Below are 71036 nucleotides of genomic sequence, written 5' to 3'. Positions count from 1 at the left end.
GCTTTGATACTTGGTTTGTTTTAAGTATCGTTTGATACTTGGTTTTGTTTTATGTTTTGTTTTAAGTATCGCTTTGATACTTGGTTTGTTTTAAGTATTGTTTGATACTTGATTTTGTTTTATGATTTGTTTTAAGTATCGTTTGATACTTGGTTTTGTTTTATGTTTTGTTTTAAGTATTGCTTTGATACTTAAAGAGTTTTACCAAAGTGTATCGATTGATACCTTTGATTAGTTTCGTTCATGCTAGACATGAACAGATTTGTGTATTTAAAGACCGCCTGTTTCTACGATGGAAAAGGCAGACTTCGACAGATAGTATTTCAATATACTTGGTTGAACGGTTACTTCTTTGTTCCTCAGTACACCCTCGAAGCCTCCTTTAGTTCTCAGCTCTCGCCTCCTCTCTGGAAGAGCAGGCCACCTGCCAACTATCGTATCTTTACCGATAACATGATTAGCACCTTGCGAACACGTTACACAAACAATACTTAAAACAAAATATAAAACAAACTAAGTATCAAATGATACTTAAAACAAAATATAAAACAAAACTAGTAACCGAGTACCCGTACCAGTTACATAAATAGCAGTGTGGATCACTTCTGCTCAGAGTTGATCATTGAGCTGATGGTCAAGCATCATTGCCTTAGCTCATCCAATCAAGGTTCTATTAGCTCTTTCACTGAGACCATTTTGTTCTAGTAAGTAGGAGGCAGTTTTCTCCTGAGAGATACTACAGTCTAAGAGATACTTAGCAAAGACATGACTGGTATACTCTCCACTATTATCACTTTTCAGAGTCTCAATCTTTTGGTTGTAATAGTTTTCAACCAGCACTTTGTACTCTTTGAACTTAGTGAAGGTTTCTGACTTCTGTTGAATTGTGTAGACTGTGGTGTATCCAATATAGTCATTAATGAAAAGAAGGAAGTATGAGTACCAGCAAGAGAGGTGGTGTCCATAGGTCCTGCAAGATTACTGTAGATGAGCTCAAGTGGCACAGTTGTGATTCTTGTAGCAGGTGAGGAATTTGGATTGTGAGTCTGTTTTTCAACAATACAGCTGCCACACTGTGGGTTTGACCGGTTACCATTAATCACCGTCTCCTCATGCCTTTCCTCCAACTATTTAATCTTCTTAAAGCTAATATATTCAAGACAGTGATGCCAATCTATCAAAGTTCCATGCTTTGTCTCTGCTCTATCAGAATTCTCTTCAAAGGTCTCGGAGTCTGTTTAGAGAACGTAAGAGTTTTGCTGGAGCTTTGCAATACTAAAAAGCCTTTTTCCATGGATGATACTAACTGTTTCTCCCAGTTCAAAAGTAACTGTTCCCCCAGCAGCTTGAATAGAGTGAACAGAAACTAGCCCACTGCTTCCCATCTCCAGAACATATAAGATTTGCTTTAAGACAACTTGATTATTCCTTCTATCAACCACCAGGTTTAATAGGACTTCACTTTCAGCATTAGCAGTCATAGCTGAACCATTGGCAATATGAATTGAGGTATGAACTGGGACAAGAGTCTAGAACTGAGAGTGATCAGAGGTCATCTAGTGAGTAGTACTAGAGACTAAAACTTATTAGGACTGAGAAAGCTTCTTGTTGACATTAGCAGCCGATGCCTTCGGTGGTCCATTTACGATTACTGAGTTCACTCTCCGAGTATTCTGTTGTTCAGGTCCTGGACCTCCGATTCTTCTTCTTCCACCATCTCTTGGATTTCTCTTCTCCTCCTACTTCTTGGGACACTTATTTGCCTAATGCCCACGCTCTCTACAATTGAAACAAGTGTTTTTCCCAACACTCTGTTCCTGACTCTGTCCTCTACCAAAATTTCCCTTCTTGCATGGCTGACCTTGTTTCCAGTTTTTGTTAGGAATAATGGGATCCGATACCTAGGAATCACCCTAAGTAGGGTAACCCTACTCGGAACTGGAATCCCTAGTCTCCAACAACTTCCTCTGGTCCCCTTACGGAGCCTGCACATCATTATCCATATTAATCTCAGTTGCATCCTGTGACTATAATGCCACAGAATTAAAGGTGTCAGAGTAACACCATATATGTCGCTGCCATCTATTTGACAGGATTCTAATTGCAGGATATGTGAGAGGGGTCCTTCAACTAGGTCTAAGAAGTAGAACGGAGTAAATCCATCAACTACACAGAGAGCTACTAGGCTTCAAAGATGTAATATCTTTGGAATATGCCATAGGTAACAGGACGATTTCATACAAAGAGATGGTATCGAATGGTAAAGGATCTTAACGAGAGACCAATACATTTACATCTACCCTACAATAACCAGAAGAGTCTAGAACTCTGAAGGATACTACTATAGAAGCCAATGGACTTCATGGAGTTTTATAACTAGGTTTCAGAGTATGTTGTAGCTGCAGAGATAACACCTAATACTACAAGAGCCATTGAAACCCTATTACCCAGAGCAACTAAGTGTTGCTGATCGAGGGAATATTTATCAATCTAATAGAATAGCTTTTTGTGAATTAGTAGGAAATTCTCTACAAGATATCGATTGGTTGGATAAGGAGTTATAAAGATTTAAATCAGGTGATCTACAAAGGTTGCAATTACGACTACCTTCGCAGATGCAACCCGCAGAGGAAACTGATCACTTCATCAATGACAGAGACAATTGGAGCCAACTTAATTCAACTTGAGAACTAGGCCATAAGTCTAAAGACTCTAATGATTGAATAACAACTATTGAGAACAGCATAGTTTCTAGTTAGTTATATCGTAATTGCCAAAGAGGGTGTGGTGATTTTCAGGTGCTCCAGGTATTCGCACGTTTTAAGAATACCCAACATTGCAAGTTATAATCAGAGAGGTAAATAGTTGTATAATAAATAGATATAGTCCGTGAACACTCAGATGTAGAATATAAATATCGAAGTGTCTTCCAAGCTTTAGATATCATGAAGCAAGGGAGAAGAGACCTTAACATTATAATATTATTTTTACGATTCTATCATACTCTACCGAATTTACTTCGCTCTTAGTCGTCATAAATGAAATGAGTGAATTCAAGCTTTCCTAGACAATCTCCATCTACATAAATGAATCTTGGTTTGCCCAGAAAACTCTGAAGTCTATCTGTAATGTATTCACAAGGTGCTATTCACGTTATCGGTAATAGGTACAATAGTTGACAGGTGGCCTGCTCTACAAGAAAGGAGGCAAGAGCTAAGAACTGAATGAGGCTTCGAGGGTGTACTGAGAAACAAAGAGCTAAATGTTCAACCAAGTTTATTGAAATACTATTTGTCGAAGTCTGCTGTTTCTATCATGGAATTAGGTAGTCTTTAAATACACAAATCTGTTCATGTCTAGCATGAATGAAACTATTCAAAGGTATCAAACAATACACTTTAGTAAAACAACTTAAGTATCCCAACAATACTTAAAACAAATCAAGTATTAAAGCAATACTTAAAACAAAACATAAAATAAAACAATTAACCAAGTACCAGTACTGGTTATACTATCCGATTGTCTCCGCCTAATACCCCTGCTATCTCTCGCACTCCCTCACTACTTTCCACGTTCATCCTGCTTCGCATTCTAACGAAGGAAATATAGGAACAAAGATCACGACTCCTGACAGCTGCAACTCCCCCAACGTTTACATCCTTCCCCACCGGAAGCGCATAACGAGAATGTTCACCATAACAAAGGAAGTGGTAGGGGGGGGACAAACTGACGGGAATAAACAAATGAACAAACAAATCAACAGAAGGGTCGACAGGTGGAGGGCCAAATGGATGGACAGGTGGATGGTTGGCAGGTAGTAGTGTGAACGACATGCCGAGCATCCTTGGAACATGTCATATATGTTGCAAACATGTCAGACAGGTTCTGAGCATGTTGCAAACATGTCAGACAGGTTCTGAGCATGTTGGGTAGTAGTCGTAGTAGTTGTAGTTGTGGCAATCATGATAGCTGTTGGTATGGCAAGCAGCTATTTCCAACAAATTCCTCCGAGAATGAACAAAAGAATCAAATGCCCTCAGACAGGGTGGGTAGAGAACACAGGACCTGGCCCAAAAAAGCCAGATATTAGATCCCTATTCGCCTTCACCCCGCGCTCTCTGTGGAGATGCGGTGGTTCAAAAGAAGGACGTAGAGTGGAGGGCACGTGTACCCTTTTTGCCAGTGGCTGTTGGCACCATATTGGGGGGTTGGGGCAGCCTTAGGAGAATTCTCGACATTGATTGACCTGACTGATATGTTTATTCTAAACGAGGGAGGACAAGGAAGCCAAAGTAGACTTCACCCAAGCTGCTTGTAGGCATTTGGATTCTATAGCTTGATAAATGGTTTACCAAGAGAGAGAGCTGGGTAATTTTAATTTGAGTTAACCACAAAACTTTGCAGCCTGATTCCTTGATCCCACCTAGATGAGATGTAGAAGGAATAAAATCTGACCGGAGATTGAGGGCCCTGAATGCCAACTTTAGCGATACCGAGGGTATGATTTGGAGCTGTGCTCTTGGAATGTAATTTTAACAAGAGCGATTTCAAGATACTCGAGAGTTGGCAGCGTATGACCTCTTGACAGGGTGGCAGTTCAAGATGGACATTTATCGGGATTCCCATGGGATATCGGTGCCGTGGAGATCCTCTAGTAGCACTTATTATAACGGAACCTACGCCGGACTGTCCAAGCCCTTTATCAGGCACGAGGGGTGCGGGAAACAGTGGCTTATGGGAGCCATAATCTTGATAGAGATAATGGCAGATGGCCAATCGCGCAGAGGTAGATGGAAGACTAAATGAATATGTGGGGAACTATGGCGGTGTCGTGGACAAGAGTGAGAGGTAAGTTAAGGTGAACAATTTTGCTCGTAGACGCTACCTCTAAACTAACAGTGAAGACAGCTGTATAAGCAAAACATAATATCAACTTATCCTGATCCTTCTATAGAACTCCGCACCTACATCTATGTCCCCACACATGCCCCCCTCCATTCCTCCGCACACTTCAGTGATAACAAAAGAAAGATATACCCGGAGAATCTACTGTCAATCTCGGAACCCCCATACTAATCTGTCGAACTTCTGAGCTCTCCACCAGACTCCCCCTACAATTCCACAGTCTACTTCAATCAATTATCCATCTAGAAACCTTCAACATATGGGGCATGAACCAAATCGCAACTCAAACTGGGCCCCCTTACAAGCGCACGAGCATGCGACGACATTCCGCCGTCTGCTCCGGTAGTGCAATATATCCATCGATCGCTTGCCTTCGTATAGCAAAATAAAGATTTCCCCTTGCTATCTTGATGTTCCCGTTGTCCGCAATTTCCCTGAGCAAAGGAACAGAGTGCGTATAGGAAGCTGTTATCGATTGTATGTATTCCCCCCCCCCCCTCCATTCTTCTCTAAGTTTTGTCCCCATTGGGCCAGGAATACTTACGACCGAAGTGAAGATATATTTATCTGCTGCGCATCGTGCGGCGAGTAAAATAACGAGAGATTTATCTCAACGTATCCCTTAGACCAGTTATTCTCTAGAGAATAGAAACTGATTCCGTGGGCGATCGCTGCGAAGCCATTACAGAGGACCAGACGAGGAAATTGTAAAAACAAGTTGCTTCGTTCTAGAGAGCCACCCCCGGAATCTTCAGAAATATCACAAGAGATCATAGTTATCGGGTATGGGAACTCCACAAACCCTTCACTTCTCTGCACTGCCCTACGTCCAGGGCGGGAAAGAAAAAAAAGACAAGGAAAACTATATAGACAATAGCGCTGCTTATTAGCACACCAAAAGCAATTACAGGATTCTTTCAATCACACCGGGATAGTCGGGGATTAAAACCAATGTTAAGAGTAATCCGTTCGGGGTGTTTCATCCACTCTCACCCTCGCTCCCTTATCCACCAATCACTTGCCATTGCAGTCGGTGGTGGATCTACCGTACGCAGCTTATCATTCCTGAAGTCTAATCGCAAAAGGGGGCGTTTGGCACACCATGGCGATACCTTACAAACCGTGATTTGTAAAGATTCTTCCGACCATGGTTTTTGAGAAGGTGTCCCAAACTGCGGCCCGCAAGGCGCGAGTTTTGCCAAACACTTTGAGGAACTTCTGCAGGGTAGAGGAAAAGGAACAAGTGGGCTTTCGGGCTTGCCCACGAGAAAGTGGGGGGAATATGATATATGTATGATAGGAAAAAGCAGGTTCAATGGTTTTCTTGAACTCTGTGATACGATACTGTATTTTTCCGAACCGCGGTTTTATATGGTTGCCAGACTCTCTCTACCTTATCCATACGTTAAGTTACAAAGCGCGCTCTGGTAAAACACTCCAAAGCTTATAAGTTAAGCCACGTTGTGCTACTCGTAAACGCCCCCTAACCCCAAAGCATAACTATCTTGATGATTCGGTCTTGTAGTAGCAGCTTCCTAATTCAGATGATACTCATACCATTATCGCCGAAGTTATCTGGAACATAAAGGCTACCGGTAGCGATTACAAGTATGATCAATCTCCTTAAATTACGCCACGATGCATTTACCGCGCTTAGCACCAGTACTGTACAGTACATCCCCAGTCTGCAGTCACCAACCCTCACTCGACCTGGAGCTATTGTCAATGGAATATGTTCCCAACAGATCAAGCTACAACTCGCGATTCATGACCCCACAATCCGTAGCGCCCAATGCCTCTTGGGGTGTTTTGCTCGACAGGTTCGGTTGCAAAGTGGGGGGGGGAGGGGGTACTGCGAGGATATGTACGGTATTTCCCGCCAGGCGGGAGAAATAGAGAAGCGTTCGCCACATGTTAGCAAAGGCTAGCAGGTTGCGGGGTCCTATGATAGTACTCGAGTACGATTATCCTCGCGTCAATCTCCCTGTATTTCGATGCAAGTAACTTTAGTTACATGAAATGTTCTTTCTACGGAAGAAGAATGAGCATCCTGTATTAAGCCGGGAGAATTCCAGCATTTGGGCTTTCTTGATGAGCAATAAATCGGATCCTTAAGCTTTCCTTTTACGAAGGAGCCGGATGAACCGCCATCGCAAACACTCATTGAGCCTTCGATTCGCTGAGGGGGAGAATACGACTGATTCTTCACTCTTCGAGGAGAAAACCTCATTCCTCGTTCCAAAACTTCGTCCTCCCCCCATCTCACATACAGATTGGTGGTAAGAGATTCGAGAAGAAGAAAAAATCCAAGGGAGACAATGGCGGGGCGCCAGATAGGCACAGCTAGACAAATTTATGATCTCGTACCTTTAGGGAGTATCACATAATGCACTCTGCCAACAAGCATTCCCCCTGAGTTTAAGTCAAAGTTTTGTTGTACGTGTAGAATACCGGCAATCAAGATCATGTCATGGCTCGCAGGGGGGATGGGGGTCCGAGAGTTTTATGGTATTCTTTTTTCTTTACTGACTACCATACCGTACCGTACTCGAGTACAAGTATTGTACATCTCTGGGGATATGGAGCATCATTGTAGCCCCCCTGGTCCTCGGTGTCCGGGGCTTGCTAGTGAGAGCGGGGCCTAGCGAAGGGAACCCTCAGGCAACAGCAAGAGGTGGCATGCTGTAATACCGTAGTACAGCCACATTCGTAAAGTTCTCGTACACTTCCAACTTCCAAGTATAGTACCCCTCACCTGTCTTTGGAAACGCTCTGCTAACCCTCTCTCTTATTATTCGGCGAAATAAATTGTCTTCAAAATTTACAGTGTCCCTGGAGGCATATCTAAGAACAGTTCAGTCAGCACAGTTCCTGAAGTACAAGGGAGAGTACGAGAACTTTACGAATGCGGCTGTACATCGATACCTTTAGTTAGGTGGTACGTACGTTAGGAGAAAGAGGTTGGGTTTCGGCAAGCACCTTAAAGTATGGCCTAAAAGCCCCTTTAATATCCATCATGGAAAAACAATTTAAGAATCCCAAAACCGAGCCTCTTGTAAGAGGAAAAAATTTCCAACCTGACCGAAAATTTCCATCTTATGTGATGTAATACAGGAAGGGAAACGCTTCAGTGGAGCCATTCCTCCCATTCCCTCTTTCCGTAAACCCGAGTACGAGGCGATGTTGAGGTCTCCCTTCCTCCTCCTCTACTCGGGTAAAAAAAAAAAATGTAAGGCTGGGCATCCACTGATTAGATGAGCGGGAATCAGGAAACCGTTGGGCATGTACCGGTATTCGAGCATGAGTACTGGGGCATGGAGGTTAGTGATAAGACGGACAGAGGTGTGGGTGGCCCAAGACATGTGCATGTCCTCGGCCACCAGTACCCCTGTCTGTCCCATCACTAACCTCTACACCGGAGTATACCGCAGATTGTAAGGGTCTTTGATAATCAGGTCCTGTAGATAGCCTACCGTAGTGGGGAATCATTGGGTGTGGCGTTGAGGCTATATTTACAGTATGAGTACTTGTACAAGTACAAACAAGTACGAGTACTGTGCCTATCATGGATGCTTGCGTGTCGGCAAATGAAAGTCGCAGTACTTGAGCACTTCAACTGCATGCATCAGGCACAAATCTTCCAAGTTCTTTCTCCAGGGGTACAGAAAATGATATGATATGGGGGCTAATCCTGCCGTGCACTTACCGGTACTAGTACTCCTACTTACCGCCTTGGCACGGCGAGAGCCGGGGGATGACGACCAAGGGTATTTGGTGGGCAAAAAAAGTGAATTCGTCAAAGTGCAGTACCGGTACAGTGCAAGTCCCGGTACTGTAGGGCAACAAAGAAAATTGCCATCACTGATTCCTGTTCTTCACCCGCTTGTTCTTCGCCCGCTTGCTTTTCGTCGTGCCTCGGTTGAAGAGGGAACAAGGCGCAGTACTCGAGTACAGTACCTGCAGCTGGTAGCCAAGAGGGTAAATTTATCTCGAGCTCGATGCGTCCTGCAAGTTGGTGTTATTGTATTGTACGAGTACGAGTACCTGTGCTTGTATGATACTCGGGTATTCCACACTGTTAGCGCCAAGACGGTATTCGGGTCAGCAATTCCCCCTGTTTGTCGTCTCCGAAGAACCCTCGCTACCGGTGGTCCAGACGAAACAGAAACTGTATTCCCCGGTGTGAGAAAGGAGCTCGAGCATTCTGCATGATGGCTGTTCCTGGGGCCTCATCTCCGTCCCTGGTTTCCTCCTAACTTTAATTGACGATATGGTGAGATTTACATGGAAAGGCGTCGAACCAAATTCTGGACACAAATTTGTGCTGCAACGGTGCCCCTGGCTCAATCTGATCTTTTTTTTTCAGCGACCTGTGTTCTTGGTCTCCAACAAACAGCCCCATTGCTTTCTCGCCAATTTCCAAGCCACCTAGGCACTTTTGGCGCCAAGGGCAAATGTTTTCGGTATGATCCTGGCATTTAGGTGCACGGATACCGGTACCAGTACTCAGTACTCAGAAAAACTGGAGGGTGCTGTATTATACACCACAGATGGGTCTTAAGTGATACCGCCAGCGGCACTCAGCGGACATTGGATAATCCTCTCACAGCATTATCAACCTGCATGCTGGATGTCGTGGCATGATAATCAGCACTCTAACCGACGTGGGGGCTACCCTAACGAGCTTGTTTTGCAGGAGAGCTGGGGAGAAGAAAAAAAAAAAAAAAAAAAGAGTTTTAAGCGCCTGTGTGGTGGAACAGGAACCAAACTCGGTTCGAACAAAGAGTTTACAGTGCTTGAGTACGAGTACTTTAAACATCGTCAAGCTACCGGTGTCGAACCCCTGTTGGCTTTGGAATCTTTGGCATGGATCATGTCAACTTGTCAACCAGTGCTAACAACTGTGCCGGCACCTGCGCTTCAGCATTTGCTATTCTTGGTTCGCCGTTGAGGGGCTGGGCCTGGGAGCAAGCCACACAGATACCCCATCTCGACTAGTCACTCGAGGCTACAGTACTAGTACAGTACCAGACCGGGTTCCGTCTGCAAGATCTCTCTGGCTTGACAGGAGGCATAAGTGCAGTATTTGCTTCTTCAAAGCCGGCGAATCTGACGGTGCCAATCTCCGTCTGCATCGAGAGAGCTGAAGGGGCTTACCGTCTAGGGGGATTCGTCACTGGATCCTCAACGCTTATTACGAGTAAGTTACTCGAGTACAGTATACAAGTAATACAGTATTTGATGACGAGAGGTGTCCACCAAGAGAGCTGCCTTTCCTCCGATTTGATCATTCGCCTCAACTATGTCTTGGGCACCGCATCGGTATATCGTTGGTTTGGTGCGGGTGCCTTCGGGAGGTTCGACAACTCATTTGCCGTTCCCTCAACTTCCTCTTGGGGTCCTTTTGTACTCGTGCAGTAAAATTCCCTCCAAAAAGTGGGTGGGATTGTGGAGCTTTATGGGAGCCTGCGGAAATTCATCTTCCTGTTCTATTGTTTCTTAACCATATGTATGGTCTTTAACCCCCACCAATACGGGAGGCAAGAATCCCCGATTTGCTTACTGGCGGTGAAACGTTGCTGACGGATTGCGCTCGTACGGGAATGGTTCACGGCAGCTGGGGAATGTTGTCGTGCGGGGCTTTTGTGACTCAGGAGGTCTGTCTCAAATCCTCAGCCCCGCACCGTCCCGTACCGGTAGATGAAAGGCCTTTTTGCTTTCCAGCTCCGGTGCCAATTGTCCATTTTATGTGGCGAGGTGTGTTGGGAGGGAGTTCGAGGCTAGTTTTTGGGAACAGCTGGAAGACGGGCTTTTAACATGCCGGTGTCCTTCTTCTGTCCCGCTTACTCGAGTATAATTTAGTAGTGTAGCCTTGGTGGTGGATTACTAGATTCTCTCCGGTCGGGGTCAGCAATTCACTGTAGCATTCGAGTACGGTAGTCTACTTGTAGCATCTTTTGCTATCTAGTGCAAGCTGCCGACTAACCGGAACGGGGCGCCACGGTGTAGGGTGGAACTCTCGCGATAAACAGTGCGAATTCCATGTGCGTAAGTGGCCGATTTCCACCAATCAGATTAGCTGGTTAGGCGTTCTACCTCAGCCCCTCGCTTCAGTTGGTCCAGTAACCGGTATTTTTTTGCACCCGGGCTTAGTTCGCTCAACCGTATCACGTTCCACCACACACCTCCCCCCATACCAGATATTGGTTCAGTGAATGAAGAGTTGAATGCTGACCCGTCGAGGCCCATTGAAGATGCCGATTGCCGTTCAAGGGTTTTGCTGGTTAGCACATCCCTCCTCCCCCCCTTCTTTCTTTCTATTCTTCTACCGCTTCCCCCCCCACATCTTGAGAGCAGGATTCCCTGGACCAAGTTGCGGATAATTCCTTCTCGATATTTCATCGGGTTCATTCGGTTTGGTACGGTACGCTCGCTGGCAGGCGTCGAATCATGGCTCGAGGCGGATCAAGCACTGTGCGAGGAAGATGGATTGGATATGGGATTTTGCTAGGGGGATTGATTTCTGGCGTTCAGAGCTTGGATTGTATGACTTTCTGGTGGAGAGAAGGCGGAGGGAGGGAAAGGGCGGATAGAGAGGAAGGAGAAGAGGGCGATGATAAGATTCTCAACTAACTGGTATCGCCTAGGCCCTGTTCGACCTTTCGCTCTTCCCTGGGAAAATACTACCATCTTGAACTATCCCGATAGAGCGGCTGCTCATAGAAGCGTCAGATGGCAGGTTGGTATGTTATGTGGATCCCACTCATGTGTTATCACATTTCCCCAGCGGCCACTGGCTGACAACGCGTAGGTTCCAACAAGCAAGTACTGGCCATGCAGCTGGGGACAACACTCAACTCTACCTTCATCCCCGACGGGGACAAGGTGTGCAAGAATGATGGATCGACGGATGAGCCGCCTGGGAAGTTTGGTTGCGTGTTTTGGAGAGGAGGACTCTTTCAGCCTGCGAGTAGTAAGACCTGGGTGAAGGATACGGGTGTTGAGCCATATAACGGATCCGTGAGAAATGAAGGATGGGATTATCTCCATCAGGATTTGTATGCCAGTATGTATACTACGGAACCATGCCTAAGAAATGAGAGACGATAGCGAAACTAATGAGCTGTAGAGACTGGCAAGGATCCGTTGTCTGATTTCCCGAGAGGTATGTTGATATTCACCAAGTTACCTTTTTAATACTGAGCTAACATGATCCAGGTTGGGACACGATCACCTTTGGCGATAATCTTGAGGTTGAAGGTTACCCCATGACCATTATCGATGATGGGAAATTTCCCTTTGGGTGTGATTAACTTTCTTCCAAATTTCCGAGTGATTTCGACTGACGCAATGTTACCCCAAGTGCTGGCTTCATTGGTCTTGCCTCCGATTCCGTGTTTCTCAAGTCGGCCGTCCACGCGAACGTCACGCCTTCCGCCACCTGGTCTTTCGATTACGGTCTCACAGCGGCAGATGTTGCAGGTGAATTAGTGGTTGGAGGTTACAACGCGGCCAAGGCCAAGCCGGAAGACTGGCACAACTTCACTGTTTCGGCGGACAAGAGCAAGCCTTGCCCTTTGCAGGTGACAGTTAGTAAGATGAAATGGGGGTCTACCGATTTGATGGCTGGAATGGGTATGTTTTTCCCCGCTGTTATATTACGCTTAACTTAGATTATGCTAATTTTAGTAGAACCATTTATGGCATGCGTAGAACCGGCGTATTGGTCAATGATAATGCCCTATCAAGTTCAACAAAATTTCAACGACACTATGCTGAACGGTCGTCGCAACACAACCTTTTGGAGGGCCACATGGGAATATTTTTTTTATAACTTAACGGACACGCTTCCTGATGGTGACTTTACTATCGAACTAGACACCGGGTTTTCGGTAACCATGCCACGCTCGGAATGGATTTATGATGCAGTTCAGATTAACGCCGATGGACATTGGGACAAAATACCAGGTGTGAAAAACCGAGTGATGAACTCATGAGGCATCGAGTCTAACCATATTACAGGATCCATCCAAGCAACCTTAGGAACCGCCGGTTACGCACCCGGAGTTACTCCTCTTCTGCCTTTCCTCGGCGCGCCCTTCCTTTCCCAGGCATACCTTATCGTTGACTATTCAACCAATCCTCAAACCTTTGCCCTGGCAAAGACTAATCGTGCAAAGGCGGATCAAAAGCTTGTGCCCCTGAGCTGCAAGGGATCTGGTAACATGACAACGCCAAAGGCCGAGAAAAAGACGCCAACCGGAGTGATTGTTGGTTCAGCAGTAGGAGGATTCGCAGTTCTGGCAATAGTCGGGGCAATAATATTCTGCCTCCTCCGCCGCCGCAAGCAGCGAGCAGAAGCGACTGCCGAGACGAACGTCTTTTCGGGAGCCGATCCCCCAAAGACCGACATGGCGGGCACGGGACTTTACCGTCCGCCAGCGTACACTTCCCCAGGCCCCTCCTCGATTGCAGGCGCATATCCCCCTGAATCGGTCATGTCGGATAACAACTCGACGAGATCGCCGTCCGGATACTCGCATGTGCCTTCTTCCCCGCCGCCCTCTACTAGTGGGGTATACAATCCTCCGTCCTCCATCCGTAGGCCAGCACCCGCGGCCGTGAACGCTGATGGCCCTCCAGCTGAGCTGAGCGCACGACCACCATCCGCGGCAGCTTTTCCCGGAATTTTCCAGGAGGCGGACTATGATGCTGCGTCCTCGAATGAAGGGAGCAAGGGGGGAAAGTGAACCAAATAAGCTGTAAGGGACGAGACGTTTTCTTTAGTTACTATTTTTCTCTCTTTCCCTTCTTCGGGGGGAGCGTTTAGCGGGCGTTCTAGGATGTATATATGATGTAGTGGCAACATCCGCTTTTCTCTTTCCATATTCTCTTTCTAGTTGCCTTCATTTAATTGTATGAAGTTGTGTAACCTGATAATAATTCCCCCGGGCAGGGAAAAAAAAAAGGTCCTTTTAGATTGTTTCTTCATGTGGTATGGATGTTTTCATGCGGAGCGCTATGTATAGGGGCCCTGGAGTTCCGAGGTCGCGTTCATGTTGGATATTGTGAATTAGGAAATGAGTTAGCGCGCCGTTACAAATCATATTCCCTACGAGTACATACATGCGTCGATCCCGAACCTATAAGCTTACGGCAGTCTCTATCCGCCTGGCCAAAAGGGCTGCTATCACATAGCATTCCCATATACTACAGGTACGTGATAAACGGTGACCCGTATTGCGATCGAAACGGTCATCGCATCGGTGGAGGGGGGGGTCAAGCCGGATTTTCTCAGGCAAAGAAGGTCCCCGGAGAAGTGGCTGTACGGTACCTATTACACCTAACCAGACTATTTTTCCACTCTCTACTGCGCTATTCTGAATATATTGGATTGAATAAAGTAATGATGGAAAACTAGGCCTCCTACAGTACCCACTTCTCCCGAAACGAATATCGATGAATCGCAGTACTTGAACAACTCAACATACCGCGCAGACCGAACAGGATCGGGAGTATATTTCAATTTCAATTCCTTCCCGACACACCCCAGACATTGGAAACCGCACGCAATACCTCTCTGGCCCCAATAGGTGTTGTCAAAAGCTTGGACGAGCAGTTCCGTTATTGTTCTATCCATCGATCTTTGATGGAAATGGGGGCTCTTGGGAAGGTTTGTTGGGATATATTGCCTGTCCCGATGTATGATATCATACGTGGATGGGGAGAATACGGAGTCACATAGTACTCAATCAATATCACCGGCGGTACCAGGCACTATCAGCTTTCGTTTAAAGCCGTAACCTAGCCAGTTTCCATAGCAGCAATGAACGGGTCCTAAAGAAACAGTAGTGTCAAGTCGGTATTTCGCGCTGATGACACTTGGACTGCTGGGGTAAGTTTGAGGAACTTTCAATTTCTTCACAACACGGAAATGGTCTCAAAAGCTGGTGCATCATAGGTATCACTAGAGTCTATGGCACTCGATACCTCCACAGTGCACGGGTTAGTTTGGCTATGACTTACTATTATTCCTCGTCACGAAAGGGTGGATTGAACTCGATGATGATAATACCGCGAGTGGATTACCCGATTAATCGGACTGTGATGTACAGCACTGTCAGGACGTCTTCGGGATAAGCCAGTAGCCGACCATGCTAAAATATCCGCACCCTCCACGCACTGGGCGAGGAGAATATCCGCGTCAGAGGAACGGAGTCAGTCCGTGCCCGCCAGGACTGGGCGAGTATGCCTTGCTCTCGTTACATTCGCCAGGTATGCTCTCGTGTCATCCGGGATGTGCACTGGGCTGTACAGTACTCGTACGTGACTTTTTTCGATCCGTTTATATCTCACCGGTACCGACTTTTAGTCACTTTTAAAAGAAAAAATATTATTCTCCTTAGTACTCCCAATAACAATCTAGAGTGGTGGGGTTTTTTTTTTTTTTTGGAATTAGTATTTCAACTCGGTGAAGCGGTATGATACAATAATCATTTCAAAAACGCAAATACCTCGTGCACTTTTTGGATGGCAAGGACCGTATCATACATACGTTGGGGCGATGAAATGCGCGATGCAAAATTTCTCGTTTTTCTGCACTCCTTGACAAAACATGAGTAGGAGTGGCTTATATATATAGAAATATCGAAGTTCACCAATGCTGCCCCCCCCCAATACAGCCCTATATGATGGAGCTAACCATTATTGGTGGATCCGTGTTTCTATTCGTGCTACTTGGGGGGTGGGGGGGGGGGATTATAATGCTTGCACAATTTTTATTCCGTTTCAGACTCGACTTGAAGTGACTTCCATACGTATTATATTGGTAGCTATCTGAAGGCCATATGCGTTGAATGTTTTCATTGTGGGGGTTTTTTTTTTTTTTTTGGCGAGATTGAATGTAAGAGGTCTCTCTTTCAAGTTGTATGAGGAGAATCCGCTTCAATTTTAATTTTATTGGTTAAAATCCATTCGATTAAATTAACGTGGATAATTTTATTATCTATGTTTTTGGGCATTCCCGCTAGTTTGTGAGGTGTGGAACTGTTACTAGCGTTTGCTCTCCGATAGTGCGTACTTGTATTGAAAGGCCGCGTCTGCTGTGGCTGGTTGAATGCGTCCATTAGACTATTTCCTATATGCTGGAGGCAAAGTCGGAGAACGTCGGGTGAACTTTGTACGGGCGTTGGTGGGATAAGTAGGCTGGGGGTAGCAAGGTAACTCAGTGATTGGAAGAACCATCCAAGTAGTTATATATGCGCGCACCAAAGATTATCCTCCAACTGTCTATGGAGTCCCCCGACACTCCCCTGTTGTCTTATAGTTCGTCGAAGATCAGAACATCGTTGTTAGGGGTTGCTGGGGCAACTATCTTGGTAAATTGGTGGTGGAGCTTTGCAAGGTTGTGGGGCACCCAGGTGGTTGTTGATGTACTGTACTGTACCGGTATTATAGACTACTTCAAGTTATGGGATATTATATAGATAAAATGATTTCAAATCAACGAATTGCAGGGGGGGGATGTTTTTGCCGATTTCTGGCGTCAAAAGGACCAATTACCAGGACTTTTTGTCCACCCGCTGCAGTTCCGGTTGGTAAGAAAGCCTGAATACTTGAGTAATGTTTGCGATAGTCTAGTATGGATGTGTGAAGCACTAGTAAATCGGAGGGGAATAATAGACAAGCGAAAGGCACACCGGTAGCTACTTCCCCCGGGGCTTTTGTCCAGGAAAAATCCGGTCGGGGGAGAAAGAGGAAGGGGAAAGAGGGATGCTGACGCTCTCCTTCGATACGAGGACCATTTCGAAAACGAAGGGGGAATTTTTTTCCCTAGGTAGATAGATAGATGGGCCAGCAGATGTATCATATTACTGTATCTATCATACCGGTATATCACCAACTTTATACTCGAAACATATTAGTCAGAGGTGTCATAACCTTCGATACCCGAAAAATAACACCTTCCCCATCTCGTCTTTACCTGACTTAAATCTCTACAAGATGAATACCGGTACTATGCCAAGATGACCTCTCAGCTACCGTCCCACTGCCCCCATCCGACTTGGCACATATGATAATCCTGCGACAAAGCGAACACAGCCAAGCCTTTCCCTTCCGATCTCGCCAGCGGTTGGCCTCGCAAGTGCGGGCGAGAATTCCAAAGGTGAATAAAAAAAAAATGGTTGAAAGAAATTAAAGGATGGCATCATTGACGATTCAGCCCGTGCGAAGCCATGAAGCTTGTCTCGCTGTACCTTTTTCGGGGGTGGTGCGTCAGTCCGGACCAACTAAAGGCGGAGGGAAAGGCGGGGAATCTGAAGCATGTCCAAAGAAGGGAGAGGGAGAGAGGGAAGGATAGGGAAAGGGAGTGCACGGTTCTGGTCATGGTAAAAAACAAAAAAATAAATAAACCTATCGAACGGTAGTGGAATTGTAGGTGAGACCTGCAGGCCGGATGAATGGATGAATGGGTGAATGTATGGGTGGATGGCCTTGCTGTGACACGGATATCCGAAGACGGGTGAGCTCCCCACGAGCCCCGACAGACAGACAGACAGTCCATGGACGGATCGCAGAGTAAATGGATCCAGCAAAACTGATTTGAGCTGAGTCAATTACAGGGCTGAGGCATTGGGTTACTTTCCTGCTATGGTATGATATCCCTTCCTTCCCTGCAATATGATACTTGCTGGTCAGGTTCAGCCGGATAAATCACCGGAACCCTCATTTTCCGCATTGTACGAATTTGTGCTGTTCTTGAAGGAGAGGAGATATGTCTGGATCATCTGATAAGGTCGCAGACGTATCGAGTCATGGTTCCTGGCTTGGTGGGTTTTACTGCTCGTACTGTACTACATTTCCGGGGCTCGGGGCGTTCCGAATGGACCGTTTGAGAGTCTATACCGACTGCGTCTATCTCTCTATTATGCCTTGATCGGAGTGCTGTTTTGGAGTGAGATTGTTGGGGGTTTTTCTTTCAGCTTTTTTTAAAATGATGGAAAGGGAAGAAAAGGAAAACGAGTTTGACGCCATGATTCAGGCTGTCTCTGACGGTCACGGTAGCCTATCACGGAGAGCTAAGGATCAAGGCCTTTGTTCTTGTTGAGCGAGCTTCCCCGGCCTTTCGGTATTTGATTGGTTGTCTTTCTTCCCACAAAAGGAAAAGAGTTTGGCACTCGAGTAAAGCCTTGGTTTTCGTTGTCGTCATAAATAGGTTATCTTGGTTTTTCTTTTTCTTTACTAGTAGACTATCATAGTTTCAGTACGAGTACTCGTAGTTGCTCGCCACCGACACATGCTGAAGAATAAACGGGACTTTTTTCAGATAGGAAGGGGAGGGAAGAAAAAGAAAGGGGAAAAAAAAAAAGAAGTCAATTGTTCATCGTATCCTGACCCTGATACCGTACCAGATACTTGCTCAGCGCTCGGTAGACTACTGTGCTGTATGAGTGCGCCGGTAGTGCCTAACTGTGTTACTCTAGCTGACTGATTGGGAGTAGTAGTGAATCGGCGGATCAAGGAATACGGTAGTACCCAGCCCTTTCCGTGCCGAACGTTACACGGCCGCCAATTCACCATCTTCAATTCGAGACCCCCCGTACCCATACTTGACCACTTCAATACGGCATGGAACTAATGTCTATCGAATCTATGTCCACCCTCCACATCTGGTGAAGATGAGCCTCCGAATTGGCCGTCGGGGAGGAAAGGAGAGAGATTGGTAGCGGAACGAGGGTCAAGGGGATTTTGCTACCCTGTTCTGTCCTGTCCCGCTCTGTTCTGTTCCCGCTTGTCCTTTCCACCCCCCTTTTTTTGCCCCCATTCTGGCTGAAATGGATCTGCAGGCCTTCTTGTCAGCCACGTAGGAGTCCCCCATCTACCAATCTGTACTTTTACCGTGCTGTATACTGCCTTGCGGGTACGTCATATCTTGGTGCTGGGTATGGGGTTGTTGGACAATGGCTTGCATTTCCATCCTGGAAAGGTTTTTTTGGCTGGGAGTTTTTTTCCTCTCAATAGACGGTGGGCAATTTGGTGGCTTGGGGAGATACCAAAAGGCGCTGGTACAGATGGAATATTTGGTGCTGTACTAGTTCTCATATGATACAAAGTGTCCTTTCAACTCGGCCGTGCGAGTAGAAAAGTGGTAGAAACATAGTCTACTCCTTACTGCACCGGTATCCCCGGATGATAGCAATTAGCTTGCAAGTCTAATTTACCTAGCCACTGTCCTCGCGCGACCAAGTTGAAGTTTTGACACCTAGGGTGGCAATTCCCATACAAGAGTTTCCAACATTAACTCAGCCGCGCTAGCCAATATTTTTCAAGTTTTTCGGGATCAAAGTTAAGCAAGGCTAACTCAATTCAGCACCATGCTTCCATTTTTGGCCAATTCTGCAGATACTTTTGGCTGTTGTCTAGTTTCTGCCTGTCTTGCAATTGCCAAGAGCGGTATCATGTGCTTTCTGCTGGTCAACCAGTTTTGTTAACTCCGTTACTATTTTAATGACCCGCCAACCGCTACTACCGGTACGGTGCACCACATCGTACCCCACCCACACACGCATCATAGCTCTTTATGTGGTAGCTGAAGCGGGCTATTCCAATTCGGCGGGGTTTATAGGATCTGCGAAACAAGGGTTATTGTATTGTCTACGAGTACTCGTACAGTACTTGGAACCTAGACCATCCCGCTCATGCGTGTTGAGATTAATGGTCCAGATTGAGGTTTTTTTCTTGTAACCGTAGACCTGATTCGATGACTTGGTTCCCTCGTTCCTGGCCTCGTGGGACATGGGTTTCAAGGGTAGCAGAGAGCAAGTATTTAGGCCCGCGGGATCCCCTCATCCAGAGTGGAGTATCCAGTCCCATTCCTGCCTTTTCGTTAGATCGAGTCCACTACTCTTGCGTCTTTCAATCTCCGTTTATCCATCTTTCTAAAGCTTCCCCTCGTTGGAGAGAGAAGAAATATACACGCTCGCTATGCATTTCCAAAAGGTTTCCGTTGCGTCGGCGTTGCTGGCGTTGCTCCCAGCGACAATTGCTTCTCCATATGGTCTCTTTAATAGGCAGGGACGAAGCAAGCTGGGGAGTATTCCTTATGGGGCGGACATTTACCGCTGCACTGTGCCCGGGACAGTTGCCGTGACCTATGATGATGGCCCGTATATATATACCAATGAGGTGTTGGATTTGCTCAAGGAGTTCGATGTCAAGGCTACGTTTTTCGTTACGTGAGTTTCCATGATCTATCATATCCGCTCACAAACTGATTAATATATAAGCGGAAACAACATTGGCAAAGGTGCCATCGACAGCGCATCCCAGCCATGGGCCGGTGTGATCCGGCGCATGGAGAGCGAAGGCCACCAGATTGCCTCTCATACGTAAGTCTTCTTCTTCTTCTTCTTCTTCTTCTCCTTCGACCACCCTTCGAACCAATCTAGCAGAATAATGATAATAACAATCCTACAGTTGGACCCACCAAGACCTCTCGAAAATCAGTGAAGCCGAGCGGAGGGACGAGATGCTCAAGAATGAGGCGGCGATCAAGAACATCATCGGAAAGTACCCAACATACATGCGCCCTCCGTACTCCTCCTGCACCGCCGATTCCGGCTGCACGCGTACGATGGACGACCTGGGTTATCACATCATCTACTTTGATGTTGACACCGACGATTACAACAACGACACCCCAGCAACCATCCAGGTCGCCAAGAACAACTTTGCCAGGGCGATCGATGGGACGAGTCCCGCTCAGAATAAATTTTTGGCCATCGCCCACGATATCCACGAGCAGACCGCTCGGAGCTTGACCAGGTTTATGCTGGAGACCATCAAGAAGAATGGCTATAGAGGTATGCCTTTCCCCCCACCATTGCGGCCCGCCCACCGTTGAGCAATCTGCCCATGGGATACGGACTGACAATTTTTTAGGGGTTACTGTTGGCGAATGCTTTGGTGACGCAAAGGATAACTGGTACCGGACCTGAATTGTAACAAACAACAAACAAACCTGAACATAAAAAATTTGATTGGCGTTTCTTCTTCTTCTTCCTTTCATTAATTCTCATTTTTCATTTTTCAATTTTTCAATTTTTCAATTTTTTAAATCGTCAGCGGACATGATTACGGGTCAAGGGAAATAATGTTTTTTTTTTTTTTTGTAAAACCTGCAATGGCGGGCGTAACCATAATGCCGTCGTGTGGGGTGACTTATGTAGCCTAACCTCGTGCAACAAATAAACAACTGTACCAATTCACTTTTTTGCACATAATATACTTACTTGCATTCGCACTTTGCACCTCCCTTTTTCCAAATTACGGAAGTTGGTACCTTTAACTCACGTCCGTACCTACTCGAGTACTGTACTGTACCATACAGTACGAGTACAGTACATTTTTCGTTGAATGGGCACCGTACCGTACAGCCATCCCCACTTGCACAACCTATCAGAAGAATCGCCTCGATCGACTGCATGGCGGGATGAATGGTCTATTGTACGAGCAGTTACTGCATTTAGGGTGTGAGCCAAAGTTCCGCCTTAAGAAGAAGAAAAAAGAAGAAAAAAAAAAGAAAAAAAAAGAGGTTCGTTGATCTTTAACTCGTTTCGTCCAAATGACCATGTTGCTCAACGGTCTTTTCCACATCACGTTAAAAAAAAAAAACTTGGTGAAGGAGAGGAGAAGAAAGTCCGTCGAACTCTCTCGCCCAATGACTGACAGGAGAGGATCCCATTCCCTGAGTGGTAGAGGGGTTTTACTCAGCCTTGATACCTTGCACTCGAGTAACTTGTACGAGTACAGTACAGTACTAGTAGTACAGTACAGTACAGCGCCATTAATCCAACTTGTCGAATAATTGCTAAAGTAACTTTCGCACCCTTACAAGTACGAATTCTGCACAAGTGCGGGGACCGTAAACAAACTACCGTACTCGCAGAAGAAAAGCTATAAGATCGACAATGGGAATTCCCGCTTCTCCACGCGTACTTTACGTATCGCTGGATAGTTAGAAAGATATAATAGATAGAAAGTACAGTACGTACTCGAGCACGCACGGGCAGTGTACCGGACTACGAGTACAAGTACAACTTTCAAGTTTCTTCCTACCGGTTACTGTGCAGTACAGGGTGGTATAATAGGTAAAGTGAGTGAGTGAGTTGAGTGAGTGAGTACGAGTAATAAAGTGCAAGGGTCAAGCATGGAAAAGTGGGGGGACGTTGGATAATGGTGCGGCCGCAACCGGTTTGTCCGAACAAGGGCGTGGAAAAGGGATCATCATAATTTAGATGGATATCTCAAAAGATAACCCGTGGACCGAGGCGGAAAGAGGAAATGGGAACCCCATCGAGGTAAGTTAGCGGCTCCCGGTGACGACCAACTATTTCTAGGGACAATAGCGTTGTGCTTATTATTCCTGACCCTTGTGCAATACGAGTAGGTATGCCCGAGTACAAGTACTGTACGAGTACAGTACTGTGCTGGGTACTTTGTATGATGAGTGATCACCAACCTATCTACGATAGAGATCTATTGCAAAAAGCAAAAAGCAACAACAACTAGGTGTGCGTCGATTAATCATGGTGTGAAGAGTGGATCGAGTCTCTACTACGAGTACTCGTACAGTAGCGGGGGAGGAACGGGAAGGAAAAAAAAAAAAAAAAAAAAAAAACCAAGGATCAGGGTTCGGGTCCGATTGTGTGTGTTTGTTGATTTTTGATCTCTATGATGATAATAATATTATTATGATTTTCCTTTTGGACTTTTTTGCCTTTAGACCGGAGCACGGCGACATTTATCTTGGCTTGCTGACGGTATTATCGTATCATACCCGGCTTGTTGATTTGGGCTAACTCTCTCCAGGTAACTGATTAATAGGTGGGCGGCTCGAGGTAATGGCCTTGCATTAACTGTAAACACATTAACTGCTCTTTTTCCCCTTTCTTTTTCGAACTGCATTGGCTCAATCAAAACTTCATATTTATCAAACTGGTTTCTATTACCTTATTCTCCAACTCCTAATCCGTCATTTAATAGCTTTATATTTTGGGATGGGTGTTGTTGTTCGGGGGATTCGTCATTCAAAGTTGGGTGATCTTGGGGCGCCAAAGAAAGTTAATTTGTGGCTTGCCCGCTTGGATTGCGCTTGGTTTCGAAGGATGGGGAAAAATGGAAGGGCGCAATACCGGTAATTTACCGGTTTGTGGAGAGAACCTAGGTGGGCCAAGGTAGATCGCATTCACTGTTCACCATTCAAAGAAGCGGGTGAGGAAAAGGAAAAAGTGGTGAGATGTTAACGTTATGATACGAGGTGAGACTTCGTTTTTGTGTGATAAAAAGTATCTATCTTGCAGGTTACAAGGGAGTTGGGCTACATTACAATTCAATACTGTGCAGGGCCACCATGACCGATAAGGTGGCCCCCGCCGGCAACGATCGGTACCCAATTCTCGGACCAACAGTAGCATCAGGCTTTCTCAAGAGCCGCTGAGTGGGCCTTGAGCTAGTAGAACTTGTACAGCTGATTGCGCTTTCCGAGATTCTTGTGAGCCCGCATGCCGTTGACTGTGTACTCCTTGGGGTCCAATCCAGGGGCTTGGCCAGAGTCGGCGGTTTTGGCCATATTGTCGAGAGTGTCTATGAGGATGCCTAGATTCTGCGCTTGGATCCACCCGAGTTATGCAGGGTGTGCTCGGTCCTAGGTCAAGCTAGGGCTGACACCTGAGAGTAGGTTATAATATTCATAGTGTTAGATAGGTGCGAGTATGATATCATAGGAAGGTTGGGAAGGGGGGGAGAGCGGGCGCGCCCCAGACGTCGTTTTAGTTGAAGGCGGGGATTTCCTAGTTCTGAAGTAGTCTCTCTCCGAGCTTTTCTCCAGAGATAACATTGAGCTGTCTCGGATGTTAGTAATGCTTCTGCTGGCGTTTAACCATCAACGCGCGCTTACCGGAGTATCATACCGTATCATACCGGCGGCGGCGGTGGCCTAGGGGCAGTCGTGGGACCGGAGCGGGTGCGGGTTTCCCCTGCGCGGGGTTAGGGTTGTTTGGGGATTGAAGATACTTGGGGAAACAGACACCAATTAGGTTTCCGTTTCCAAAATTCCGACATGCCGAGGTCATTGTGGCCCCATCATTGTATCACGAGGAACCAGCAGCTTTGTCGAGGGAGAAAGACTTACGAGGAAATTGTTATACTCATGGAAGATCCCGTGGTTGGTGAATGGCACTTTGTCACATGTTACATACAGATACTGGTACTCAAGAGCATTGGATACCAGCGAATGCGTTTACCCCACAACCACCTATCCCGACCAGCCCAATTCGGGGCGATTTCACCCTACCCGAGTATGTTATCCGGTTCTGGCCAGTATAATTACCCCGTCTCTGGGCGTGAGGATGATCTGCAGTTTGCCAGTACTGTACACCCGGCCAATAAACGATTGGATACAGACATGACCAAACCATACACCAATTGCAGATGGAGATAGTGTTGTTATGCTTGCGCGACACATTTCTCATGAGGCTGCATCGCTTGGTAGAACTCGACTGGGCTAGTCGTATATTAATGCCTCGGCACGGGGATAGCGCCAAAAAAAGTAGCAAAATCGTTGTACACTGAGAAGAGTCCACTAACCCATCAGTCTTGTTTCCCCGAACCTTGGTACCGGTGTCAGTGCTCTAGCCAGTGTTGGCACTCGTACGCACTGTGATCAGGGACAGCGCAGTTGCAGTATTTCAAGTCTAGTATTCGGGTTTCCATACCAGATTAGAGATGGCAGAGCACTGACATCCAACTCCCCACCCACTCCAGGTTTTCATGTCGACCTCTCTGTGGCCGATCGAAGGGAGTCCAGTGCATGTGGCACCTCTAGCATTAGAGTGGATACCGGGCTTGAGGCACATGGCACGAATTTTATCCGCAGTGCCTTTGATTCCATCGGGGAACTTTTTAAAATCCGACACCATGCGGCCGGTGGAATTATCGCGGGGCATTTGCGCCTAGCAATCTAAGGAAAGTTAGTATTGAGCGGTCGTAGCCTGAGGGCGGTCATGTGTGGTGAGTTCCTGCAATCAGTATTGGAATACTGACGTCAAATGTTTCATTAGACCCATTAAACATCTGGAGTGGCTCCGCCGTAGGAATGGTTCTAAGAGGGCAAAATCAGTACCATTCATTCATCCAACCCGAATTACTCATAAGGGAAGTCTGAGACATACCGTAGATATCGGTGATTGTAGCCCACGCGACTAGCAGTGTGGTGAAGGAGGAGTTGGTGCGGGGGGTAGCATTCACTAGAGGGAGTACCGCTGATGCCAACCAATTGTATAAACTGACCATCAACGATGTTTAATTGCTTGGCTGTGACTGAATCTTTGAGGACGGCACCAGAGGCAGTGCCTACAACTTGCGAGTTTTGAATCTCGAATCTTTGGGAGAACTTATTTCCAATCCCCTTTACCCCAACATGGCCAATCTCAGCGGCTCCCTGATCTACTTGTCTGTCGCTCCCCATCGCGTATCCATCTCTGGTCTCAGATGAAACACCAAGGGCGCCCTAGTGCCTCCAGATGCGTATCTTACCGTGAATCCCTTTTCCGCTCTCTTAGGGACGTTGAATATCAATGGTCTCCCCCTTTTTTTACCCCATTATCAGCCCCAGCTTTACTCCTACAGAGATTGAATGGGGAGGAGGGAAATTTTTATTATATAATAACAGGTGATCGTGATCATGGATCTGTTCGTTTGGTCATTTCCCCTGTTACGTTGAGGAAGCTTAGCTTGACGGTTTCGTGGTGTTTTCTTTTTCCCGTGGTCAAGTGAGTTAGGGTTCCATTGAGTTATTTTTCCTTGGTGGATATGATGGGGCTTAGATTCGGATTGCTTGGTGATGAGCTTTAAAACTGTGGTATCATACTGTCGATCAAGTCGGGGAGGTTCTGCCGATTCACGGTGGGTGCCCCTTCATAGGGCCATGTTGGACCATATCATAAGTTTACCCTCGATTCCCACTATAATAATAATATCGTGATATCTATCAATAGATGGACAGATAGAAGATGGGAAGAAGAACATGCTCTACTCACCATCGATATTCCAAAACAGTAACCTCACTTGTACTCGGCACTTGTTATCACCGCGCCTTCCCGCCCATAACACGCGGGCGTTTTCAGAATAAGAAGGTCCCCCGTGAGGTTCCGGTTCTGGGGAACATCAGCTGCGGCCGGATGGACCACGCTTGTGTCTGAGTTTGTGTCCGATGCACGAGATAAGCGTTCTGGGTATCGGGCTTTTCTGTGCAACCGAGTGACTGGTGGTACAGTGCAGTGTTGCACTTAGTGCCAGCTGTGGACCCCTTCGGGTGTGCGGAAGAAAAACCTGCTCCGTCGACAACGTGCACCGTGCCATGTGCTCCTTAGTTATGATATCTGCAGTCATTGTAGCAGGAACATGAGGAGGGGCCAAGGTAACTAGCGTGAAACTTTTCCTTCTATGCTTTATAGAGTATTGTGAGAAGAGCCGATAGGTTTGCAAGACGATAAGGGTAATACCATGTACTTCGTGCACGCTAAAGGGTTAGCTATTCTCGGCTAGGGTGCAAGACCAACATTAGGGAAACCATTATACTATTCGGGGAAGTAGAAGCTTGTTTCTAATTTCAATGTCTTCAACAAACTCGAGTGATGGGTGTTGTTTCGGGCGAGTCTTTCCGCGAACTACCTGGCCCCGCTTTGGGACAAGAATTCTAGGTATTCTATGCTTACGTGATGAGCTCGTGCGCAGGGGACAGGAGCGGGAGGAGGGAAAGCTGGGAGGGCGGGTTCATACGTTGTCACTCGCATTGCACGGGTATATGGTTGTGGTAGGGTGGGTGGGAAGAAACTGTGTTAGTTTATGCCTCGATAGAGCACAAGATAGTGCAAGGTATCATAACTCTTGTGAAGCAAAGGCGGTTTCCAGCTAAACTCTAACCAGTAATCCCTATTATGGGCGAGAATCGCGCTGGTTGATCCGGTAATAAACTCGGCTGGTTTCCCTTAACCTTTTTGGAACTCCCTCCGCTTAAAACGATGGTATCTTCCGAAACTGATAGTGCCTTCCGACCCAACAGGTACCTCCGGTTCGCATATAGCTGATTCTGGAAGACGAGAAGGGACGTCACCTTAAATTTTCTCCACTGCGATTGGAGCTGCAGACCCGCTATCATCTTGGTTTCGTGACCGTCCACTGAATTAACTTATATTAGCAACTTGTACAAATTTCCTCCTGCAGAAAGCACTTACTGTTTATCTGAACCACAAGCCAATATTTGTAAGTCCTAAGCTCAAAAGGGAATTTCGAACCCCCGGAAATCTACATCTCACCCACCCCACCATATCGCTTGCTGTCCACTCAACCACTTCCTCGTTAGACTAATCAATAAACCTATAGCTGAAAACCCAATCATGCCTCACTGTCCAACCGTGCATTCCGTTGAGCACTTCTTCCAATAGAGAGGCATCGTGTGCATAGTTCACGACTGGTTCGGCAAACTCCGGTGCTCTACCCAGTTGCTTTTTCAAGGAATTCTAATGGATCCCTCCTCCGATAGCGGTACCAGGAGTTTGGCTATGAAGAAACCTGAGGAAAACTAGTAAAGGGTGGAGCGGTGAGAGTGAGATCGCTGTGGGCACAGAACTGGTGAACGTAAGAGAGTGGTGAACTAGATCAGATAGTGATCCTAACGAAGGATAGACAAGTATATGTATATACATCTCCCGTTGGCTGGAAAATCCAGAAACCAAACAAAGCACAACGGCCTCCGAGGGAGCGCACCATCCTGACAAACCGCGGTGCTCTCCAGCCCCAAACAACCCAGAACTATCCTGATATGATTATGATACATCATGATCCTCCGTGATACCTAAAAGCCGTGCCTTATGCCGACCGGGATATCATATAAGAAACAAGCAAAGCCAACTACCTTATGCATAATGGCATGGAGTATGAAAAAAAACACCCCAAACCAAATACCTGATAGTTAAATGCCTGATGGCAGCAGGTATAAACAAAACTAAAAACACTTCTCATATGCCTACCAGCATAGGATGTGAAAGCAACAATGCCAGCGGAAGTTTCCGGTTTTGAAGGTTATTATGCCAATTATGACCGAGGTTGAAGCCACCACGCTGCAATGGGTTAGGAATGGTGGGGAACAAGCAGAGATGGGGAAAGGGAGAAAGCATAAACTTTGAGGGAATACAGAGACTCCTAACAGCGAGTTTCACGCCTTCGGAGTATCATGCGATAGGGTATGGTGCGATGCTCCCCAGGCTGACGCTTTAGTTTGGGGAAGCCCCTCACAGAATTGAAGCCTGCAATCATCCCATGGGTCAGTCACCCCGCCGATATACGTAACCACCCTTCCTTCATTCCCGAAAATCTCCAGCAGGATCATCGGACTCCCCGGCACTGTCCTCGGACATCACAAACCCACCAACACCCGGGGCTCCCATTATCAGGGGCACCAGCGTCCTTGGGTTATTTCAGGGATAAATGAATACATGATTCCACCCCGCCTCACAGGAATAAGTATCTAGTAACACTCCCCACAAACACCACCTCGCCAACCTAGTCCACACGGGCGAGCGTACCCCCGACCCCGCTCCTCTCCCAATGCAGCTTGGGAAACAAAACCAAGCAAACAAGCCCCGCTCCGCTGAATGGGAGGCCCAAGCAGAAAACTCACCGACCTCCTCCGCGGACGCGCATCCAACGGCCGGTCCGGAGAACGAGTCTAGTGCCCGCGTCATCGCCTAAGCCGCTGCGGTTTGATTGGAGACTAGGATTCCGTCGCCGTCTGTGCCTCGGAGGCTGCGTCCTGCTGAGATGGCCGCGGAGTTGTCTGCAAGGCGGCAGATTGTGGCGCAGGGGTTAAAGGGTTAGGGCTATTAAGGTTAGTGGTTTTCGGCCGAATATGTCGGAGGGGGTTGAGGAGATTGGTTGGAAGACCGCAGGTTATTTAGAAGGGAGGAGGTGCCTTCCAGAAAGACACTACTGCCTCGCTACGGAGCCTTGCTGGCATTATCTAGCGGGGGGGGTTATAATTTAATGCGGCCGTAGAGAGGGAGGGTGAGAGGGGGCTACTAGAAAAGCAAAGGATGTGGACTTTACATCTAGAGCTGCTGCTAGTGGCGCCAAATCCATTGTCATAATGACTACGTTGTGCAGTTTGCTCATTGCGGAACGCTTTCTGGTGAGGAGGTATGATACTTGGGGGTTCGTTCTGGCCGGGTTTTCAACAGCCGTGGTGCTCAAACACTGCCGGAACGACTTTCATCTACCCGTCAATTAGGGATCGGGGAACCTATGAACCACACCATAAATTCCACTTCCTCATCTCCCTCCTCAAACTTCAATCTACGATGATACCGCCTTGTTAGCTGTGGCTTTAGACATGTGCAGGTTTTTTCTCAAAACAATTGCAATGCTCACGGAACGCTAACCCCCCCCCACTAATGGCCACACCTCCTTGCAGAGCTGCATTTCAACCATGTATGCATCTAGCCACAACCTCCCCATTTAGTAATGCCAGCACAGAAGAATCGACTTCTAATAAGGGTAATTACATCCTTAAAACAAATTCCAGAGGGTAGATCCATTACTAACCAATTCCCCAGGCTGTCATGTTGGGTATGGGCAAGTTAGACGCGGAGAGTAGTGGCTTGTTAGGCAGAGTAGACGCAAGTTTGGGGTTTGCTAGGTTGTATCCTCACGTTTAAACCAACGACTGTGCGGGAGGCTAATCCCACAATTTATTCCCCACGGAAGTATCCCCATAATTCGGTGTTTGTACGCAGTAATGAACCTACCATCTCCCATTATCTAAGCAGTGCGTGGCGGTCGCGGCGGTGGGCTATGCCTACACCACCCGAAACTAATAAAGCCCCTGGTGGTTAGAATCGCACGGCGGTAGGAATGCACACCAGAGGTCCCTTGGCAAGCAAGCTTTATTGGGTTGAGGCAGTGGATCGCGGCAACTATAGCGTGCCGGAGTGGGTCGTTTAGAGGGGGAAGTAAAAAAAAAAAGGAAGTTCAAAATGCACAGAGAATTGGGAATCCCAACCGACGTCTAACGAGCGGTAAATACTTCGGACAGCACAATATACCAAGCCACCTTTGCATTGTTTTGGGTCAAATTCAGGATGGGCGGCGGTTTTGACGGGTGTTTGTTTACAAATTAGTGTGATGATAACTCGAAGGACGAGAAAGGAGCATAAGAGCTCGCTGGACGTGGTATTGAGAGGAGGGAAAGAGGGGGGTATGGTACGGGAAGTGACCGGGGGGACCGCTGGTCTGGCAGCACTGCGGGGAGTAGAGAAGCCTTCACTGCTGTGAAGTCATAAAACACCAAGATTCAGAACTGGATCCGAGTGATCGCATATGACACAGGCGACCAAAATGATACCGCGACCGCCGCCACCACAACAAGCGTGGAAATTCTAGCGTCTCAAGCCTCTTCCCAGAGTGGGGACTTATGAATACGAATTACCTCTGGTCCTTTAGGAGGTATCATAGGCGGCGAATGATAGTCCATGCATAGTGGGTGGAAAGCTCCCAGTTCACCAGGATAGTTAGACCACAGTTATTGGGGGGGGGGCATCATTAGACCTGCTAGTTGGAGTTGGAGTCAGGATATATGTCCAAGTTCTAGAAAGCCTACCTAGCCCAGTGGGGTTGCAGCATATATAGGAAATAGAGCTGAAGTCTCAAGACCCTAGATATATACGCAGCTTTTAGCTTAATGCCCTAGGAACAATTACTTATCATACCAAGGGACCAGTCCAGTCTATATCGCTACAGCGTATATTCCCTCCCTAAGGTATTCCTGCTCCAGGTGAACCCGCCTACCATACCTAGAACCTTGATCACACACAACGCCAATCTCTATTTATTGATCGATACGGCAGACTCCTCGCTCTCACTCAGCAACCTCGAGTACAACCGTATCGAAGCCGGTTAATTTACCTTCAACTCTACCCACCCTCCCAGCGACCCCTTGAATCCCGACCTTGTTGAAAAACTAACTGTGGTCAAGACAAGCAAGCTAATAGGTAAAAAACCTACATTCACAATCATTCCCAGATATCCACAATATCAACGACTATATGCTTTCACAATCGAAATTGATGCTTCTACTTAGGTAGTCTTCTATATATGATATCATCCAATAGCATATAGTGACAGTTCATTTATTTGTTTCCTGTGGTCTCACTGGGGGGGTGTAGGTTGTTCCTGTGGTGCTGATATGGTATTGTAGAGGAATTGAGTCGGGGATTATTTGTTTGCTAGTCTAATTGTACCCGATAATGTTGGATCGGTAATACGATTGTTGTCCCCTCATCGAGAGGTGGGTTCAAGGTTCAATTGACTTGATGGGTGCTGCGGATTGTATTTGTCACTCCAAGCTTGGATTTATAGTATGGGGGTGAACGCCGAGTATTTCCTATATTCTATATTGTCATCATGGCTCTTCTGATGCATACTCTGGCTTTTTGGGTGTTTATACTGGGGGGGAGGATGTTATCCTTACATTGGCTCTCATATCCTCCTTCTCTTCCCTACTCTCTATATTCCACATCACGGTCTATTCGCTTGTCAGTTAGTTTCCCACCTCCCCTCCCCTCCCCCCTCGCTTCTTCAATTCTAATTTCCTTCAACACCTAACCTTCTATGACGAGCAGGTGATAGCTACTCATTGGAACACTCACGCTGCGACTGATCCACTCAATCTACTCAACCTCTTCGCTTCCCAACCCATCTTCACCGAAAAAAAAAAAACCAAATTTACCCAACAACGACGACTATAAAATCTCCGAAATGCCTTCCACAAATTCAACCTCCCCAAACATTCAATACTGCCCCTGGTGCCCCCAGGTCATCGCATTCCCTCTCGCTCCGGGTGAGACTGTGTCTTGTCTCTCCACTCTTACCGAGCATGTCATGCGTCACCATCTTGGCCGTCTTCTCAATAGTTCGCACCCCCCCTTCTCTCTTCACTATCCTGCCAGCCAATGAAGCGGCGATGTACTAACTTCGAGGGTGCAATGGTGACAACAGCCGAAGCCTGCGTCAAGATTAATTCTCCGCATGTGGACACCCACGGGCCTGGCGATACCGGGAGCGGCGGGGGCTTCGGGAAGGCTTACATCCCAGCCGAGTACATCTATGCCTACATGTGTCCTGTCCGTAAGGTTTTCGTGAACGTGTACAAGGACCCCATGGACGGAATGTGGTATCGCCTTAGACTTAGATGCGGGTGCGCCAAATGTGTCGACGAGGCCGAGACCAAGCACATCGAGCATAAGGTTGAGCGTAAGGTCACCAGGGATGCGCTTGCCGATGAGGCATACTGGGCCGACGAGGAGGGCGATGCTCAGCAGAAGGGGATGGAGCAGGGTCCGAAGGGGGTTAGCGAATTGGCCCTTAATGCCAAGAACGGGACCGAGGGGTGGGGAAATGCTGTTGACGTTGCTGGGCTTCGGAAGGGAGATGACTGAGCTTTATAGAAGGGTTGTTTTCTCACTTTGGAAATATACAGTTTTTCTCTAGTGTACTTTCGTGGGCAGAAGATGCCGTGAAATTCCGCCGATCTGTATTGTTTGGGGTGAATTCGAGTGCTTGCTTGCTTGAAGGAACTACTCTGGATTGATTGCCGTGAATGGGTCTGGTGATTGGGGGTTTTCTCCGGGAAGTCTCCCTTCCCATTCCCATCCCCCACTTCTGTGATATACCGTGGATCCGGCTATCTAGGACCCAGGCCGAGTGTTAGTGACTGCGATTGCGTTATCCGGAGACCCCCCATACACTACCTCAAGCCTGTTGTTTATCGCAACCTAACCATATACCTACCCGAGACATTGCGACGATAAAGAGAGAGAGACCAACCTATAGAATCAAGCTTAGCATATCTCTACTCTCCTCGAGTTCCTACCCCTTCCCAGGGCCGAAACAATAAGAGAACCAAGCGTTCCCAATCCTTGAGATTGCGGCAATGGATACTCCTCAACGCGTTTGAGCTCCACAGACACCGGAACACTGCAATGTAAAAAGAGGGGAGGCGCACCTTCCCGGAGCGAGCAATCAAGGCGGTTAGTTAGGGAGAGGGTATCTTACACAAAGCGTTGCGATTCCGAAGTGTGTGAAGCGGATGCCGGCTGATGCAACAAAATGTCCCGGGCGATTATCATACAAAGGAGGAAAAAAAGGCCACGAGGGGACAAGGTAGCGCGTGTTTTTATGTATCATAACTATTAGGGTTTTGTTGGAGGCAAACTCGCATCTGGCGGGTGGAGGTATCATATCATACGCTAGTGCGCGTTGCACCCTGAATTACTGGCGAGGGTTTGAGGAAGAGGGTTCTAGATTCTGTGGTATCATAGATTTTACTGAATGATGTATTTATAGGTCTGAATGTATAATTTGCGACGGTGTCATAACATATCCTCGAACAATGCTCCCTCGCCTCTTGGGGGGAGGATTGAAGGCCTTTTTATAACGGTTTAACCTACTGTATAATTGTTACAGGCGTCATCTAATGGGGTTTGATTGGGAGTTTGTGCTAAGAGCATGTCTGCTCTGAGGGTCAGATCCCAAAATTTGGGACCGAGTGTTAGCGAGCTGGAGCTGGATTAAAGTCCTCCGATAAGACGATGCGGGGGAATGTTCGAATCGGTGAGGGTCAACAAGTAGAAAAATCTAAGGAAAGAAAAGTGAATCGAACAGAAATAGCTCTCTCTATCTAAACGTGCGTTTGGAGCTACAGCAGAGATTTTGGGTGATTCTACCGTGTTTGAGTGATGTCGTTTTATTGGTATTCCACAATTCACTGGGGCCAATGTTTCGGAAGGGCTTAATAAGAAAGTGTGGTTGATTGTGGGGTTGGCATAACACTGCAGCGATTTCTTTGAATCTGGAAGGGTATGATATACGGGAATATTGACGTGGTTGAGGGTTGGAAAACTGCCTTTAAATATGGTACTCGGTATGGCAGCGATCCTGGAGCGTTACCATCTTGAAAAACGCAACCATACACGCCACGGGCGCACCAGCCTCTAGCTTCTAGGATTTCACGGGCTGCCGGGATATTAAGCTTAGGGAAATGCTGTACTCGGGTAAGAGGATTTGCGCGGAGAGACTAGGGTGGCCTTGACATGAGTTAATGGCGACTTGGTTCCTCGATCCCACTTGGTCGAGGCGTAAAAACTGCGCAACTGGACAGGAGCCGAGGGCCCTAGGTGCAAACTTCGACCATCCCATGATGCCTTTTAAGAACACCATTTGACAGCCGTGCTCCTTGAATATAATCTTGACAAGAGCAGTCCCGAGACACTCGAGAATTTGTCACTATATTGACCTCTTGGAGGGACCGAGTTTGAGAAGCCCGACACCCGCCGAGGGGGTTTCATGGGCTCCCGATGAAAGCGAGAGCCTCTAGAAACACTATTGATAGCTCCCACCGAGGTCAGACTGCGCAAATCCTCTAATATACATATCATACGTACCACTAATCCTCGCTCGAGATCTTTGCAAACACACCAACGCCGTTCTTTCCGAGCGCTGTAGCAACCCCCACACCTTCTGCTCCAACGCTCAACATCCTCTGCCACCCATCTCTATCGCCCACTCCACCGACGCCGATAACCACTATGCCCTTTAACTCTTGCACCTGATCTAACATCTGTCGAATAGTGCTGACGTTCCCCAAGCTCAGCCAATGAATCGACGCACCACCCAGCCCACCTATCCCTGTCCTAGCGGGAGACGACAAAGTAGGTTGGTACACAACCCGCCTATCCCCGGACACGGCTAGCAAAGGCTGCGAGGAGAGGTGTAGGGAAGATCCGAGAGTATTTGTTGAGGTGATGAAGGATACTAGCGAAGGGTATGCTTTCAACGCCGACAAGAGGACCCGGAACTGAGCATCATATGTGTAGGGTGGTGTCTTGAGTCCGATCGGAACTCCCTCCTTCCGCTTCGACAGCAGATCCAAGTACGCCCTCAACTCCGGCAGGGAATACGCGGGAGGTGGCTTATCGGGAATGTTCGGGCATGACAAATTAACCTCAACAAGGAGATTGTAACCAACCTTGGCAACGTCGCTAACAGTGGCCACAGCCTCCGCGACTTCCTCGGGAGTGCCCGTGATGGATATAATGAAGGGTTTCGTCTGCGGTTTGCCAGTGTCTGTAATTATAGATTTTACGGTATCGAGGTAGAACTTTAGGGGGTGCGGTGAATAGCCATACGTGTTAAGGCTAGTTGTGGGGGAATCGAAAAGGGTGTGTTGGTGGATGGAAGGGTCGTGGGGAAATCCCGCAAGGAGTGAAGTGCGGGTAGTTACGGCACCGGTGAAGGGAGAGTTGTAGAGGTCTTGTAGATCAGTCTTTGTCGTAGCCCAGGGGCTCGCAGAATTGAAGAGAGGTGGTCTAAAGGCTAGGCGGGGCATGGCTATTTCGTGTGTAGTGGTCTACCGGTACCGTATGATACAGAAATTAGGGGATACCGGTATAATTGTATGATACCAGGGGATCCGAAGGCGATGAAAAGTGAGAAACGAGGGGGGAATGGAGGGCTTTTTACACCATTTTTCTTGGCGGACAAACAGGATGGGGCACCGGTATCATAGTCTGCGATGCCCAAGGCTTGAAAACAGGATGGGCGAAGGGCTGTGTCTAACCCGAGGATCCCAAGATCATCGCGGTGGATAAGATTTGGGTGGGCAGATTGATAAGCTTAATTCCTACCGTGCTCCGAATAACGGTGAAGGGGGGGCAGGCTGCAGCTCTGCACAGCCAGCAAGAGATTCACTCATCCCTTCCCCGCCTCCTCGTAGAACTTCTGCTCTGCTTGGGGGGGAGCACGAAGAATGCTGCTCCTTTCAAGATGTCGGACCGATTTTGTGACATCACTCACCTCACCAAGGGATACCACACAAGGGCAGGCTTCATCCTCCCGATAAGGACCCTGTAAGCTATGAGTGTGATACTCGATTAGCTCAGGGATTTCGTGCGTGGTGAGCCCTGATTGGCCATGCGGGACGTCTCTCTCGGGAGACGCCGCCGCCTTGGCGACTCGAGGTTTTTTCGCTGCAACGTTGGTTGTCTCGATTGGCCTCTGGCAGATGGTCACTTGAAGCATGGGACGGAGAGTGCTGTGCCACAGACCACTGAGCTATCCTATGCGCTCTACTGTAAATGGGAAATTTCAATGCTCACGAGATACGAGGTAGGGAAGTCCCCCCATTCCATCATACTGTGCTCAGCACTTCTCCAGCTGGGGGGATATGGCAGACTAATGGATATTCTGCAACAAAACCCTGGCGCCGACCCGGACCATCGGGAGGCACAAAGCAAACAAGACCCCGGTTGACACGTCGAGATTGCCATCCAGGGTTACTACCGTCAGCCAGCGGCCAATCTGCCCTTGGAGGGGTGTTGTGAAATGGAAATGCACTGCACGGAGCAGACTGAGGAGCCGCCACCTCTTCATATGTGAGGAAGAATGCTGCCCTCCAACCTCATATTCCTCCCTCAACCGCCAAGATTTGTTGAAACCGACCGGTCCTCTCCAGCGCCCCGCATTATCCTAGATTACCCGCTCCATATAGCCTAGAGGAGAAAGAGACAAGAGGAAAGGAAAAATGCTGTAAAATGGAGAAAGTGGGAAAGCGAGTGGGGGGGAGAGGCAGGCAAAGTACCTAGGGTACTCGTACCTCACCAAAGACAGCAACATTGCAGCTGCAAGAAGCACCCGAGGATCGAATCAGATTTTCCTACTCCCCTTCTTCCTCTCTGCTGGGGTGGGTCCGAGTCTTTTTTTCCCCCTCTCTTCCCTGTTACCGCCTTCCTATATTTTTTGGTCCTCTGGTGATTTGCTGGCGGGGGTGGCTTGATTGGGATTGGCTTCACAGGCTGATTCAAGGGCAGTTTGATCTCGAGACAACACCAGAAAGCCGATAAGAGCGACACAACAGCAACAACAGCTCCGCCCCGTCTATAATCATCACCACAATCACCATCATCACATTCCCCTTGTCTACCTACTGCTTTTCTCCCTCTCAACCCTAATTCCTTGCCACCGGTGAACGCTCCAGCGTCTAAGGGAAACATTGAACTTGCCTCTGAACCAACCCCACCCCTCATTTTCACGCAGCTTGTCTAAGAATATCCCTGCCAACAACCGACGGGTACCAAGCGCCTTTCTTAGTTGTCCCCTCACCAGCTCTGGGCACTGTAAGTCTTCAAGGTAAAACCGTTGCCCTATCACGTCACTGCTTTAACCTGCCGTGCCGCCTGCTTGTGCATTTTTTATTTTATTTTTTGCCTCAACATTTATTTTTCTTTCCCTTCTCTGCTGGAAAGTGCGAAGAAGTGTTGCCTTCTAGAAGCCCACGGAATAGGAAAACCCGTGAAGTAAACACACACAGCCTCTGTCTTCAACCCTGCTTTTATATCCTCATCTCGTTGTCTTTCGACTCATCCCACACTTTCCTCTTTGTTTCTTCCCTTTTTTTTTCGTTATATATCCGCCCTGCTTACCTTTCATCGCTCCTTGCTCTTCAGAAAATATCGATACTCATCCATTTTCATTGAAGCTTACTCGTCTTCAGGCACAGATCTGCTCGCCACCTACTAAACTGGGGAAGCAGAGACGGCAAACAACTGAGAAAGACTTTCTATCATTCAAACGATGTCTATGATGGATCCTGCCACAGAATTGAAAAATTTGAAGTTCACTCCCCGAACTTCAGCATGGAAGCACATGCAACGTTTTGAGAGGCTTTGTTCTCTCGCATACCCTCGAGCTACTGACGCTGGAAAATGGTGAGGCTCACAGGATATTTTGATGTTTTGTTTGGTGTTTTTTCTTTCCAAGGGGGTTCTAATGCGATTGGTGTTACAGGAGTTTGTTCGTGAAAACGATTGATACGACGAATGTATGGGGCGCTGGTAGGGGAATGACGCCTGGTCGGTGGCTTATGGATTTGAGTACGTTAATTATCCCTGCCTTTTGTGACCTGGCTGGTTGCACCCTATTCGCTACCCCCTCTTGCCGAGCCGGCTTGGGTGAGACGGTTGCAGTAATTTAGATATATGCACCAACAGTAGCCTTTGGTCACTTTGCTCTGCCCCACCAATCTTTTACTGACATATATTTCAGGTGAAGACTGGCTGAGGAAGAACCCACACTGCAGTCAACCAGACTGTACTGACTGTAAGTATTTTTCTACTTTACCCCCTCCATATACCCCAGACCTATCCATAAACCCCGCTAACGCATGACCATCCGAAGGTAAACACGACTCAATGTCTTTCGACTACCTCAGGAGTGCTTTCTTGGAACGATGGGGCAACACCAACACCTCCCCCCATGGCAAACTTAGGCAGCCTACACGGTCACACTCACTACCCCCCCCCTCGGAATCTGATGGAGACCCTGTAGACGTTCTCACTCCTTCCGATTTTATTTCGAATGCACTCATCCCACGAGGGGGCTCTTCCAATTATAACCCTCCTGCAGCGCCTACCCCACCCAATGAACCGGTTTCGGAACGTGAGAGACTAGTCCAAGAGACGAAGACATCAATTGCTATCAATCCTGCTGGCAATGGCGGTGGGCAAATCGTTCTTCAGATCACGGACAACAACAAGTCGCGAAAGAGGAAGAAGGATATCAAGGCTACCATTGACACCCCACCTCCACAGCACGGCATGAATGAGGGCTCTCTGCCGGATTCACCAAGGGATAGAGATTACCATGACCGTGACTATCACCACCCGGATGATGCTTACCGAAGTGACCGAGATGAACGTGATCATCGAACCCCCAGGGATTATCGAAGTCAGCATCATGATCGTGAGAGATCCCGCCATCGGGATGGTGTCCACGTCATCGAGGCCGAGCCCCCGGTCCTGGAGCTGATCAGACAGCCATCTCCCCAATCAGACCACAGACACGATAATTCCCAAGCACTTGTTGAGGTTGCATCCAGCGAGGTCGATGAATCCACCGTTACCGGTGACGCTATGTTGACGGCCCCATCCCAGCCTGTTCTTCGGCCCCGATTGCTTGAGGGCAAGATCTGTGCTATCACCGGAGCCTCGCGGGGAATTGGTCGGGCTATTGCCCTAGGGTTTGCCAAGGAGGGTGCACACATCATCGCACACTACTGGGGTACTAAGAGTGATCCTGCCAATGAAGAGATCGTATCTTTGTGTGTAGAGATTAGAAGTATGGGGCAAGGCTGTACAATTGTCTTTGGTGATATATCCGACCCCCGAACGAGTGACAACATCGTCAAGCGAGCGGTAGAGACTTACGGAAGACTGGACGTTGCCGTCGGAAATGCTGGGATGTGCTGGTATAGAGAATTCTTGGATGTATGTGCCCATTCCCATCTAGATCTCAAATGGTCAAAAAATAACATGAACAGGTCACCCCTGAGCTCCTCCGCCGCCATGTGGACGTTAACCTAAACGGCAACTTCTATTTTGTCCAAGCTTGTGCTCGGCAGTTCAAGGAGCAGTTCCACGCCATGCCTATCGAACCTCGCCCCGATCCGATCCCAGACTACTCTATAATCTTCATCTCCTCGGCGGGCGCACTTTCGGGGAATGGACACCAAGCGCACTACAATCCCACCGCCGCCGGTCTCCTCTCACTCATGCAGGGAACAACTATTTCCCTAGGTCCCTACGGTGTCCGCTGTAACGCGTTGCTACCGGGAGTTGTACAGACCAAGATGAACAGGGAGGAGCTTCAAGACATGGAAAAACGCGGCAGACTCGAGAAGAAGGTTCCTCTCGGCAGGTTGGGTGTCCCGAGTGATGTTGTCGGGCCGGCAGTCTGGCTCGCAAGCGAGGGGGCGAAGTACGTCAGCGGAGCACAGATCGCGGTCGACGGAGGAGCTTTTGTGAATAACTAGTGTGGAAGCGCATGTATCGGATGGGTGGGAATATTTCTTTTATATCTTGTCGCGGATGTATGGGCATTTTCTGGAGACTTTGCATCTTTTCGTCCATAGTGTTCTTTATGTGTTGCTTTTATGACGGCGGTTTTTAAAGGGGTTCTCCATTTCTGTGTTGGCGAAGGTGTTTTCTTCGTTTATCTGATTATTATATCTATTTTCGTCTTGCTTGTTTGAATTGGGGTATGTTTGGGAAGATGATTTCTTATGTAGGTTACAGGTGGATGGACAGATTGTTTGCGCGCGTTAAAATGAAAAGAATTGTGTGGTGGTGTCGGAATAGATCCAAGATTTGTGCAGTGACATTGTGATCCGCGAGTAAGGTATCATAGGGAACTAATTTCGAGACAGTCGGTGTCGATGCTCGGAGTAGCATTGGGGAGGGAATCGTAAATTACCGTAAATTACCGTAAAATTTAATAATTTACGTGGAATTTGGAAAAAATAGGGGAAGGGTTCAGAATTGCCTATATATTATATTGTGTTTGAACAGTTATTAATGGGGAGGATAAAACTGGTTGTATATTTAATTAGCGCCTAGTTGTATGTTTCACATTACTATTATATCGAAGCCAAAGTTAAGTCTACGTATCAGTTCTTGGGTACTTGTCTTATTATCTTCAAAGAACATAGGCGTCATACTTCTGATACGAAAATAAAGATGGGCCTAACTACAATATGGCCCTGAAAACAATTATTCTTTTTGCTTTTCCATTCTGCAGATACGGATTTAGTCCAAGTTCAACCCTGGGGTCTGAAGCGTATGGTAAATTACCTAGATCTAGCTCGGAGTCGTCTTGGCCCCTCGGATGTTGCTGGGACATGATAAGGTTAAAGTTCAAACTAGGGGGAGGGGGCGCTGTAAACCCCCGGGTTCGGTGGAGTGTCTAGAGAGATAGTAGTAGCTTTGATATGGGTATGGAGGCGATTGTTTCGATTTTCCCGTGGTAAATTTCGTGCGCTAGATCGCTTCCGCAGATCTGTATTGGTAGTAGGTACTCGGAAGCAACAGAGCACTTCTGTATCATACCTCAGCCTTTTGGTAGTGGTATAGGAGTATGGACTAATATCGGAAGAATTTCGCAGAGCCTACAGATGGATGGTGGACACAGCCGCAGCTAGCTTATAGGAGGCTCATACCCCCGGTTCGCGAGTTCTAATGTGATTCCACTCCAGACCTGGAAGTGCACAGTGCCTCCCCTCCCCCTCAGTTTTGATGAGAAGGAACGAGTGCTGAGTCGTGATAGTCTGACTTGGGGTGAGTGTACTGTCTCTCACGAGCTCGCGCAAGCCCTCGGAGACTGGACTTGAAGTGGCTTGGCTCGTGCGGGCGGGGAATTTCTGGTGGTCGTTTGTGGGGGTTCTCGATTGGGAATGATATGATAAGATGGGGAAGAGGGCGGCATGGTGACTTTTAGAGCTGATGGTTGATAGATTTACTTTTTCCCGCCCTTTGTGGTCTTAAATGGTATTCACTGTGGGATGCGCTCGCGCCATCTAGTTATTCCATTACTTATTTGGAGTTATTTACCATCTCTCCTGCTGCAGAGCTAGCTAGTCGTCGCGAGCAAGAAGGGTTCGAGCCCAGTTTGCTAGAAAAACAAAGTTCCTGACGTCCACTGTGCTCTCCGACACGAATAAAGAACTTGGCGGCTAGTGTCATCTTTTCTCACGAGGTGACTTTTAGGAATGCTGTTCACTTGTCAAATTTATACTAGCGACAAGAGGGGATTGCATTGTGGTTTGGGGACCGCTCATGTGGTTTCTCGCTCCGGGAATCGAGCCCCTCCCCCGGAGCTTGGGGATGGAATGAACAGTATGAGACTGTGTGACAGTTCAAATCGTTCTCTCGTCTATATCTCGCTCCGGAGTGGCAGGGGTAGGGGTGTTTTCTTCTTCTTCACCTCAATCCTGTTCCGCTACGATCCGAGCGGAACGGTACCCTACTCGAGCACTGTAATACCTCCACGTGCACAGCGGAGAAAATTATGTGAAATCACTCCCATGATGTTGGGTCTAAAAAAGAGAAGCGGAAAAAAAAAAACCCCTCTCTTGAGGAAATGGGGTTATGGGAAATGATAAAATTGGGACAAGGGTGCGTAAGGTAGGGGATGGCGGTACTCGTATCCGGCAATAAGTATCTGAAAACCGGGGGCATAAGACCAGGGGGATGGCCAGGGTATGACAGGGATTGTGGAAGGGATTAACTAGTATGTGTTTTGCTGTCCGGTAGGATATCAGAGGTCAAAGCAAAGATATTGAGTCCTATTAAATGTGATGTGAGAATAGGAGGTAGAGAATTGTATGTGAAATCAAACACCTGCTTTACATCATGTACAAAAAAGTACCAAAATGCCAGTCAAGACCCATGAGACATCCTACAAGCAGAGATGCACCATCCAAGGTCTTCGATTCGAGGCAAAGTGGACCTATGAACAGATTGCTGATAATCAAAATGTCAGTATTGGAACCGCCTGGAATATTTACCATGCTCCTGCGACTCCTAAAAAGAAAAAGGGTCATCCAGAGAAGCTTGATACACCGACCAGACATCGATTAATTCAAACTGCGATCCTCAAGGCTGAAAATAGACAAAAACCGATGCTCGATATTGCCGAAATCTGTGGTATTTAAGCCTCCGAATGCACACTATGGAAAGCCTGGAAGAAGGAGGGTTATGGGCGACGAGTTGCTTGAAGAAAGGTTTTTCTTACAGCTCTAATGAAGCAAAAGAGACTACAGTTTGCTTCCAATCACTAGAATTGGGCTCGAGAAAATTGGAGAAATGTACTGTGGACAGACGAGTGTTACATTTGGTTGGGAGGAGTTAAGGGTCGTGTTTTTATCATGAGGAAGCCTGGCTGTAACTGGTACGGGTACTTGGTTATTGGTTTTATTTTATGTTTTGTTTTAAGTATCGCTTTGATACTTGGTTTGTTTTAAGTATCATTTGATACTTGGTGTCATGAATGTGGCTTGGCATGGAAAAGGTTTTCACGTGACACATGGTTATGAGTCACAGGTATGTTATTGTTTTACGCATCTGACCTATTCGGGTTATATGATTTGTTATGTGTGGGATTTGTGATGCTTTCGCACATGGCTCAAGTATGAGTCATGGGACGTGCGCCTGGTAAATATGCCTTGCGAGTGTGCCTTACGGGTAAGCCTTGCGCATATGATTTATGTTTTACATATGACCTCGTTATGAGGTCATGGGTTTCGCGCATATGACTCAGTCGAGTCATATGACTTGTTTATTGTGTTATGATTGGTTTATGAGTTTTTGCACATAACCTCGTTATGAGGTCATGGATTTTGAGCATGTGATCACTTTGGTCACATGACTAGTTTGTTATGATTTGGTTTCGCACATGTGACCACTTTAGGTCACATGACTAGGGGCGGGAAGAACACTATATAAGGAGGCCGAGGCGGCCGAGGAAGATAGGTTCTTCACGCTTTGTTCTAAGTACTTTTCCTTGTCCTTGCTGTCGCTTCGCCTCGAGTGTTTCTGTCACCATCATGATGGGCCTTGATGTCTCGGATTCTGGGGGAGATATCTGAGTTCACTCAGTAGTTTCTGGGGTCTTTGGTATTGAGGTCTGTTAGGTGTTGCGTGGCGGATAACTTGTTTGCATCTCGTTTCGTTGGGTTGGTTATCTCACGATACTAGCACTTTGAGCACTTCATCGCGGTCGCATACGAGCCCCTTTTGGTAAAATGTTTACAGCTTCCTGTCTATCGTCTACTTACAGGTTTCGCGTTCGATTGGAGGGATTGAACATTGTGTTTAGGGGGATCACCCGTGTCGTTCTTTGGGCCAGCTCATGTTTTTTGTTGGGTTTTAATGGAGTCCTTAGTTCTCGCGATACAAAACGCCCTTGGGTTAGACTGATGACCATCCCAAGTATCAACTCGTCGTACCGGCTACATCATTCCTCATGTGGCAGGGCGGTTCCCACCCAGCCCCTCTTCGTTACATTTTCGTTTCTACGGTCGGAATCCTATGATGTTGTTTATCGCCATTCCCTTGGAGTTTTTGTCCTTGCGGCATTTACGGTGATTCAGTCAGGCGTCTCCTCCTCATATTTGTGGGGATGGCTTTGACCCTGAAAAATCTTACCCCCTGGTGTGGTTATTGTTGCCGCCTGGGGTGGTGTGAGACGATTAGCTGCCAGGCACTCGCGTTGTCTGTGCGTTTGGGTGGTCCTGTTGTGGTCTGTGGTTGGCGGCTTCACCCATTGCAAGTGGGGCCTACCTTCTGTTTGTCTGCTTCTGTTCGTTCGCCCTCCCCCATCTTGTTGCATCAGTTGGGTGTGCCTCTTGCCCGTCGTTCGGTCCGTGCCTAATGCCGGACCTGTGGGGCTGGCTTTGGCTAGCTCTGCCTACTCTTTCCCGACTCGGTTGGATTTCGGTTCGGCTGGGTTGGATGGTGTGGCTGGTGCAGGTGCCTTTGGGTACTAGTGCTGCCTCTTTTGTGGCTCCCGGCTGTGGCTGGTGGGCCTCCCTTGGCCATACAGTGCTGGGGGTTTGGGCTCTGTTCGTGTGGCCAAGACCAATGGCTGTCTGGCGGGGCTGGGTATAAGCTGTCCTGTGGCTGTCGGATGGTTGATCTGTCTGAGGGGCTGGGGGGGCTGGATGGGCTCTGTGGCATCTGGTGTGTGGGGCTTGGGGGGGCTGATTGGGGGGGAAGAGGCACCTGCTTATAAACAACAAAGGATTACGGCAGCGATTTGGACAATGTTGACTTAAGCAGGGCAAAGATGTAAAGATGAATTTCAATATCCGAACTGGAGAAGTATTCTCGCAAAGAACAACAATAGGTAATAAGAAACGGGAAAGACTGATATAACTCAAATGCGAGTAATGGAGGAAAGAGAGACAGATTGGATAACGAACGAAAACAACTATCAAGGGAAAAACAAGCTGCCTTTTATCCTTCCCTAGATTATACTAATCTGCTTCCACATACTTCCAGCATATGCCGTGTTCTCCATCACGTTCAGTCTCACTATCGCCCATTTGTGCCGCTTCGGCCGAGGGTAAGTGAACTTGACTGAGGGTATGTTCTGACTGAGGATAGTCGGTATTTCCATATGATAGGGGTAGCCTCCTAACATGGAGTCGTCGCAGGTATTGTCGCAGATGTTGTCACATATGGTGTTTAATGTATAGGACTAACCAGTAGTCAAACATAGAGGCGTCGGAGTAGTTGATACCAAGAGGGTTAGGGTTGTGAAGTCGTTGCCATAGGGGAAACATGCAGTGAGCAGCCAAGAAACACTTCCGTCCAACACATGCGAGCACCGGTCAGGCCTGCGTCAGGTTGGACGAGGTCTAATTAAGTGTTTCCAGTCCGACTTGGGCTGTTGGGTGAAGCTGCTGAGTGCTGTAAGGCTCCCTGATGGACCGGTTGGCTGATGGCCACCTGTGCGGATAGTGGGTTGCAACCACCTAGTTGGACTTGTTTGGGTTCTGCGTGCTGGGTGTTGTGGAAGTTTGTTTGGTTTCTTTGGTTTGGCAATGGGCATGGCTGGCGGGGGCAAGGCACTATGGGTGGGAGATAGGCCCCACTGACTATTTCGGTCTGTTACCACCTCTATGTATTTCCTTTGTTTATGGGTTTTGTTTTTTGGGGGACAGGCAGCGGGTACAGGTCCTCCTCACCATTACGCTCTTCGGAGGTACTTGGCAAAGTGGGTTCATAGGGTCGACGGCCTGGCATGCGGATGCGAGAGGTGGACATGTTGGTCACCTCCTCTCCGCCATTGTGTCGCCTGTAGTTTATCTTTGTGGTTTTGTTGGTTTTCTACTGTGGAGGAGGTCTTGCGGGACGGTGTTCAGACCGAGCGGTAGTGATTTTATATTTTGTTGGACGAGGAACCTGGTTGGGTTGGTCTTTTACTCGGCTTCGGCTACGCTTAGTGCTGGTTGGCTTCATACTACAGGGGCTACGGACTTGGACCGGGGTGGGTGCGGGGTTGTTTGATGGTCTTGTAATTAGTTCTCATGCAGGCATGACTCGGGGATGGCAGGTGCGGGACCGTAGACTTAGTTAGCTTAGGATTAGTGGTATACCGGTTAGCGGTATCCCTGTACCAGCAGGGGCTCATCGTATTCCAGTGTTGGCGGTACAAGTTTAAATAAAATTAGATTGAATTCTAAGTAACTTTCCTACTTATTACTTTAAACGAATATAAAACATCTTTATGATCTTTATCTTTATTGCACCGTTATTGTTACGCCAAGAAAAGTCCTTCACGAAGACGAGCTAGAGAAAGCTTATAATAGGCATTCCCGATAGAAGACAAAGGTCTTGTACTATCGGTAATGTAGGCAGAGGCCTAGAGCTATCATAAGACAAAAAAAGAAGAAGACAGAAAGAGAAGTATCGTTCTCCGTCGCCAAGAACTAACTATCCAGAGAGGAATCATTACACTTGGTTTTGTTTTATATTTTGTTTTAAGTATCGCTTTGATACTTGGTTTGTTTTAAGTATCATTTGATACTTAGTTTTGTTTTATGTTTTGTTTTAAGTATCAATTTGATACTTGGTTTGTTTTAAGTATCATTTGATACTTGGTTTTGTTTTATGTTTTGTTTTAAGTATCGCTTTGATACTTAATTAGTTTTACCAGAGTGTGTCGATTGATACCTCTGATTAGTTTCGCTCATGCTAGATATGAACACATTTTTGTATTTAAAGACCGCCTGTTTCTGCGATAGAAAAGGCAGACTTCAACAGATAGTATTTTAAATATACTTGGTTGAACGGTTACTGTAACCGGTACGGGTACTCGGTTATTGATTTTGTTTTATGTTTTGTTTTAAGTATCGCTTTGATACTTGGTTTGTTTTAAGTATCATTTGATACTTAGTTTTGTTTTATGTTTTGTTTTAAGTATCGCTTTGATACTTGGTTTGTTTTAAGTATCATTTGATACTTGGTTTTGTTTTATGTTTTGTTTTAAGTATCGCTTTGATACTTGGTTTTGTTTTATGTTTTGTTTTAAGTATCGCTTTGATACTTCGTTTGTTTTAAGTATCGTTTGATACTTGGTTTTGTTTTATGTTTTGTTTTAAGTATCAATTTGATACTTAAGGAGTTTTACCAAAGTGTATCGATTGATACCTTTGATTAGTTTCGTTCATGCTAGACATGAACAAGATTTGTGTATTTAAAGACCGCCTGTTTCTACGATAGAAAGGGCAGACTTCGACAGACAGTATTTCAATATACTTGGTTGAACGGTTACTTCTTTGTTCCCCAGTACACCCTCGAAGCCTCCTTTAGTTCTCAGCTATCGCCTCCTCTCTGGAAGAGCAGGCCACCTGCCAACTATCATATCTATTACCGATAACGTGATTAGCACCTTGCGAACACATTATATTTTTTTAACCTCAGCAAGTGGTTAAGAACCTGTCCCCAGATTTAGGCCTGATCAACCTATTGATATCCACCTCAGAACGCTAGCGGAGAGAAGCGGCAGAATCACAGCACATTCGGCTTCATCTCAAACCCAAGATAGAGTCTTTGACGACCAGGAGTGGGAAGCAAATCCTACGGCAAGACCTTACAAGAAAGAAACAACCCCGGCGCTCTGCTAAAGAGCCGGGCGATCCTGCAAACACGGAAGATACACAACCTCCAGGAGAATTCCCTTCTACTCCAGCAAAGAAGCCTTCCTTTGAACACCCAACCGACCCCGAATCCAGTAGCGAATCCGATATGGCTAGCACAGGAGGAGGGAAATCTCGGGCAAGGCCTGAAGAAGAGGAGGTACCTGTAGCATTTGAACCCCCTAAGTTTAAACTCCACCTCCCAGTGAAGTTCACAGGAGAAGGAAAAGACCTCAAACCTGAAGCCTTTGAACGATGGGCAACAGAGCTCTCACACTTCCTACTCTTACAAGGAAAGGATGTAGAAGACCCTACAACCGGACTTATTATTGGATCATTCTGTGAAGGAAAGGCAACCGACGCATACCACCAATGCTATAAGAATTTCGGCGGGAATGTAAGATTAAGAGGATCTACAGTTCTCGATTACCTGAAAGGACGATTCCAATCCTCTATAACTAACGACCTCCTATACAACAAATTCAACCAGCTCCAGCAAGTTAACGGAACGCATGTCAAGCGAATCACTGATGTGGCTACGGATCTAATAATGTATAAGGACCGAATGGAGAGAGGAAGTATCTTCAAATACATCCTGAAGCGACGATTCTATGACACCATGCACCCAACCCTCCGACGAGAAGTAGAACCACTCGAGGAAGATGGCGATGATATTGCAGTAATAATTGCAAGAGCAGAACAAAAGGACGCCATTCTCCATGAGACCAAGGCCTACAAAACACAGACATCCTCTAGTAGGAACAGCCAGCACCGACACAAAGCTTCCAGCAACTCTGAAGACGATACCCCATGGGTTTTCAAGAAGAAAACAAAATCCTCCAAAGAATCGAGACGGCAAAAAGGAGAATGTTTTGAATGTGGAAAAACAGGGCACATGGCAAAGAACTGTCCTACAAAGAAAGGAAAAGGAAAGGTAATTAAGCAAGAGGCGTCGGCCAACAATGTTGAAAGCGATAACGCCCAATCCAGTGAATATGAAGAGATCCATGTCGGATATATCGATGTGGAATACAACAGTGTTTGACCTCCGGCTACATTCAAAACACACACCCCTCTAGAAGGTTCTATCCTGATCAATGGCAAAAGGGCTCGAGTCCTATTCGACACTGGCGCAATCGGAAGAGATATGATCAGTAATGCCTTTGTCTCTGTCCATGGACTCCCGACCCGAGACCTTAACCAACCCATACCAGTCAATATGGCAGTAAAAGGATCATGATCCACAAGCCATAAAACCTGTAGTGCGACCATTCGACTTGGTTCTGCAGTCCTACCCCCCCAGGAAATGCTGGTTGGAAATTTAGTCAAATACGATGCCCTAATAGGCATGCCATTCCTGAACCGCCACAAAGCTATAATCAGGTGTGGGGAATCAACTATCGATTTCCCAGAACAGAAGGTTAGAGTCTCATGCAAGCCAACAAGCGGAGAATACCGAGCCGCAGTCTGTGAAGCGACTGCCCTACGACTATTGGATGAGTACTCTGATGTTTTCCCTGATCAAATACCCGAAGAACTACCGCCTATGAGAGAGGTGAACCACCACATCCGCCTCCGAGACCCCTCCAATCTCAAGAACCAACCCACCTACTCTATTCCTGACGCATACAAAAGCCCTCTTTGTGATTGGATCAACCAACAACAAAGAAGAGGAGTCATCTACCGGGCAGAAGCCCCAGGTGCCGCTCCTATGTTTGTTCAACCCAAAGCAGATGGCAAAAGAATTCGCCCCTTGGTTGATCTCAAGCTACGGAACGAAAATACGGTTATGGACAGCTCTGCTATCCCAAACCAAACCCAGATCCTAAATGCAGTTGGACGGGCTAGATTCCGCAGTAAGATTGACCTAAGCGATGCCTACTTCCAAACAAGGTTAGATTCAGAAAGTGAACGATACAACAGTTTCAAAACCCCCTTCGGAAGTTTCATTAGCCGAGTTATGTTACAAGGTGATATGAATGCGCCCGCTACCTTTATGCGAATTATGGAAAACCTCCTAAGCGAATACCTCCACCATTTTGTTTGGGTCTACATTGATGATATTCTCATCTTCTCGAACACCGAAACAGAACATGCCTACCATATAAGATTGGTCTGTACCAAACTTAGGGAAGCTAAATTCTATGCTAGCAGAAACAAATCAATCCTGTTTGCTGATAAACTCGATATACTAGGATATATTATAGATGATGAAGGAATGCATGCAGCCCCAGGGAAAATAGCCTGTTTAACGGAATGGTCAACACCCCGGAATCAAAAGGAACTCATGCGATTCCTAGGACTAGTCAACTATATTGTCCAGTTCCTACCACACCATGCCACTGTGACAGCGCCGCTCACAGACCTTACCAGTAATGCAGAATTTATCTGAACCCACACTCATGACCAAGCCTTTACCAACATCAAGGAGTTGATAAAAAACGCCAACGTTATACAACCTATCGACTACAGCAAACCAGAACCAATATGGTCTGATTACTGATGCATCGGATGTTGGAGTTGGGGCATGGGTTGGACAAGGAGCCTCCCATGAAACGGCAAGACCGGCGGCTTTACACAGCAGAAAGTTCACCAATTCACAGATGAACTATGGAACAACAGACAAGGAAGCCCTTGCTGTGATTGATGCCCTCGCCGCTTTCAACCACATCCTCATGGGTAATACCTTCACTATTGTTACCGACCACCAACCTCTCACTAATCTTAAGACAGAAAGAATACCTGGAAGAAGAAGAACAAGATGGATAGGCGAGATCAGCAAATACGATGCAAAAATCATCTATACCCCGGGAAGAACGAACTATTTAGCTGATGCTCTCTCCCGTCTATATGAGAACCAAGATCTCGCAGATCCTCCTCTTGTTCATAACCATACAAGACAAAGCGAGGACAGTCCTGACGACACCTCCTATGAATAAGAACCATCAATGGCTACTACCAGCTCTACTGCTCCCTCCAATCCTTTCTCTTACACCATGTACAGTGCTGCCAGAACAGAACGAGGAAAAGACATTAATGAAGAATGGAAAGACAATTGCACGCTCCGCAGCACACCTCCTCATGAACTTGAACAAAGCAGACTTCACTGGTCCCACTGTTACCACGACACCTGCCCTTTTCACCAGACTGAGATTAAGTTCGGAAACAGATACCAGCGACTGTACTATATGCCTGCTGAGGATTCCAAAGACACCAGCTTCGACACCGCAGAAGGAGAAGAAGAGATGATCGATGGAAATGAGTCAACCCAATATCCTCATGTCCTTAACCCTGCTCCCACACGATACCAAGGTCTTGAAGAACTCGAACAAGCAGCAGCCTACGTGGATGCAATATCCTATTTATACCCCCCACAGTCAGCCCAGCCATCCTCTCCTCCTACAATCAATTCACGACCACTATATGGTGGACCCTTACGAGTATATAACAATGAAACCATTGTCTGGGTCATACCCCCTACTATTCCGGAGCATCGGCGTCAACTCTATGAAACCTTTGAGGAAGAGGAAGCCCATATCGAACCAACAAGAGGATCCCTAATCGAGGATGAAGGAGATGTTAGATCGACCACAGAAGAATTAACCTCCTCTTTCCGAAGCCAAATGATAGCCGGATATCGCCATGACCCGATTTACTTCAAAGCTATGGATAGCTCCAGGCATGGAGACCTCGCCCCCTACAACATATCCAACGGAATGGTCTTTACCAGCACCCGTTACAGTGAACATTGCCTATACATACCAAAGGGTCATATGTTCAACGGAATGACGATTAGAGAATATGTCATATCCGAGATTCACAACAAAGGACACCACAGTGCGGGTCGCAACCTTCAATATGCTTCAGAATATGTTTACTGGCCTGAGATGCGCAAAGATTTCTGAGATTTCGTCAAACAATGTGAACTCTGCCAGGCAAACAAGGAGCGAACACAACTACCTGAAGGAAAGACACAGACCCTCTAACTACCATGTGAAATATTCGAATCATATGCCATTGATTTCGCAGGACCATTTAACAAATCCGCTTGATTTGACAACATCTTGGTAACTGTGGACCGATTTTCTGGATATACCTGGCTCATTCCAATGAAAGTTACCAATTCCTCCAAAGACACCTGGAATAACCTCCAACGATACCTGTTTACCCCCCATGGGTACCCCTTATCTATCGTCAGTGACGCTGATCCCCGCTTTACCGCTAGATTCTGGAAGCAAACCTTGACCTCCCTCAGAATAAACCACATTATGGCTGCCCCTGGACACCATGAGACTAATGGCCAGGCAGAACGAAAAATCCGCGAAGTCAAGACCGGAATTAGGAACATGATCAATGAACGACAAACCAACTGGGAACCTGCCCTAGTTGAACTGGCCGCATATATCAATGCCGGATTTTCAGATACCCTGGGAATGTCACCATATAAGGCAATCTTTGGCCGCCAATACCCTCTCCTACCTACAACTCCATTCAAAAATTCCTCAGTTCCTGCCTCCGATGACGACTTAAACCGCCATCAAGCTATTCGGAATGACGCTTTCCAAGCTGTTAAGGCTGCCCGATTCCGAAGTACCACTACTGCTCAGAAGCGACGAGGCAAACATGTCCCTCTTCCACCAGGTGATATGCTCATGGTACATGGAAACATGTTCATCACCAATGTTGGATGCAGCAAGAAACTGCAACCCCGATGGCGAGGACCTTTTAAGGTCTTAGCCTTTGACGAACATACAGAGAACTACACTGTCCAGATGAATGGACGCATGTACCGCCGCAATACTGCAGTATTCCATGCCTCTGCTGTCAAACGATTCCACCCAAATGACGATTCTAAGTTCCCTGGAAGAACCCACTCTCGACCCGAACCTATCATCATTGAGAAGAAAGATGAATGGGAAGTTGAAGAAATCCGAGACTACCGCCTTTGGCATGGAAATGATCAATTCTTAGTCAAATGGAAAGGATATCCAACGAGCGAAAACAGTTGGGAACCACTGGAAGGACTAGAGCACGCTATGGATATGGTGAATGAATGGTGGAAAGACAATATGCCTAATGGATCCCTTCCCCCAACAATCAACTACATCACTATGTGCTGGACACCCACGATGCCAGAAACTGAGTGATGGTATGCAGAACTCGAAACTAGAGATGGATTTTGGGCACCATACTTTGAATCGGAATTCGAGAGTAGCGATGAGGAGAATCAAGCTATGGAGCAGGCCCTCGACAACTTTATCTAGTCACCAATTACCATCCGAATACCATAACGATGTCAAACTATGTGGAGCTTAATGTGAGGCAGCGACAACAGGTTATTGGACTGTTGTTGAACCGCGATGCTATCCAACTTGAAGACTATTTCGAAATCCTCTGGATTGATTACTGTCCTGATTGTGATCATGCTTGGGTTGATGTACAGCACGAATCTGGTATTCATGACTACTGTGATTTAGATTTCTTCGAGTCTAAGTGTTTCCTTAGAGTTTCCTCTTGTCCCTGGTGTGACACTTACGATGAAGAATTTTTAGTGGAAACTGAAGCCATGAGTTTCTCAGAATCCACTTTTGATGATTATTAGTTTTTGTTTGTTTAAAACAGTTGTTTTGTTTTGGGGAATGTAACTGGTACTGGTACTTGGTTATTGGTTTTGTTTTATGTTTTGTTTTAAGTATCGCTTTGATACTTGGTTTGTTTTAAGTATCATTTGATACTTGGTTTTGTTTTATGTTTTGTTTTAAGTATCGCTTTGATACTTGGTTTTGTTTTATGTTTTGTTTTAAGTATCGTTTTGATACTTAAAGAGTTTTACCAAAGTGTATCGATTGATACCTTTGATTAGTTTCGTTCATGTTAAGACATGAACAGATTTGTGTATTTAAAGACCGCCTGTTTCTACGATAGAAAGGGCAGACTTCGACAGACAGTATTTCAATATACTTGGTTGAACGGTTACTTCTTTTTTCCCCAGTACACCCTCGAAGCCTCCTTTAGTTCTCGGCTCTCGCCTCCTCTCTGGAAGAGCAGGCCACCTGCCAACTATCGTATCTATTACCGATAACGTGATTAGCACCTTGCGAACACGTTACAGTTACTTCTTTGTTCCTCAGTACACCCTTGAAGCCTCCTTTAGTTTTCATGTAACCGGTATGGGTACTCGGTTATTGGTTTTGTTTTATGTTTTGTTTTAAGTATCGCTTTGATACTTGGTTTTGTTTTATGTTTTGTTTTAAGTATCGCTTTGATACTTGGTTTGTTTTAAGTATCGTTTGATACTTGGTTTTGTTTTATGTTTTGTTTTAAGTATCGCTTTGATACTTGGCTTGTTTTAAGTATCGTTTGATACTTGATTTTGTTTTATGTTTTGTTTTAAGTATCACTTTGATACTTGGTTTGTTTTAAGTATCGTTTGATACTTGGTTTTGCTTTATGTTTTGTTTTAAGTATCGTTTTGATACTTAAGGAGTTTTACCAAAGTGTATCGGTTGATACCTTTGATTAGTTTCGTTCATGTTAAGACATGAACAGATTTGTGTATTTAAAGACCGCCAGTTTCTACGATAGAAAGGGCAGACTTTGACAGACAGTATTTCAATATACTTGGTTGAACGGTTACTTCTTTGTTTCTCAGTACACCCTCGAAGCCTCCTTTAGTTCTCAGCTCTCGCCTCCTCTCTGGAAGAGCAGGCCACCTGCCAACTATCGTATCCTTTACCGATAACGTGATTAGCACCTTGCGAACATGTTACATTTCTGCTCTCGCCTCCTCTCTGGAAAAGCAGGCCACCTGCCAACTATCATATCTATTACCGATAACGTGATTAGCACCTTGCGAACACATTACACTGGCGAAGAATACATAGAGGACTGTATTGTGCCCAAGTTTAAGCAAGAAACCTCAGTCATGATTTGGGGAGGAGTTTTAGGAGGAAAGAAAACACCACTGGTCCTATGGGAGAAAGAAAACTGGGGTACAATCACATCACAAGCTTATATTAATCATGTACTTACACCAGTCTTGTATCTATTTTGGTATTGGGAAAATCACGCTCGACATTGGCAGACAAAGATTTGGGTCATGGAGGATGGAGCCTCAGCACATCGAGCAAAACTTACTAAAGCTACCTGGGAATATTACCAGATACCCTCTCTTGTTTGACCCCCTTCATCACCAGACTTGAACCCGATTGAGAATATTTGGTATATTCTTAAACAAGTGCTCTGTTCGTCCTAAAGGCATTCAAGAGTTGAAAACCACTATTTTGGAGGAGTGGGAGAGTCTTACAGTGGAGGAGATACTAGGCTATGTTGATTCTATGCCAGAGCATATAGAAGCTGTGATAAACGCTTCAGGAGGACACACACGGTGGTGAATGTACATAGATAGAGAGTCATCAAAACACCCTCCAATTCACAAAGTGTATACCGATTAATCCCATTCACAATCCCTGTCATACCCTGGCCATCCCCCCGGTCTTATGCCCCCGGTTTTCAGATACTTATTGCCGGATACGAGTATAAGCTCAGTTGTCGTGGGGGGTTGTCCGGGGTGTGTTCCGCAGTTTCGGATTCTCGTTGGGATTATAGCTTGCAAGCGTACGAGTGCAGTACTTGAATAGAGGGGGAGATCATAACCGACTTTTAGGGGAGATTTTGGTCATTTCGTCCTTGTCGGATTTTCCCCTGAGATTAGTTGGGGTGTTGAGGTAGAGCTATATATGAGAGGGCGGTTCTAAGAGGGCTTCGCATGACTTGATCTGCTATCACCCTGGAAGTAGCCGTCATTGAATTCCCCATGCTAAATTCCACCTTTTGCTGCCTACTGTTGAAACTTGACATGTTCTACACTTGTACAGTACAGTACTTGTGTGTAGTCGGGAAGAGGGAAGGGAAAACACAGCAAGGGGAGATCCGTTGAGAAACCTCTGAGAGCCCCCCCCCCAAAAAAAAGGATCAAAACTTGCCAGAGGAAGTAACGCCAACGGCATATCGCTCTGTCCAATTCTTGTGATTTCTGCGGTAAACCGCAAGAATCACGAGGTAGGCCCAAAAAGCCCATCTATCCTAAGTAGATTCTCGAAAACCTCAGCTTTAAATCTCAAAATCTCGAGCGGAACCGGGACCAAACAGAGCATGCTGCTGGCACCGGCAGTATCATCACAAAAAAAAAAAAAAAAAAAAGAAACTCGGACAATCCACCATCTCCGTCAAGCGTCTAATCTCGGCAGTCAGAGACCATACCCCTCGAGAGGGAACAGCGTTTAATTGACCCGGTATTGTACCTGTATGGCTCGGAGGGAGCTGAACTTCCTGGATCTCATTGACCTTTGTTCGTAGTTTTTTGTCAACTTGCTCAGCTAAGCCCATCGCAGTTTACAGTTACTGAAGTTTGATCAACGTCCGGTCTGAGGGGTGTAGAGTACTAATGGCACACGGAACCGCAGTCCATCGGGCTGAGCTCATTCCAACTCCTGCTCCTGAGGTGGAGAGGGCGAACCGAAGGTGGGGGGGATTCGCAAAATATTGTACATTGTGACAAAAATTCGGGGCTATCGGGGCGCGCATACAAATTCACGAACCCGCCCCCCCCCCCGATTTAGGATGCTTCTTACTTGCTACGGCGGGTATGAATTGATTTCTTTTGGGGATTCGGTAAGTGGAGGCGTAGGTAGCGGGTGAATCCTTCCTCATTAAAATTCGCCAAACACTTGGTAGTGTCGTGATGCTCTATAAAGACTAAATTTTGCCCTTGTTATTTATCATACCTGCAGGGGATCCGCGCGGTGTCTTATCATGGCCGAAACCTCTCCAATTTGAGCGCTCGACTAATCCCTGGCGTGGCGATTGCGGCCGACCGAGCTGAAGGAAAAGTCATGGTAGAAAGAATGCCGAAGGTGCGGTACGAGTAACACCATTAGAATTTGTCTTCTGTACTAGTACTACCGGTAGTATCATACTCCTACTCGAGCACAGTGCATGTGTAATGTTACTAGTGCACGTGCACTGGTTATTTTGCTCTCTAATAATACGAGTAATAGGGTGGTACTGTGCTGTACTCGTACAGTACCTGTCGGGTAGATTCAATCAAATGCAGGAGGTAATGCTTGCCCCTGGTCCATCGTTGCTTTTGAATCGCGGGGCAATCGCCACTTATAATAATCTATGTCACACTCTACTCGTCTTATTAAGTACTTGCGTACTGTACCGGTATTATTAGGGAGGGGAGCGCGTGTATGTGTGATAGAGGAAGAAAAAGAAAAAATCCTTTTTACACCTTTCTATTCCAAAACACTCTAGAGAATAGTCGTTTCTGGAAACAACTATAAACTACTAGCCACGGTGGGCTGCAATATCGCTAGCTTTAATAGTGTTGTTGGGGAGAGGTTTGAGTGGGGGTTTTCTATAAAGTATTTCATCACCCATTTCAAGATTTTTATGATACTCCTATATTATTATTTCAATTTTTCTTGCCAAGAAATCTAATGTCCCTGTCTCCTGCCTTGCCCCTCGCGGAGGGCAGTTTTCGGCAAGATTGGTACGTATGCCCCGCCGTAATCTGTGGGTATAGTACTTGTATGATAGGGTGCAGGCAAAAAACAAACTTATATATCACCAGTGTTCAGGGTGCTCGTATAGTACTTGTACGATACTTCTCGCCTAGGGCGGGTAGGCTATCTTTTGACCCCTCCCTAGAGATACTGTACGAATCCTTGACGGTTACTCAAGCACCAAGCACCTACTCCGGAAGCGTGGGCTGCCGGTATATGATACCTGGAACAATACAGGCAGGGCCCAAGGTCGCCCGGGACTGAAAGGGACAGGGCTAGGGCTTTTTTAGTTTGGGATCTTTACAATACCTCATGTGGCGCATACTACAGTACTCCGATTCCCTAATATGAGCATGTTTGAAGGCTCATCCGCCATGGAGGTTGGGCCAATACTTGCACAATCCGCTAGAATCTAACATCGTTCTTCCATGTTCGCTTCTAGCTGGGTTGTTTGGCCCACTCGAGTACGAGTACTGGTGCTAAAGTTTTCAGTTGTACTACCGGTAGTATTGTACAAAGCCTAGAGGATTAGCCTAAAGGTGCAAATAATTTAGGGACTGTTCAGGGGGTCCGTTAAACCAGCTGCTCGAGGGCGGAAAGTACTCGAGTATGATAGTGGTTTTGACGGATCTTGTGGTTTTGGAAATATACCGGTAGCTAGTGTTAGGCCAGCGATAAACCGGGAAATTTGAAGCTTGCAGCACCCAAACCCGAGCTTTGAAATTTTACCTCTAGAGGTAAAATTCAAAAACCTCCACCATCAACCACGTTGCTTCCGGGACAGTAGAACACACCACAAACAGGACCCTTTCTATGGCGCGACCAGAAGAAATCTATGGTCTTATTCGGTTGGTGCTCCCGGACAGGTTGTTAAATCAGTACAAATTGCGAAACCATGGTATTTTTTTCGGGTTCTGCTTGTCACAAGCATACTTCTGTCAAACCTTAGTGATTACAGCTCCGTTTCTGCTTTTCGGAAAAAACCATGTGATAATGTAGCACGTTCGCTCCAGTGGCTTGCGCATTTCGGATCTCTTGCTCAAAGATGATATTTAACCCGCACTTCATACCTGTGGGGAAGCAGTTCCTGGCAGGGTACGGGGGATCTGTGATAAACTGTCATGTCAGAGGCACGGTAGTGAAAATATAGATAGAATACGGTAGTTTTCGATGTGTTAAACGGAAGAGACAATATTGTGTTCGCCATTGAAGGAACGCAACTCTCCACAGGAACTGCGTATGGAAAATTCCTTCAGGCAGATGGATCGGGTGCCTCACCTACTCCGTATCTTCGATGGTGAAGAGCATCGAGAACTTCACTTCCGACTCCAATGGGTGGAGTGGGCAGTATCCTAGCAATTTCGCACCGTGTATTCACTAAGTGCTCGGGAATGAGTACAAACCTCAGGCGCAGTTGCTTAGGTTGAGGACTTCGGCTTGGACGTTCGGGGAAGGATCCGTTTGTATTGGGGTCTCCAGCTCCATTTGGTTTAGAGTAGCGGTAGTTGCGGTGAGAGGAATGGTGAGGGAGTCGGATTCGGGGTTGAGCGCTTAATGGGTGCCGGGGAAGCTCTTGGAATCCACTCTGTCCGTAGCCCTGTAATCTCCGTATAGTGAGGGGGGGGCCCTGGGGAGGGTTAGCGTTTTTCTTGATAAGTATAAGATCAGCCCTCTAGATTTTTGGATCTCTTTAACTGGTATTCGCAGTTCTGTTAAGCTGCCGAACTAAACCCATCACGAGGTGACGGGGTGACGGAGATAGTGGATTCCAAGAGTTCTTACGGTACTTGTACTTGTATCAGATGGGGCCTAGTAGGGGTTAGAAGTTCTGTGGAAGGCCTCCAATGGTTATGGAAAAGAAAAGGAGCATTTCGTACAAGTCACTGTTTGCAATATATAGGACGTGTTCGCCGCCGATTGAACAAAGAGGTACAAGAAACCTCCGAAACTCATCAGATTGTGAGAGTTTAGAGAGTGGTGAATTCTGTCTACCAAATACGGCTCATCATGAAGTTCTCTATCATTGCTTCTATACTCTTTAACGCTTGCGCAGCTCTTGCTGCTGACTTTTGTGGTCAATGGTTGGTTTCCGGATTTACTGCTCGATTTCTTCTGCTAAAACTGCCTCAGGGATTCTGTAACTACTTCCAACAACTACATCATCTACAATAACTTGTGGGGGGTGAATTCTGCAACCTCCGGGTCACAGTGCACAGGTCTTGACTCTGCCAGCGGGAAGAGTGTTGCATGGCATACCACCTGGTCTTGGACAAGCGGCCATGCGTAAGTTTTGTGCGACATTTTGAATTATAATCTCCAGAACTAACGCCTTCAAGCAATATCAAGAGTTTTCCCAATGCAAACCTTGTTTTCACCCCCAAGACCGTAGCGAATATTAGGTCCATGAAAAGCACCATGAAATACTCGTCGGTACTCCTTCTTCCCCTGCGTGATCTTCATTCTCACCCAGCCTAGATATACCGGCACGACGGGGGCCGTCGCAAACGTTGCCTATGACCTGTTCACTAGCAAGACCGCTGGGAGTGATATCTGCGAATATGAAGTCATGATCTGGCTTGCAGCCTATGGTGGCGCAGTAAGTACTTGATTGCCTACCCTTTTGTTCCGCCATCGCTCAGTGAAGCAGGGACCTATCAGCTCTACCGGTAGCCCCATTGCTGCTCCAACCATCGCGGGATACCGATGGAAACTTTATGACGGATACAATTCCAACATGCACGTCTACTCGTTCGTGGCCGTTGACTCACCGATTACCCGCTTCTCTTGCGATGTCAAGTTATTTCTGGCATATCTCGCGGATAACTATGCACTCCCAACTTCGCAATATCTTAACAGTAAGTCGTCCAAAGGGTTGAAATTGACCCATCTAAGATTTATGCTGATGTCTCTACAGAATTTCAAGCAGGGACTGAGCCCACCTCGGGAAGCAATGCTAAATTTACCGTTTCGGAATTCTCTGCTGTTGTTGCTTAGGAAGTTAGCTAGGATTTCCATGAGTATGGCGAATAAAACAACGATTCTGAATCTAATAGTATTTTTCCTGCTTACTTCGGGTTGGAAGATGTGACATCCGACATACCGTACTAGGTGAAGGTGCGATATGGTACAGTACAGCATCACTCCCTTTCAAGGTTCAAGACGGAGAAGTGAAAGTTGCCCGGTGGTCTCTGGCGTCCCCCCCGAACCCGACGTTGCGTTTCTTGGTATTCCTAGTGTGCGCCGCGGGCATGGTTTGGAAAGGAATTTTTTTTCCTCTCAAATCGCGTCTCCAAATTAGAAAGTCTCTGGCGCGCCAATTGGAAATCGTGATTTCAAAACTATAACGTGATTTGGGTTTATAATTACTGTAAGGGCTCAACTGAACTGATAACTGTATTATTAATACAATATAATATTATATAAAAATTAAAATCATAATGACATGATCATAACCACAATGAAATTGATAATGTTTGGCTCGGCGCCATCTCGGGTTCGAATTTTTTGGGGCTACTCGGGGCAAGCTGGGAGTGTTGGATCACGGGGGTACTGTACAGTACTTGTACCGGTGGTGAATTGTATGGGCGTCCAGACACCGGTACTGTACACGCACGGATTCTTCGCCACATACTAGAGTATTTTGCGAGTTCTCTGTTATCGGGTACTTCCCCTCCTGCCACGAGTAGACTATCGTGATTTCAGGGTTTTAACATGCGATTTCAAATCGCCGAAAACACGACTTGAGATCATTATCGCGGCACGCCGAACGCCCCCTAGGGTTGACGTACTCGTACGATACATTTTTTCTCCTTCCAAACCACGATGTCGATAGGCGTCCTGTTTCCATTGTTCGGCGCGGGGTCTTAGCCTGGTCATTGCGATTTCTTCACTTCACCCCCTGCCTATCTTCATCTAGCCGTTGACGGAGGAGGTGTTGCGGGATCATGACGAAATCTTTTATCATGAGAACCATCCCGCGGTCGCGTTACCCCTCATCTCGTTGTCGGAAATTGACTCCCGCGGTGGCCGCAACTGAGGGGAGGAGTCCCGAATCTAAACGGTTTACCGTGCTACCGGTATTTCGGGAGTTGGTGTCAATTGCTCCTCTGTTGACTGCTCAAGGAGTGCGATTATATGGGAGATATATAATTATGTTTCCGCGCCCTGTTTTAAAAGATTTGGTTTGTTCCGGTCTAAAGGTATGGGCTGTGATTCTTTTGCGACCAAAAGGTCCATTATCATATACTGTATTAATTGGTTGAAGTTCTGTAATGCCTTCATCGGCGGTGCTATACCTAATTATCTTTAGTCGGGCTATCTCTAGTGAACATGCCTGTTTACCTCTGAATTATGTGTGAAGGGGCCTAAAAAATCGGGGGCTCGATATGCGCTAGAGAATTTGAGGAGAGTTAAAAGCATAGCGTTAAATTGGGGCAACGGCGAATGAAGGAAATATTGAAAAGTTACTTAAATTCAGAAGGTTCCTGCACGGGCGGAGGGCCCTGAGGAAATCCATCTTGTCAAAATTTCCACCACCGCCGTTTACCACCTGCCCTCATGATAGTCCCAATATTCTTCGGCCTCGGCCTTGTCTTGGTGGCTTCAATTGGACTCGCCTTTCCTGTACCCCAATATCAAGACCAGTGGGGTGGGTTTTTCCTCCCCGAGCAGCCTTGTGATCCTCCGGACAATAGGCCTTACGGCCACTACGCAGTCCAAGCACCACCACGATACCCCTGCGACCCGCAACCTTACTATGGTCCTCTACCCCCACCGAGTACACCGACTCCATATGCGCCGGGGAACCCGGGGGGACCCATGCATCCACCCGAGGCAAAGCCGGAGCCACTTCCCCCGCACGGTGGACCTCCTAACTATGTGCCTACCTACGGACCTCCTCCTCCCACCGTCAATAGTCCTCCCTTTCGTCCTTATGCACCACATCCCCGCGTTAGCCAAGCTGTGCCTTCCCCCGTCAGACCACCACCTCCACCGGCAAAGGCTGCTGATGCGGCTATAGCAGAAGAAGCTGCACGGAAGCGGAGGCCGAAACCTCCCCTTACGGAGAGGCTTCCTGCTCCGAAGGGTGCAGCGGAGCCAGCCACCGGAGTGCCCCCTACAAATGAAAGGGTGACAGCCCAGAAGAGTGAACCTACTGGCGGCGCCTGTGAGGGATCAACAGAGGAAAATGCCATGCGCTACCACGTCAACGTTGGAGGTGTCCAGAAGGGTGCTGGAGGGGGCACTACCAATTTCCATGTTTACACCGACGAGAGCGGAACAAAGAAGTTCTCTGATGAGCTCGACCCCGAGACCGAGAGGTACATTACGGAGAATATGATTCCGAAATTGGGAAACAGGAGGAAAAAGGGTGGCGGGGTTTGGTCTGTTTTCGGGGGGAAGTGATGAGTGATTTTTCGTGAGTTTCTCCGGTTGTAACTTGTGGGAGTGTCGTTACTAGGTGGTTGATGGCGAGGTGATGGCGGGACTAGGTCTGAAGGATTAGGTCGCTTTAAAACTGCTCCATATGCCCAACGCAAGTGGGTATGGTCCAGGAGTATTTTGGGGTTTTCTAGAGCTCAACGTATTTTTACGCCTTACTCTCTTAGTCTCTTCTCGTACTTTTACTTTTCTTGGTTAAATAAATTCTGCAAAAGTGTCTCTTGTCCATTGTATCAAAAATTCTCAAAGATGGTTGAGTAGTACCGGAAGTGGTGCTTCATTAGGATAGATATTGCCCGAACGGTCATGATGACACTTTGCTCCAGTTTAGCTCTGAGGGACCCAAAAAATTCAACACCAATGGATGTATAAGGTGTGATGTATCTCGTGAGAATTGATGGGAAGCTAAAATGATAGTCCCTCGGTAAGAGGGATAGACAGCGAGCTACCTTCGATGACCGAATTGATCTACACCCGGAAAATGGTGCGGGCCGCTGGCGGGCATCTCATTCAGTGGCAACTTGGAAGGAAGTTAAGGGGAGTTGGGGGATTCGGGGAGCCTGAGATCATATCGGTGCACTTGAGCTTTGCAGCCAAAACCTCATAGCTAAAATAAGAGGCGGTCTATACTCCAACGGGACCTTCTAGTTTCACTGCTCCCGCGGCCGGGTTGAAACCGGACACTTAAATGGGCTACTCCCAGACAGAGTGTCCGGCTTCAACATGGCCACGAGAGCAGCTAGTTCTGGCCCCCGGAGCCGGTCCACTCAAGCCCCTTCAACCGTTTCTCGGGTTGCATCACTGGCGATTCACCAACGAGTCAATGATTGTGGATCAAATAAACACGACGAATTACATCAGACGCGGGGGAGGAGGAGGGATGGGCCGGGCTGTATAAGAAACCAGAGAATCCGGTCTCTGAAGGAACCACCACCGGAGCCATCACTGTTTACATACCAACCTCAATTTTATTGAGAATACATTCATTCAATACCTCTGAACACGCTCTTTACTTGGAATTTTAAAAAGATGCAGTATTCTACTGCCGCACTCATTGCCTCCCTGCTGGCCGCGGCTTCCGCTGCGTACGTATCCCTTAACCCACACCCTCCAAGCATCGTCTCAACTAATGATATTCCCAGCCCCTCCCCCGCGCAACTCAACCGGCGTGCCTACCCAACATACCAGCCAAAAGAATACTACCAAACCTACTACCCCAACTCCAACGGCTATCACCAGAACTACTACCCGTACGTGGCCGCCAAGCCGCAGTTCAAGAACGCCTATGAGCGCCAGCAAGAGTACGACGCTGCCATCTCCGCCTCGGAAAACGATAACGCGAATTCGAACGAGAACCTCGCGGGTGCCAAGTCCGAGAACGCGAACGAGAACGCCAATCTCGCGAAGGGTGGCGAAGCCTTCGGTTTCGGCTCTCTGGAGTCCGACAATCGCAATCTCCTCGCTACCGAGAACAACATTGAGGTCGCCAACGCCAACAAGAACGAGCTTGGCGTCGAAGTCGCAAACTTCAACGCTAACGAGAATAGCGCCCAGCAGGAGTCGGCCGCTCTGGCGGAGGTCCAGAACAAGGATATGGCGCTCTTCGAGGACTTCTTGGAGAATGAGAATACCAATGTCAACGACAACCAGAATGATAATTGCGGCGCTGACTACGGCTCTGGCTATCGTCGCCCTTGCAATAAAGGCGGACGCAACGGAAGACGTGGCCTCGGATATTAAGCACCTGTGGGGTAATGTTGGGGGTGGGGCTGGGAGAGGGGAAGGGCCAGACAGGGTGTCTTTTTTCCTTTTGTCGTTTTCTATTTACATTTAGAAATTCATCTTTTGCCACCCATTCTACTTGCTTTAATATGCTCACTCCTTTTTGTACCATCCCGTTCGCTCCTTTTATGTATCAGGGCTATGGGTGATGGCTAGTATGCTTAAAAAACACTGCCGTACCGGTGGAAAAGTTGGTTGGCACCAAACAAAAGTTGATTGATATTCCCAATGTTGCCAAGGTTCTATCGGTGCTTGACTTCGAGTGATTATACATGATTCATCTGACCCAATTGCGATGGGGCGAATTTCCCTGGATCCTGACAAGCCCCACTTAGCAGGAGTAGCAACACCCCGATCCTGGTAGTTATTGCACCACTCCACACGATCTAGCTGTTTCCCGACAGTCTGACATCAGAACACCCCCGAGAGCTGAGAGACCGGTCGGACCCCTCTCAGCGAGGGGACACAATCGACGGGGATCTAGCAATGACAAGGTTGCTTTATTGTGGCCAACGGAAGTACCCACCTGACGGGCAATACTACTCCTTGTCTGATGGAGGATCGGTCCACCCAGGTCGTGATTTTCAGCGGGGGAGAACTCGGCCATGCGGGAAAACTCGGGGTATTCCTGCCGCGTATTTTTTTTCAGGCCCTCGGGGGTAACTAGTACCCCGGTACAGCAGACGAGGAAATATGATACAGGTAACCTCTTGGAGTCTGGGTTTAACGCTAATACTTCTAAATCCTTGGATGGACTAATCGCCACAAAGGTGAAACCAACACTAGGAACCACCGCAAGTGCTGGATCGTGCCGGATGGTGATAGAGATACGGTACACAGACGTAGCCGTAGGCCAAAACAGACTCCGATGCCGAACCACCTATGTTGCTAGAATTGCCGCCCTAAACCTGAGGGGAATATCTGCCGGGTCCCATCGGAACCAAGGTTCGACGATCAGAGATATTCGGGTGAGCTTCTGGGTAATTAAATTGGCCCCAAAGACTCAGGGGAGAGGAGCGGCTCCGGGGTTACCTTCTCAGCAATTCTCCCGTATTTCCTTGAAACCGATTTTCGATATCCCGTTCCCTTGGGTTACTCAATCATTACGGAGAGAAGCAAAAAAACCCTCAGCGTTGGTTTGTGAATATTCATATACTTTCATTCACAGCAAATACAGCGAGAACTCCATCAGGAACATATCATACTCCGGACTTTCTTCTAGAAATCCTTTTAGCATCTGCCAAGTCGTACTTTTTCAGTTGTGTCGACGGGTCCTTCCGGGTCCATCCAAACCTTTAATTGAGCGGTGCAGAGGTGGGGAAATTTAGCTCTTTTGCCACTGTTAGTGATGCTCTATCAGAGAGAGGAAGGACAGCTGCAACTAGAGATAGCCGTAACTACATTGCCCTTCAAAGCTACCCTCATCCTAGCTGATTTACATGGGCTGATGAAATTAGCTTGTATTCCCTCCCGCCCGCCTCCCCTCATCTATGTCTGCCTTTCCAATGTCGCCAGTAATTGGTCCTATTTTGCTGGAGCCGATCCGTTTCATATCAGGGAAGTTGGTCGTTTTTTTTTTGGACTTGGCTCGAATCCTCGCTGCAGAGTTTTCGAAAAAAAAGTAAAAATGTCAGAATTCGGCTCGAAGAAGGGTGAGCCTAAAACGCTATGTTGTCGGGGGGGGGCTAAGTTAATCTGGGTTTCCTCCCCTCAGTATTGAGAATCGGCTGAGATTTCCAGATTTCCAGATTTGCACTCCTACTGTGTGTTTTAATCGATTTATTGCCCCGTCGGACCAGATACCCAGTCCCCTATGTTACATCGATGTTCGGGGCTTCCTCTATGCCACTTTCACTGAGACATTCCCTCAGACTCTGTTTTCCCCTGCTTAGATCGATTTCTAACTCCTAGTCCCCCCCAAGACGTAGGTACCAACGTAACACCTACTGTACCCGCCAGCGTCCGGTCAAAGGGGGTGTGGTGAGCTCCTCAGGTCAGCCGATCTGAATCGCGCTGATGTGAAGGGGTTGGTGGGGACAGTGGGGCGGGGGGGGACAACCACGGTTGAGTTAATAAGGCTCAGTGGTTTTTACTCGGGTAGGACTGACTCATACGACACTTAACTGCGCTATCCTACGGGCAGGTATCGAGCTCGGGCAATGACACTGTCGTATAATGCCAGATATCACACTCGGCCCTGTCACCCATCACGTAGAAGGGGCTACTAATCACTAACACTCACTCAATCATATATTACATTACTCCTAGCATACGGTGTCAGTGGTGCGCTAAATCCCATGTCGCCTAATGACCGACTAGAGCGAGGAAAACAGCGGTTTTATGGCCCAAGGTCACGAATCACCCTCAACGACCAGAGAGGAAATCCCGGACCAAGACCACACTTTATGCTATTCCCCCTATTCGCCTACCTCCGGGGCCACTAATTCCCGCACGTATTACACAAGATAAACCTCGAAAAGCCCTATACCCATTTCCAGTTTCGACCCCTCCTCCGCCAATTAACCATCCTTTGAGCAATGGTCGTCTTATAGAGTGTTCCGGGTATTAAGGTACGAGTGACGTTGAATCAAGCACATACTTGAACTCTAAAAAACCGTCCGGGTCTGACGTACCGTCGATCATAGACATGTTACGCAGACAGCGCCAAGGACACCCTAGATCAGCGACGTTGTGGGCACTGGACCTACAGGAGAAAATGATGGGGATAAAGGTCCCTCTGGTAACAGGGCTGAGTAAAGGTCGTAATCGGCAGCTTAGGAGGTGCTAGTCCGTTTGTGAACACATTGGAGAATGCCGCCGGGCTTGACACCCCCTCGGGAGCTTAGTTTCGCGCAGACCATAAATGATTGCCATTCTGGTAACCCGAACCTGACTACTTCTCTCCCGACACTTCAAAATACCAAGAAGAGAAATTAAGGTGGGGGAGTATCGCGATCTTGTGTTAAATCAGCACGTCCGACTCAACCCTTCCAATCTCATTGTTGAGAATTACTCCTCTGAGTTGATGTGTCGCGAGAGAAGTGTCTAGGCTTCCTACTCACTATTGCGTATGCTGGGTTGTACTGGGTGGTACGTGGAAGTGTGTATTCCGTATCACTAGTCATGTGACTAGGTTTGGGCATGACTATATACCGTTCTTGTTTCGCTTAGCTAGCTGTAAGACTTAATCAATAATCTTCCGCTGCACAACAAAAACGTCCAATTCGTAACACTCATATCAACTTACCCTTCGAGTGAGCATGCATGACACAAACCCAGCCCGAATCACAACGCCCTTCGGCGGAGTAATGCGATTAAGCGAAAAGCCGAATTACCTGTTCCAATCCATGCCTCTTGGCCACCAATCCCGCTTTGCGCATAAAGGGTACTCGAGTACACAAGCACTACCAAATCTGGCTCCCGGGATTGTACCGAATTGATGACCGCACACGGCTCTCAGTAAGTGGTCATCCGCCTCCTCAAGGCTGATGCAGCCGAAGAACCGAGTTTCGTTTCTAACACCGGCACATGCCGATCCCGCGGAATTGCGGATAATATTTGGAGGATCTTTTCATTGTTCAGCTGCAGGAAGAAAAGCTACCGACATTGCGAGCTGCCGAGTAGAATTATGCGCGTTCTCCCGATCCTTCCTTGGGGAGGGGGAGGGGGTTCGGTGAGAAATAATATATACTCTTGCGGTAAAGGGTATACCTTCCTGATAATCTGAAGCGCTTTTTTATTTCCGAAATTCTTTGGGGGTTTTTAAACTCGTCGGTGAGGTTTCTGTTAAATCATGGGCGATGGGTGGGCGTCCAGATCGTATAATAGGTCGGACCCTGGAGGACGACAGAGTAAGGGTCTGTCCTGCGCTTCACAACCTAATCTTCTTTAAAGTTGCATATTTTCTATCCCCACGTGGCTTTAGTAATATAGGATTCGGAAAACCCCTCCCCTCTTTTGCAACGTTGGCAAGATGAGCACCAGGGCCGAAAAGGCTCGATAAGTGACTATGCCACGGGCCTGCGGTCTGCTCGCGTACCGGCATGTCAGGATTGAGAACCGGTCTGACTATTCACGCCGGCAAGTGCCCGCCTCAGGACCTCATGTGAACATTCAACCCACAAAATCTTGAAATCCTCGGTTCGAGCGGTGCGATACGATTCGGTTCTTCGTACGAACACTTGTGGAGTGCCCAACAGCCCTTTTTTACCCTGAGGATCGAGATAATGTCAGTCTGGAATCTTGGCAAGGCCTTTCTGCGGCTGGGGAATTTCAGCTCGCCTCGAGATGCGCCACGTGATACGTCGGACACTTTCCTTATGGGTTTCGCATCCACTATCGAACGGACACAAGAGTCCCGCAAATGCCCGGCATCAAATTTGCCCCTTCGCCCCTTGCTCGCTTTGCTGGATAAGAAGATGGTTTTCTGGAAAGGAGTTAAGGGGGGGAGGGAGGGTTTGGTAAAAAAAAAATCTCGGTCTACACATCCCCCGGATACCGCCGGTTCAGACCATACGTATACCCACAGCGGCGGCTTAAAGGCTGCTCCGGGTTACGGGGCACGGACCGTGGGTACTGCACAGTTGTATGATATGATAACTTTATATGTGGTCCCTCTACCCTCCACGGGTTTATTTGAGTTATTTTGCAGTCCGCTAACTCTAGCGATTAGATCGGCCTTAACTGATTGCGCTGATCCAGGAGAGAATCATAGTCATCAAGATCGGTTGAAAGAGGCCGCTTTGGAGCTCAATTGAGAGGCGGCAAGGTTCCAATATGGGTAAGGTATCATCAGGGAATTTATACCCGTACAAATTGGTAGCACTGCACACCTTCACAACTACTCACTCGGCCAATCCCTTCCCAAATTGCCAGGGTGCCCATGCTTCTGGCTAAGTGATTGGCAAAGACCCAGTATCCCATACATCCTCAGCGTTGTTGTGTTTCCGCCCCCCACAATGTTGTGTTTGGTACTTCAGACGAGAGCAACTGTGCACTTCATACACGTCAGAAAAATTACATGCGCGGTCTAAAACGATTACTCTGGTAACACAAGATGTAAGAGAGATAGCACTACTGGCTTTTTATTGGCTCTTGGTGTTCCCCAGGAAGAGAAAACTGGTCTACTACCGTGGCATGCACATTTGGGGGCCTCAAGGGAAGAATAAAAAACACCGCCAAGGAACCATGTTAGGAGCCATCAGAGGGAAAGCAAAAAAAAAGGGACTAATAGAGGTACTTGGGGGAGATGAGGTGGGTATAGAAACAGTTAGCAAAAGAGAAAAATCATCATCGTCCTCGGGATCCAGCCCGGGTACCATGCATACAGTATTGTGTGAGGAAAACAGGAATAATTAGAAAAGGTCTGGTATAGGATAAATAAGAAATATCACATCGTGTATGAAATCGATACAGGTGGTAAAAAATCCCTAGGCATCCTCGTTACACTTGAAGATTCGAAAAGAAAAAGAAAAAAACATGAAAGGATTAAATAAATTGACAGCTAATGGGCCCTCGAACAAAACTCAAATGCTTTTGCTTAGCTCAGAAGGAAAAGAGAATACCCGAAAACCCATGATTAAAAAGAAATTTGGGAATCGGTGTTGAATCTATTCGTACTGGTAGTGACCCCACTCCTTCATTTTATGTAGGTGGAAGCGACTTGTAGTGGCTCAACCTAAAACCATTTTTTGAATAGCTTTGGTGTTGCGGTAGCTGTACTGGCACTTGAATTCTAACAAGAATAATTCTTAGTTAATATACCCACAGATCCAAAGGAGGGGATGGACGGATCCTACCCTTCGAGTGATGATAGATCCAACAGAACCTTTTCTCACAAGGTTTGTAAAGGGATTCTTAGAATGTCGTGTACCGCTGCCGGTAGGACTTCCAGATCTATCTGAGGATTTCTACAGCAGCAATAGTTGTTAGACCCCACCTCAAAGCTCGCAACACTCAAATAGTACAACCACCTTATGAGATGATCCTTTTTCTGCTTTCTCATCAGAAGACCACTATATAAATAACACGCAGTCAGTCGCGCTTAGTACACCACACTCAAGGGTGGGGAAGACACACAATGCTATCAAATTTTATCGAGGTCTGGCGCTCGAGCCTTCTTGCCTTTGCATTATGACGTTTCTCATCTCGGAGCTTTTCCAACTACAAACAACCAGTTAGAACTGTTCCTTAAGAAACAAACCATTGAAAGAGGAATAGCGTGAGCGAAATAGTGGAAAAACCCATTTGATATTGCAAATTGGGCTACACAGCAACCACAGCAGCCAGAAAAAGCTTAAGGAAGAACGGTGTAATAAAAATAAAGCTAGCTAACTTACCGGCCCTAGTATTTCTTCTTGCTCGTCGCTCCACCCCATCTGAGCCTTTCTGAGCCTCTCCTCAAGCATCAGCATCTGTTGTTCCTTTTCCTCAGACCATTCTTCTTCATAGGCAGCCGCTACACCATCTTCCCCCCTAAGCCACTCGTCGGCCGTAGTACCGGCAGAGTCGCCCCTAGACATAGCAACAGATGATTGGGCCTATGACACACATGTCAAAACAAAATCAAGAGATATTGCCGGTTAGGCAATGAAATTTCCAGTTTATGCATACCCCACAACCCCTCCAACAAAGGCCTCTATCCATAAGGCGTAATCTCTCCCTGTCAGCTTCTGCCCTCATTTGCACGATATTTT

At 47.1% G+C, this 71036-nt stretch overlaps 5 protein-coding genes; 4 read left to right on the top strand and 1 right to left on the bottom strand.

Annotated features, from left to right (window-relative positions):
• Positions 1-11177: 11177 nt before the first annotated feature.
• Positions 11178-13845, top strand: GSTUM_00009303001 (uncharacterized protein). XM_002840614.2 has 8 exons: positions 11178-11449; positions 11553-11648; positions 11717-11971; positions 12035-12070; positions 12124-12208; positions 12269-12540; positions 12598-12873; positions 12928-13845. The coding sequence occupies exons 1-8, from the start codon at positions 11356-11358 to the stop codon at positions 13653-13655; spliced, it is 1842 nt and encodes a 613-aa protein (XP_002840660.1). The 5' UTR covers positions 11178-11355; the 3' UTR covers positions 13656-13845.
• Positions 13846-19780: 5935 nt separating this feature from the next.
• On the top strand, positions 19781-21173 carry GSTUM_00009302001 (uncharacterized protein). XM_002840613.2 has 4 exons: positions 19781-20141; positions 20193-20294; positions 20383-20768; positions 20848-21173. The coding sequence occupies exons 1-4, from the start codon at positions 19891-19893 to the stop codon at positions 20901-20903; spliced, it is 795 nt and encodes a 264-aa protein (XP_002840659.1). The 5' UTR covers positions 19781-19890; the 3' UTR covers positions 20904-21173.
• Positions 21174-32168: 10995 nt separating this feature from the next.
• Positions 32169-35516, bottom strand: GSTUM_00009301001 (uncharacterized protein). XM_002840612.2 has 3 exons: positions 34461-35516; positions 32845-34398; positions 32169-32705 (listed from the first exon to the last, which is right to left on the bottom strand). Exon 1 carries the CDS (start codon positions 35402-35404, stop codon positions 34463-34465), a length of 942 nt encoding a protein of 313 aa, XP_002840658.1. The 5' UTR covers positions 35405-35516; the 3' UTR covers positions 32169-32705; positions 32845-34398; positions 34461-34462.
• A 1280-nt stretch (positions 35517-36796) lies between these two features.
• On the top strand, positions 36797-40214 carry GSTUM_00009300001 (uncharacterized protein). XM_002840611.2 has 6 exons: positions 36797-37203; positions 37568-37781; positions 37861-37946; positions 38119-38172; positions 38251-39338; positions 39392-40214. Exons 2-6 carry the CDS (start codon positions 37648-37650, stop codon positions 39881-39883), a joined length of 1854 nt encoding a protein of 617 aa, XP_002840657.1. The 5' UTR covers positions 36797-37203; positions 37568-37647; the 3' UTR covers positions 39884-40214.
• An 18910-nt stretch (positions 40215-59124) lies between these two features.
• On the top strand, positions 59125-60111 carry GSTUM_00009298001 (uncharacterized protein; the record flags this gene model as incomplete). Its single annotated transcript, XM_002840610.1, has 6 exons — positions 59125-59198; positions 59248-59400; positions 59454-59543; positions 59593-59713; positions 59765-59972; positions 60032-60111. The coding sequence occupies 6 exons, from the start codon at positions 59125-59127 to the stop codon at positions 60109-60111; spliced, it is 726 nt and encodes a 241-aa protein (XP_002840656.1).
• Between the last annotated feature and the right edge of the window lie 10925 nt (positions 60112-71036).

Source organism: Tuber melanosporum (genome assembly GCF_000151645.1).
Source record: "Tuber melanosporum whole genome shotgun sequence assembly, scaffold_55, strain Mel28".
Lineage (NCBI taxonomy): Eukaryota > Fungi > Ascomycota > Pezizomycetes > Pezizales > Tuberaceae > Tuber > Tuber melanosporum.
Note: the sequence above shows the minus strand (reverse complement) of the source record. Positions and strands in the feature narration are given on the sequence as shown.

Coding starts and splice junctions, on each gene's coding strand:
- GSTUM_00009303001 (XM_002840614.2), top strand. CDS start 11,356: ATGGCTCGAGGCGGATCAAGCACTGTGCGAGGAAGATGGATTGGATAT. Junction 12,071..12,123: donor GTTGTCTGATTTCCCGAGAG/GTATGTTGATAT, acceptor AACATGATCCAG/GTTGGGACACGATCACCTTT. Junction 12,541..12,597: donor CGATTTGATGGCTGGAATGG/GTATGTTTTTCC, acceptor TAATTTTAGTAG/AACCATTTATGGCATGCGTA.
- GSTUM_00009302001 (XM_002840613.2), top strand. CDS start 19,891: ATGCATTTCCAAAAGGTTTCCGTTGCGTCGGCGTTGCTGGCGTTGCTC. Junction 20,142..20,192: donor AAGGCTACGTTTTTCGTTAC/GTGAGTTTCCAT, acceptor TTAATATATAAG/CGGAAACAACATTGGCAAAG. Junction 20,295..20,382: donor CACCAGATTGCCTCTCATAC/GTAAGTCTTCTT, acceptor ACAATCCTACAG/TTGGACCCACCAAGACCTCT.
- GSTUM_00009301001 (XM_002840612.2), bottom strand. CDS start 35,404: ATGCCCCGCCTAGCCTTTAGACCACCTCTCTTCAATTCTGCGAGCCCC.
- GSTUM_00009300001 (XM_002840611.2), top strand. CDS start 37,648: ATGTCTATGATGGATCCTGCCACAGAATTGAAAAATTTGAAGTTCACT. Junction 37,782..37,860: donor GCTACTGACGCTGGAAAATG/GTGAGGCTCACA, acceptor TTGGTGTTACAG/GAGTTTGTTCGTGAAAACGA. Junction 38,173..38,250: donor TCAACCAGACTGTACTGACT/GTAAGTATTTTT, acceptor GACCATCCGAAG/GTAAACACGACTCAATGTCT.